Below are 72,089 nucleotides of genomic sequence, written 5' to 3'. Positions count from 1 at the left end.
TGACCTAGCCCTCGATTCTCTCTAACTCGCCTGACCTTTCCCTGGGACTCGCCTTTATATACTGGTCGAGGCCCTAGGGTTTACAAAGTCCTGCCATCCTACTCTTAATAGCTTTCCTTATCTCTAAGTCGTCGTGTTCCCCACGATCAGGAGCTTCCTTGACGTTCCATCATTCGCACAATCCTTTTGAATCGCCCTACAGCTCCTGGGCCTTAGAACACATAATTAATGGTGAGTCGCCCCTTTGGTGACCCGGCCCATTAAGGGCGTGTTACCTACAAGTAACATCCCAACATTAGGCCCCAGATTGTCATGAATTCATTCATGTCAATAAACTCCCATCAACTAGGGGCGACTCTCCTCATTTCTGTCCTTCGACAAACGTTGAGCCGCCATCCGTGGTACTTAACCTGAGTCGCCATATAGTATTTAAATGGTGTCACCTCATCCCCTTGGTTCTAGGGCTCCAAACACTATAACCATCAACAGATCTTTTGCCCATAATTGCTTATCCCGAAAATCTAGGCGCCATCATCGCGATCTCTGACTTGTCGCCTCGATCTCCGCCTCGACAGCCTCGTTTTTGTTCCTACCCTTTAAATAACAAGAGAAATGGGGGGAAAGAAACCCCGTCACCAACCTCCATCTCGTCTTCGTCTTCCTTGTGCACTTCGTCTCCGAGCGTCAACACCCCGGCATCGTCTCCAAGCTCCAGCGCCACGACGTCGTCTCCGGCTCCTGGAGTTTTCTCCACCGACCGCGACTCTCCGGGCGCCAAGGAACACGAAGCTCCGAGCATTCGTCCCCGGTAGTGATCTCCTGTTTACAGGTACACATCTTCCCCCACTTAGGGTTAGGCCAAGAACGCCATGACCACGACCTCTTTGCGAGCTAGCTTCATAACGCGATGAACACGTTGAACTGCTTTTAGATCCGTTCCCCGCTCTAGTGATTGGCTTTGGGTAGTAACAGGCTTCGGCCATTTAATCATGTCCTCCTGCTAGTTTAAACCCATGTACCCCTGACCAATACCGTAGTCGCGTTATATGCGTTGTTCATCACCATTACTCCACGCGATATCTTTCTATTTTAATCCGTCCGTAGATCCATAATTTACCGCATGTCTGTAGAAACATGTTTATTCACCTGTTGAGAATATCTCTCAGAGTCGCCATTTAGCTTCAGTCTTCATAGCGACTTGGTTTCATTACTGTAGCCATGATACCTTCTCTTCCAGTCTAAAGGGCGGGTTATAATACTTTTTGAAGATACACCTGTAGATCGCCCAAATAGCGGGCCATGTCGTACATCAATCTTTGGCGGGTTACCAATTCTTGTATGAACACCGTAGGCCCATACCAGCGGGTTAGAACATCTCCTAGTCTGTTACTGAGTCGCCTCGTACTCCATTTTTTTGTAGTCATGGCCATTACGAGGTGTGATTGGTTGCCAACCAAGGTCGACGATGCCATGCTTGAAAAATTCGTCAAGGCGGGTCTCCTCGACAGTAAGGAAACCATTGGTTGGAGAACCGCCCCGGGCGAGTTGACCCCCAACCCCGCTCCAAGAGAAGTAGTGATCTTCACCGATTACCTTGAGCGTGGGTTTTAGCTGCGTGGGTCAAAGTTTTTCCGGGACATCCTGCATTTCCTCAACCTCCATCCTCAAGATCTGGGACCCAACTCCATTAGCAACTTATGCCAGTTCCAGGTTTTCTGTGAAGTACATTTGCACAGAGAACCCATGATCCCCTTATTCTGGAATTTCTTCCATCTAGACCGCCAGACCGAGTTCCCCAACGGTCCCAACCACGAGCTTGCAGGAGTTAACATCCATAGACACCGCGAACGTGGATTACCGATAGTTCTTTTGCCCAGCCAACCCAAAGGCTGGGCCGAGTCATGGTTCTACTGCGGAGACACTTCTCCACCAGGCGAGAATCCTCTCCCAGGCTTCAGAGCAGACCGCGTGCCTATGGACTTCAAATTTCCTGACAAGCTCGCAGAAGAAGAAGAGTCGGAATTTATCCCACTCTTCTCCGATTTGAAATTCCTGAACAACAACGGGCTCATCGGGATCGACTTGTTCCGCTGTTGGATAGAATGGAACATCCTTCCCTTGAGTCGTCGCGACGGGCTGATGTATGATTACAACGGCACAGTAGACCATCCACAGCACATCAGTCGCCGCCAGCTTTCAGAGAGCGAAATCGTCGGAGTCATCAAGAAACTGACCGACGAGTTTCTGGAAGAATGCGCCAAAGTTGGTCTTAAAGCCTTCTCCCGTGCCAACCCGGTGCCACTAGTAAGAATCCAAGCCGCCCTTTGTCTTGTCTATGTTTAACAACTTTCGTGGCTTAAGATTTGCCTCCATCCATCAGAAAACCGATGTGTTTTGGCGGAGGGGCCCCAAAACTGTCGCCCCGAAGTCCACCAAGGTGCCAACCAAGAAGAAAAAGACGGTGAGCAAAAAGAAAACCGCCACAAAGGATTCATCTTTTGTTGGCGACTCACACGCAGACGAGGCACATTCAGAGGTAAGGTTTTCCCTTGCTCCTTATCTATGTGTTCCTACTTAAGTTTATACCATACATCCTTATGTGTAGGGCGACGATGATGAGAACAAGAATGATGCAGTCGAGGTAATTTTCATTTTTTCCGACTCACCTTCTCCTTCCCCTAGACCAGCCAGGCAGATCTGCAGAAAAGTGCCCATGTCTCACCCTCATGCTTATATGGACCCTGATTTCCTTTTGAAGAAAGCAAGATTTACCCCCTCATGCAAGACCCGTAGTCGCTCTGGCGACTTGATCACTGGACTGCTCGAGAAGACAACCGGTCGGAAACGCACCAGCGAGGTATATTCTTGTTTTATTATATCTTTTGCCGTGTGAAATATGATTCGCCACTTTGTGAATTTCAAGTCTTTGTTCTGTCAGACTTCTCCTCCCACATCTGGCGACTCGGCCATCTCTACTCTCCCGCCGATGATTTGTGTGCAAGGGTAAGTATTCTTTGTTAACCCAATTTTTCTAAACAATGACATGTGCTTTTAACCTTGGTGCTTTTGTCGTAGGGCACAAGCGAACAGAAGAAAAACCGGCGACTCTCCTTCTGCTCACCGAACATCTGACACCTTAGGCACGGGCACCTCTGTTCCTGAGGCTGAAGAGGAGCAAACGGCGGCTTGTGACATTCCTCCGGGCGATATTCCCGACGCCCCGGATGACTCGCCCGTCATTTTGAAGGAGACCGCTCGTCAGAGTAACCCGCCAAGCCCTCTCAAGGCGACTGATGATCCAGACGTCGTGGTTACTGGCGTTGGCTACTCCACTCCCCCAACTGTCGTGCTTTCCAAATATACTTCGAAGCCGAGTCACCTTTCCCCTGATGGCGATGCAGAACCCCTCAAACTCCCCAATACGCGAAGCTGGAGTTCGACCAGCTTTGCTCGAGCTTCACAAGTCATCTAGAGAGGGATTTCGAACTGAACAAAAGCTTGCTCAGCCTTATGAGGACCAAACACGAGGTATGTTGATGTATTTTCCTGTACCCATTTGTTAGAGCATATATCTCCATATGTGGTTTTGGTAATTGATGACAATTCCTATGGACTAATGGTTGCCTTAAGTTATATTTATAGGATTTGTCCATAGGCACTTCTTGAAGTCCATCTGTTGGGTTCAAGGAGTTTATATGATGACCAAGATGTTATTCAAGGTATTATCCAAAGAATGGTCATAGAAACACTAGGTTGATCAAGATCTCACACAAAGAGTAAATCAAGATGATCAACACACAAAGCGTATATGATGTACCGAGAGGGATCAAGTGATCCCATGGTATGGTAAGCATTGTCCATTACGTGTTTGTGTACTAACCCATGGTCTTTGTGAGACTCCTATGTGGGGGTTAGGTGTGCTTCCATTGGGCTTGCGTCAAAAGGAAGATCTCATACAACCCATGAAGGATGACGTCAAGTGGTGATCGTCATCAAGACTGTGGTGTGCAAGTTCAAGCGGATCAGGACGAATATATCACTAAAACTATTGTCAATGATCTTGTGTTGATAAGGACAACCTCATGTGCTAACAAGGACAAGATCAAGATAAGCATTCCTGAGCACTACATGCTTGATTCTTGTGGATGTTCACATGGTGGACAAATGAAGATGAATACATGAACTAGGCTTTCCACATTGAGTATGGGAGAGCTACTTGAAGACTTCATCATGTCTTGCTTTCAACTTGAGCCCAGAAGGAACAACAACATCAAGCTCAAGTGAAAGGGCTAACTGAAAGGTATCAGTTCCATTGACGTTAGTTGTGCGGAGTGATGATTAGCGAATAAAAGTATACACTCAAGTATGGATCATTAGTACCCCTTTTATGATTCTTGAGTCTTTAGGGATCCCGCACTATTAAGAGGGGGTCACAGGTTTTGCGATGAACTTGCTCAAACTACATCTCCACTGTTCTTCTCACACCACATCTCCACTGCTCTGCTGTTATCTGAAAACAGCACCAGTGCCTCGGACATCCGGCTTCCTCCGGACGTCTGAGGGCCGGACGACCGACTGCTTCGCAAATCCGGAATCCTATACCAGAGAAATCAGAGCCATATAACTCGGACTTCCGGCTCCCTCCGGACGTCCGAGGCCCGGATATCCGACCAGCTTCGGAATTCCGGAACTATGCACCAGAGGAACTTGAGCCATATAACTCGGACTTCCGGCTCCCTCCGGACGTCCGAGGGCCGGTCAAGGGTCGGACGACCGACCTGCTTCAGAAATCCGGAGCCCTGCACCAGTAAAACATGAGTTCTATAACTCAGAAATCCGGCTCCCTCAGGACGTCCGAGCGCCGGACGTCTGACCCCCGTCGGAAATCCGGAACCTCCCACCAGTAGCAGTTGTGTCGTATAACTCAGATTTCCGGCCTCCCGCCGGACGTCTGGTCGCTGTTCAATTCTCAGTATCTTCAGTGATATCTACAGGCCTCGGACGACCGACCCCTGTCGGATATCCGACCCCTCGCGGACGCCCGGACTTCCGAAAACTGTCGGACGTCCGGACCCTGTGTGACTTAAAGTGTCCCAAGTATTTTCAGTGATATCTACAGGTTCTCGGACGACCGACCCCTGTCAGACGTCTGACCCCTCGCGGACGCCCGGACTTTCGACAATTGTCGGACGTCCGGACCTTGTGTGTCTTAAAGTACCTCCAACGGCTGGATTTCACTCCACACTATAAATACCCCCTCCCACTTCGTGAGAGGGCAGTCCAACACAACCTTATCCTCATAAGAACATACTTCTACCACACACACATTTGCTCACACCAAATCTTAGATCCCAAGAGCATTTGTGAGCCCCTTTGGGAGTTGTTCCAATCAAAAGATAGATCCTCTCCCTCTCCTCCTCTCAACCCAAGCTATTTGAGATTTGAGCAAGTTTTGAGCATTCCCCGTGATCTTGTTACTCTTGGAGGTTGGAGACTCCTAGGCGGTAGGAGTCCTTCGGAGAGGAATCAATCCGTGTGATTACCCCCGAAAAAGTTTGTGAGGGTTTGGAAGCCACCTCAAAGGCTTACCACTAGTGGTTGAGAAACGCCTTCATGGTGTTATCTCAAAGGGAGAATAGGGTGAGCCTTCGTGGCGTTGGTGTGCCTTCGTGGTAACATCCACCTCTCTAACGGTGACTAGCTTCCCTCCAAGGAAGTGAACATCGGGATACATCTTCGTCTCAGTGACCTTGGTTATCCTTAACCCTAACTCCTTACTTGTGGTTTACTTGTGTTATTTGAGCATACATACATTGCATATTGTTTGTTCTCATTATATTGTGTTGGGTATTTCTTGTACAAGATTAATCATTCAAGCATACCCTCTATATCCACACGTACATACTTGCAACCCTTGATATATCGTGTGATATAGTGTGATCTAGTATCTTGTGTTGTTCACCTACTTGTCGTGTGATATAGCTCAAGTAAGTTTGTGTAACTTACTTGTGCTTTTTAGTAACTGCATTGTGTCCATCTTGGTAGATCGTGTTGTTGATACACGTTGCAATGCCTAGTGCATTTAGGATTTGTGCTTGACAAGTACCCTCTTAGTTTATTTCCGCATTAGGTTCAAGCCAAATCTGAAGAAGTTTTTTAAATAGCCTATTCACCCCCCTCTAGGCGTCATTGAGGTCTTTTCAATTGGTATCAAAGCTAGGTCTCTCTTTAATTAGGTTTCACGACCTAGAGAGTATCGATGTCGACTATTGGATTAGTGCACAATGGCATCTTTGACTTTGATGGCACAAATTATACCCTATGGAGAATTCGTATGCTTCATCACTTTCGGGCCATGGGCCCAAATACTTTATGAATTGTTCTTGTAGGTATTGCCGACAAAAAGGATGATGCATCTTCATCTACTAATGAAACGTATCTTGATTGTGAGGCTTTTCTTGCCATTCATCGAACCATAAGTCCTGAAGTGTTTAAGTCTATCTCGACTTGCAAGTCAGCTCTTGAAGTTTGGACTAAACTTGAAGATATATATGGTGGGTCCAATCTTGATGAAGACGGTATTATGATGAAGGAGTTGGTGCATGAGCTCTTCACTCTTTTTGATCTTAAAGAGTCCACCACTACTTCCATATCCGATTGCTTGCACACCTCAGCATCTTCAATCTCACAAGGTAATGACATGGTGAGTGAAGAAATATATGTTGATGAAAATGTCATAGCCGCTATGGACACGAGCATATCTAGCACCACACATACTGTAAATTATTGTGCTGATAGGTCATGCATTTCACCTAAAGATTCCTCAACAAATGTTTGTGGTGATATGCCTGCTTCCTCGTGTCCTCTTGATCAAAATATCTTGTTTCTCCCTATTTGCTCTATGACTAATCATTTAGGGGAAATCAAGAAATATGAAGTACTTTTGACTAATGAAGAATCTGATTTACCAAAAGAATCATCATCAACTCCTCCAGTTCACATGTGCCTCATGGCAAGAGGTAATAATGAGGTATCATCTTCCCTGTGCAATAACTATGATATTTGCGATGAGGATGATGATGATGACTTGACTAAAAATATCTATGTGATCAGTAAAATTCTTCATAAAGCTAAAAATAACGCTCTTCAAAGATTCCAAGATGTTCTTGCTTACTTTGAAAATTGCAATGATTCACTTAATCATGAACAAGCTAAAAGTGAACAACTTGAACATGAACTTGAGAAGAGTCATCAAGCATGTAGAGACTTAAGATCCTCAAAAGGAGAGATTGAAGTTGCTCATGATAAACTTAAAAAGGATTTTGAGGTCCTTCTCCTTGAATGCAATAATGTCAAGGGAGAGCTCATCAAAACCTCTAAGATCTATGAGGAGCTTCAATCTACTCATGAGAAGTCTCTATTTGCTACTTACTCCTCTCATGTTGTTGATGATACTTGTATATCTAACTCTACCTCATTTCAAGTATCAACATTGAAGGAGAATATTGAGCTACGTGCTCAACTTGATTTACTAACTAGCAATTATGGGAAGTTGGAAGAAAACCATGTAATGCTCACAAGCTCTCATGCCGATCTTCTAACATCCTATAATGTGCAAAGGTTAGGTCATGAGGCTATCATCACCAAGGTAACATCAAGTGAGCCTCATGTGGACAATGGCACTACTTCTAGTCAAAGTACTATATTTCCATGTGCTAGTCCTCATAATTCGTCTACTCATAATATTGCTACCTCCTGTGATGAATTACTTTCCTTGCCTTGTTGCTCTAACATTGAAGCTTACACTTCCTCTAGTACTTGCATTGATACTAACCGTGCAGAGGAAATCAAAGAGCTCAAGGCCCAAGTCACTTCTTTGAAGAAAGACTTGGAACAGTGTCATGAAGGGATGTCCATACTCAACAACGTCCTGTGTGAGCAAACATCTCCGAGTGACAAAAATGAGTTTGGAGTAAACTCAAACAAGAACAAGAGGGGCCTAGAACAAGTCAAGAATTCGGCAAAAATCATTTGCTTCAAGTGCAAAGTTAAAGGGCACCATGTTAGATCTTGCCCTCTAAAGACGAAGTCTCAAAGTCACAAGCAACAAGGGAAGCGGCCACAAACTCAGTCACATATTCAACTACAAGTTGAAGGAAGGCCTCTTCCCAATAAGACCCAAGCCAACACTCCCCGAGGTGAGAAATCAACTGGGAAGAAAGCAAAGGGTAGATGTTGCTACTTATGTCGTGAGAAGGGTCACGTCGCTTCGTCTTGCACAAGAGGTAACTTATCCAACCCAATCACTATGGATGATATCTATTCCCTTGGGAAGGATAAGGTTGGCAATGTGTTTGCCAAGTTTGTTGGTACTCAAAATGGTGTCAAGAAAAGAACCATTTGGGTTGCCAAGCCTATTATGATTTACCTCTTAGGACCCAACGTAGTTGGGGACCAACAAGCTCAAACTTGATCAATAGGTGACTATGGAGGACATTAGAGACTTGGATACATAACGAAGAATTAAGGGGTCTTCATCATTCATATTATCCCAAGCCAAGTCATTTGGATTATCGTGTTTCTATCTTATATCCAATGTGCCTCCTTACGGTAACTTATACTTAAACTGTTTACATTGGTAGGTGCTTGCCCCTTTGCATGTTGTGGTTTTGTACCTTGCATGCGTTTGTATATGTTGTGCTTCCAACTTGCTTATCTTGAGTAATCGAGTATGTGTATGTTGGTTTGCACATCATGTACATGTGAGTCTTGTATTGAGCCTATTTGCATCCTGTCTGTATTTTTGTTGGCTCTTGTGAGAGATTAATGGATTATCCCATTGTGGGGGAGTGATGTGCTTTGCACACCTCACAATCCTATAAATGTGTATACATGGGGAATACCACTTAGTTTTGATACTTCAAGATTATCTAGTTTCTATGTGTTATGTCTTACTCATGAGAAATTCAAATTCTATATGGTCCATTAAGTATCTCTTGTTGGTTTTAATTTGCCACTTGTTAATGTTGTTGGTTTATCACATTATGGGGGAGTAATATGCTATGTGCATATTACAAACCTAGAAAATGTGTACATTTGATGTATTGCCACTTAGTGTTGATATTGTAAATTATCTTGTTCCTAGGTGGCATGTTAGCTCTACAAGTGTCATTTTCTTGCGTTTTATGGGTAAAGATGGTCTTGGATATATTTGTGATCTACCAATGAGTATCATTTCAAAAATACTTCTTGTCCTTGACAATTGGTATTCCCATCATGTGATTGGAATGTCTAATCATCTTTACATTGGATTTTGTGTTTCGTTTGTCTTCCTTGCCTCTTATGAATCTATTTTTAACATGTCTAGTGTTTTTATAGATATAGAGAAAGTGATGATCCCATCGTGTGCGTTTTGTATTCAAATGCAAATTCTGTATAATGCACGTCCCTTGGGGGAGCTATCCTATTCTCTTTAAAACACTCTCTTTATTCACCCATCATAAAACCATTTGATCCCCATCAAGTGTGTGTTGATGGGAGGCTAGTCTTGCTCTTTATGATGCTTTGTGCCATCATGAAAATGTGTAGAGGACTTTGTTTGTCGGAACCTAGCTCTGTCTTGGAAACTAGATACCTCGTGTTTGTTTTCCTTCAATTGGTTTCTTGTTGTCTTCTATTTGGCATGTGTCAATGGATATCTCATTCCTTGAGGTATCTTTTAATTGATATCCTTCAAGTGATAGTTCTTTTGTTTTAGGATCTTATTATCACTTGATACCTTGTCTTTTGATGACTTATCAACTTTGTGTTGAGTTGATTCTTTAGAGTCTTGAGCATGCGCATCTAGCTACTATATACAACTTCTCTTGCTTGCTTTCCTTCTTTGACCCAGTATATAGGGGAAACTCCACCTTGTCATAAATTTGCTAAAGTGTGCATGAAATTCAAATTCATATCTATATGCACATATGTATGTGGAGTTTGTCCTATGTATTGCTGGTTTTCTAACTCTTTGGTCCCAATGAGTTTGGGCACCATTTTGTTTGTTTTGTTGTTCCAGGAACAACTGGAGATGTATTGGATGCTCGGCTCACCTATAAGGGAGATGTTGAGACCATGTGATTATTGGAGCCAAGTTAGGATGATCAAAGAACAACTATCTACTACATCAATCCAATGTTATCTCAGTAACAAGTATTCACTTCATGCATTATTTTCTTGCAAAGGACCCAACCTGTCTTTCCTTTTCAGGTTGCATCATGGCATGAATCTCTTGATTTGTTCTCGTAGTACTTGTTTGCTTTCTCAAAGCATCCGAACGATGATGTCTTACTGCTAGTTGGGATGTCTTTGATGTTCGTATGTGGGAAGTTCATATTATACAATAAGAAAATATTAGGCCATGTGCTATGCTTCCAAGCAAAAGATCTCATTGATATATTTATGACTTCCTTTTTGGATATCTAGTTTGTTCCTTCTTGTAACCATTTTGTGTGTATATCCTTCTTTGTGGATATATATCATCATGATTGTCTTCTACTTAGAATCTTTTACGCATAAGAGAAGTTACATCTCCAATTGATATCCTCCTTTTCTTTCACGTCCATCTCCTTTTTCAGTTTTTGATGGCTTCGTGAAAAGATTTGTTTTGAGTGCGTATCTTATTTTCCTACATCTTGATGCACTCTTTGGCCGTGAAGATTATTTTTCCTCATGCTTGTCTTGATGAGGGTTTTGCCATTTTCAATTAGTATCCCTCCTCTTGACAAGGTTCTTACTTCCTATCTTCACAATGGTTTGTCACAAGCGTTGGTTCTTATTTTGTTTATTAGTAAGCTTGTGAACCCATTTTCTAGTATGTGTGTGTGGGAATGATATGTCTTGCACTTTGTATCTCATTTCATCAAGACTATGTTGATGAGTAATGCTCATCCTTATCTTAGTCTTCTCAAGTGCTTTGCCATGACTCATACACATTACTTTGTTTGAGCCTATTCTTAAGTTGCTTCTATTACATGTTGCTCAACCATTTGTTTTGTGCAAGTGATATGCTTATTGTCTCATCTATCCTCTTGCACTCGTTGTGTGTTTTATAAATTCTGGAGGAGCAACGATCCTATTTTGTGCACGTGTGTCTAATACAAAAATCTCATATTAGTGCACAAATCATGGGGAGCTTCTCTAGTTTTGATAAAGCACTATGTTGCCTTTATCATAATATCTTTTATTCATGTGGTTCGAAGGATCATAGGATTGTTTGTTCCATCTGGAATCTTTTGATTTCTTGCCTCTATCTTTGTATGTCTTTGTGGCATACGATTCTTTTATTTGCAACTTTGGGTCCTCAATATAGTTTGTTTTCCTCCAACTACTTATCATTGTATTTGTGTATTTTTCTGCATTCATTTGCTGAGAAGCACACATTTTTTTGGAGGACCACCTACTATATTTGCTTTCTAAACTTTTTGTCCATTTTGGCAATCGATGCCAATGGGGGAGAAGATTAGAGAGTTTACTTTGGATATGTTTAGAGGGTTTTGCTTTTATTGCGTAAGCATTTACATCTTGCTCACATGCATTATTACCTTGTATGTGTGCGCTTGGTTATGCTTATTTCCTTATATAAACTCTCTTGAAGTGGTTGTCTTCAATTACCAAAATGGGGGAGATTGTTAGAGCATATATCTCCATATGTGGTTTTGGTAATTGATGACAATTCCTATGGACTAATGGTTGCCTGAAGTTATATTTATAGGATTTGTCCATAGGCACTTCTTGAAGTCCATCTGTTGGGTTCAAGGAGTTTATATGATGACCAAGATGTTATTCAAGGTATTATCCAAAGAATGGTCATATAAACACTAGGTTGATCAAGATCTCAGACATAGAGTAAATCAAGATGATCAACACACAAAGCGTATAAGATGTACCGAGAGGGATGAAGTGATCCCATGGTATGGTAAGCATTGTCCATTACGTGTTTGTGTACTAACCCATGGTCTTTGTGAGACTCCTATGTGGGGGTTAGGTGTGCTTCCATTGGGCTTGCGTCAAAAGGAAGATCTCATACAACCCATGAAGGATGACGTCAAGTGGTGATCGTCATCAAGATTGGGGTGTGCAAGTTCAAGCGGATCAACACGAATATATCATTGAAACTATTGTCAATGATCTTGTGTTGATAAGGACAACCTCATGTGCTAACAAGGACAAGATCAAGATAAGCATTCCTGAGCACTACATGCTTGATTCTTGTGGATGTTCACATGGTGGACAAATGAAGATGAATACATAAGCTAGGCTTTCCACATTAAGTATGGGAGAGCTACTTGAAGACTTCATCATGTCTTGCTTTCAACTTGAGCCAAGAAGGAACGACAACATCAAGATCAAGTGAAAGGGCTAACTCGAAGGTATCAGTTCCTTTGACGTTAGTTGTGCGGAGTGATGATCAGCGAATAAAAGTATACACGCAAGTATGGATCATCAGTACCCCTTTTATGATTCTTGAGTCTTTAGGGATCCCACACTATTAAGAGGGGATCACAGGTTTTGCGATGAACTTGCTCAAACTACATCTCCACTGTTCTGCTCAGACCACATCTCCACTGCTCTGCTGTTATCTGAAAACAGCACTAGTGCCTCGGACATCCGGCTTCCTCCGGACGTCCGAGGGCCGGACGACCGGCTGCTTCGGAAATCCGGAATCTTATACCAGAGAAATCAGAGCCATATAACTCGGACTTCCGGCTCTCTCCGGACGTCCGAGGCCCGGATATCCGACCAGCTTCGGAATTCCGGAACTATGCACCAGAGGAACTTGAGCCATATAACTCGGACTTCCCGCTCCCTCCGGACGTCCGAGGGCCGGTCAAGGGTCGGACGAACGACCTGCTTCGGAAATCCGGAGCCCTGCACCAGTAAAACATGAGTTCTATAACTCGGAAATCCGGCTCCCTCAGGACGTCCGAGCGCCGGACGTCCGACCCCCGTCGGAAATCCGGAACCTCCCACGAGTAGCAGTTGTGTCGTATAACTCAGATTTCCGGCGTCCCGCCGGACGTCTGGTCGGTGTTCAATTCTCAGTATCTTCAGTGGTATCTACAGGCCTCGGACGACCGACCCCTGTCGGATATCCGACCCCTCACGGACGCCCGGACTTCCGAAAACTGTCGGACGTCCGGACTCTGTGTGACTTAAAGTGTCCCAAGTATTTTCAGTGATATCTACAGGCCTCAGACGACCGACCCCTATCGGACGTCCGACCCCTCGCGGACGCCCGGACTTCCGACAACTGTCGGACGTCCGGACCGTGTGTGTCTTAAAGTACCTCCAACGGCTGGATTTCACTCCACACTATAAATACCCCCTCCCACTTCGTGAGAGGGCAGTCCAACACAACCTTATCCTCATAAGAACACACTTCTACCTCACACACATTTGCTCACACCAAATCTTAGATCCCAAGAGCATTTGTGAGCCCCTTTGAGAGTTGTTCCAATCAAAAGATAGATCCTCTCCCTCTCCTCCTCTCAACCCAAGCTATTTGAGATTTGAGCAAGTTTTGAGCATTCCCCGTGATCTTGTTACTCTTGGAGGTTGGAGACTCCTAGGTGGTAGGAGTCCTTCGGAGAGGAATCAATCCGTGTGATTACCCCCGGAAAAGTTTGTGAGGGTTTGGAAGCCACCTCAAAGGCTTACCACTAGTGGTTGAGAAACGCCTTCGTGGTGTTATCTCAAATGGAGAATAGGGCGAGCCTTCATGGCGTTGGTGTGCCTTCGTGGTAACATCCACCTCTCTAACGGTGACTAGCTTCCCTCCAAGGAAGTGAACATCGGGATACATCTTCGTCTCAGTGACCTTGGTTATCCTTAACCATAACTCCTTACTTGTGGTTTACTTGTGTTATTTGAGCATACATACATTGCATATTGTTTGTGCTCATTATATTTTGTTGGGTATTTCTTGTACAAGATTAATCATTCAAGCATACCCTCTATATCCACACGTACATACTTGCAGCCCTTGATATATCGTGTGATATAGTGTGATCTAGTATCTTGTGTTGTTCACCTACTTGTCGTGTGATATAGCTCAAGTAAGTTTGTGTAACTTACTTGTTCTTGTTAGTAACTACATTGTGTCCATCTTGGTAGATCGTGTTGTTGATACACGTTGCAGTGCCTAGTGCATTTAGGATTTGTGCTTGACAAGTACCCTCTTAGTTTGTTTCCGCATTAGGATCAAGCCAAATCTGAAGAAGTTATTTAAATAGCCTATTCACCCCCCCTCTAGGCGTCATCGAGGTCTTTTCACCATTAGCCTTCGAAGGACCGGCTCGTCTTTTGGAAAATAAGCCAGGTCTTGTATTTAGAAAAACTTCAACCTGTAGCCCCCAAGGGCCGGGTCATCTTTTGGAAGATGAGTCGGGTCTTGTATTAGAAAAACTTCAACCTATAGCCACCAAGGGCCGGATCATCTTTTGGAAGATGAGCCGGGTCTTGTATTGGAAAAACTTCAACCTGTAGCCCCCAAGGGCCGGGTCATCTTTTGGAAGATGAGCCGGGTCTTGTATTAGAAAAACTTCAACCTGTAGCCCCCAAGGGCCGGGTCATCTTTTGGAAGATGAGCCGGGTCTTGTATTAGAAAAACTTCAACCTGTAGCCCCCAAGGGCCGGGTCATCTTTTTGGAAGATGAGACGGGTCTTGCATGTGGTATGACTTTTGATAAAAACTCATACATTAGCCCCCAAGTGTCAGGAGTATTGCTTGCAAAAATTCTGAGACTTGTCTCCCCAAACATGATGTGCAGGAGTCTATGGCACAGACTGAGTCGGTGGTAGCCGATTTAAAGAAAAACCTGGCTGGACAACAGGACGCTTACTCTGAGTTGGAGACGAAATTCCGCTTGCCGCAGGCTGATCTAGAAAAAAGGAAGGCCGACCAGAAATTTTTTGAGAAGAAAGCCAAGGCCGATCAAGCCGCCATCTTGAAGCGTGCTGAGCAGGAAGAGGAGAAATTGGAAGCCGCCCAACAAGAGCTGTCCGGCTTAAAAAATCATGTGTCCAATACGACAGTCGCCATGTTTGGTAAGCTTTATCTTTGAACTCGTTGGACTAACCAATATGGGATCAAAAACTATCAAATACTAATTTCCCCTTTGCAGGCGCACGAGCTGTCAACCTTCCGGACGACTACCTGCTTAAGTTGAGAGCCATATACACCTTTGCTAAGCAGCTATACACCGGAGGCATGCTATCGATCAAGGCAGTGATGGGCAACAAGGAACCAATACTGACCATCAAGCAGATGCTTGGCTTCTTATCTACGATCCCTCCTCAAATAGAGGAGTTAAAAAGATCAGTCTCCTGAAAGGGAGTGTTGAACACCGTGAGTCGGTGCTTAGCTTACGCCCCGGAGCTCAAAACCGAAGAAATAGTCGCCGACTACCCCGAGCTGAAAGATGACGGGTCAGAATTCACCGAGGTGGACTATCACCAAACCATCGTAGAATCTCGCTACGCGGCGACTCAACTGGCAGCCAGTTTGGAAATGAACAAGTACCAAGCCGCCTATGACGAGAACAAAAAGAAGGTGACGCCTCCTGCATATGAAACTGCTAGCCTGGTTCCTAGTCGTCCCAAGAATCCATTTGATCTTGACTTGGACCTATCTCTCTTCCTTGACGATGAAGACGAGTTCGTTGCCTTGTCCAACTGTAACTGGAAGCTGGGCGACTTACGAATTGAAGGCGGGGAGAGCTCAAGACAAGGCGACTCGGCGGCGGCCTGACTCGACCATGGATCCTTCCTTTTTCGGGGGATGATACCCATTCTGGCCATGCGAGCCATGTAATAGTCTTGATAGTATGTGTGTAACACGCCGTATTGTTCTTGGATGGAACCACTTGTAGTCCTTGAATCTTATGCATGACTCCCTGCAATTTTTTGGTAAACCAAGGAATGTCTCCAATTTTTTCCTGGTATGTTAAGAACAACAGGAGCCGAGTCAGTAAAGGCATGGCCAGGAATAAACCAGCCCCTGGATCATGACAAGAGATAAATTAGCCCCCGGGATATGGCAAGAAATAAATCAGCCCCCGGGTTATGGCGAGAAATACGAGCCGGGGCGAGTTATAATCAAAGCCGGCTCAGAGTAAAAGATTTATCGACTCAAGGAGTTTCCATAGGATAAGACGAGTTTGCAAAACTCTAGTGTTACCCTCAGGAAGCTTTTACAAAAAAGCTTTGTTATTTTAGACTGGCTGATCAGGCGCGAGTCAAGCTGCTGTGAAGCACGTTCAATGACCCAATGGTTTCTCTATTTTCCATGTGTGACTCTGGCCGGTACCTTTTATGTTTTAACCAAGGCGAGTTCAGGGTCCAAATAGCGGATTGACTCGCCTCGAGTACATAGGTCCATGTGGCGACTTGTTCAACACATAGTCCAGTATGACCATTTGTAATGCGGTAATTTTTCGCTAGCCAAGAGGGTATTCAGGCTGAACTCAATGAGTGGAAGGCCCCAAGTGACCGATGGTTTAGGAAGAAACCAAGCATAGGATTACAGAAGCGTATACGCTCTTACTGCAAAACGACTTGGGGACTAGTAGCCCCCAAGTAAGCCAGTTTAATTATCAAACCCATATAAGGCACCTATGTTTGGACCGTGCAACTTGGCAACGTTGGTCCTCTTTGGTGGTTTATCAAAGCCTAGGTTTGAAGCAAGTGCGGCATGGCGACTTACGCTCTTTGACTTTGATAGCGTCCATGTTTGGGCGACTTATAGAACAATAAAGACTCATGCTTTCAAAAGCTGAAATGGCAAAGGACCCCGAAATTCGTGGGTGCCGGCTTTATTGCTTTCATAATTCATATTTTGCTAAAAAATGATAAAGAAAAAGAGGGAGCTCATGGCTCTAAGTGTAGTAAGGCCGTAGATGGGCTATGTTCCAGGGGCGAGTTGTCTCTACCTCCGTAGTTGGCCAATTTGGGCGAAGATCCACCAAATAGTATGAGCTGTTCCAAAGATTCTTGCTGACGACAGACGGTCCCTCCCATGGCAGTGATAACTTGTGCATACTAGTATGATCTTCAACCAAACGAAGCACTAAGTCGCCTTCTTGGAAAGCTTGGCTCTTGACCCGGCGACTATGGTAGCGTCGCAAGTCCTGTTGGTAAATCACCGACCATGACGTGGCCAAATCACATTCCTCCTCCAAAGCATCCAACGAGTCTTGTCATGCCAACTCGTTATCCTGCTCCACGTAGGCGGCGACTCGCGGGGAGTCATGCTTGATGTCACTTGGTAACACCGCTTCTGCCCCATAGACTAGAAAGAAAGGAGTAAAACCCGTGGAGCGGTTCGGAGTCGTCCTAATACTCCATAGTACTGATGGCAACTCCTCGACCCAACATCCTGGTGTGTGTTCCAAAGGTACCATGAGCCGAGCCTTAATCCCCCGCAATATTTCCTGATTCGCCCTCTCTGCTTGTCCATTGGACTCGGGATGTGCAACCGCGGTAACATCAAGCCGGATATGCTCTCGTGAACAAAACTCTTGCATCGCGCCTTTGGATAGGTTAGTACCATTGTCAGTAATGATACTATGTGGATATCCGAACCTGAAAATTAGCTTCTTCAAGAATTTGACGGCCGTATTAGCGTCACAACTGCTAACAGGTTCTACTTCCACCCATTTGGTAAATTTGTCAACCGCCACCAACAGATGAGTCTTTTTGTTGGAAGACATTTTGAAGGGACCGACCATATCGAGCCCCCAGACTGCAAATGGCCAAGTGATTGGTATCATCCGCAATTCCTGAGCCAGTACATGCATCTGGCATCCAAACTTTTGGCAGCCATCACATCGGCGAACGATATCCTCTGCGTTTGCGTGAGCCGTCAACCAATAAAAACCATGTCTAAAGGCTTTGGAAACCAAGGATCGGGATCCAGCATGATGACCACAGTCGCCTGCATGAATCTCGTTGAGAATCATACATCCTTCTTCAGAAGAAACCATCTTTGAAATACCCCTGAGGTACTTCGTTTGTGTAACTCGCCATTGTGTATGACCATGGATTTGCACCGACGGACAATTTGGCGAGCTAGCAACTCGTCGGCAGGTAACTCGCCTCTAGTTAGATACACCATGTATGGAACCGCCCAGTCTGGAGTAGCGTGAAGAGCCCCCACGAGTTGAGATTCGGGGTCTGGTACCGCTAGATCTTCCTCCGAAGGTAGTTTTACTGAAGGGTTATGTAATATATCCAAAAAGACATTGGGAGGAACCGTCTTACGCTGTGAACCAAGGAGGGAAAGAGCGTCTGCTGCTTCATTAAGCCGTCGGTCGATGTGATCCACTTGATAGCCATTGAAATGACCCGCCACATCTGACACAGCTCGTCTGTAAGCCGCCATCAGAGGGTCTCGTGAATCCTAGGTGCCAGAAACCTGCTGCGCCACCAAATTTGAATCGCCCAAACATCTCACCCGTGTGAGGTTCATCTCCTTGGCGAGTCGCAGACCATGGAGCAAAGCTTCATATTCTGCAGCATTATTGGTACATGGGAACATGAGCCGGAGGACATAGCAAAACTTATCCCCTTGAGGCGAAGTTATCACTACGCCAGCCCCCAAGCCTTCCAACTGTTTGGACCCATCGAAATAGATGGTCCAATATGTAAGGTCTGGTCTTTCCTCAGGGATTTGAAACTCGGTCCAATCATTGATGAAGTCCACGAGTGCTTGAGATTTGATAGCTGTCCGAGGCGTATACCACACCTGATGGGGTCCAAGCTCGATGGCCCATTTGGCAATCCGTCCAGTAGCCTCCCGGTTCTGTATGATGTCATCGAGAGGGGCGGAGCTGACGACCGTGATCGAGTGTTCCTGGAAGTAATGTTTCAACTTTCGACTCGCCATGAATACTCCAAAAACCAACTTTTGCCAATGTGGGTAGCGTTGTTTGGAGAGGGTGAGGACCTCGCTGATGAAATACACCGGTCGCTGGACGGGGTATTATTTTCCTTCTTCCTTTCGCTCGACAACTACTACCATGCTGACTGCTTTGGAATTGGCTGCAATGTACAGGAGCATAGGTTCCTTGTCTACCGGAGCCGCCAGCACTAGCGGGTTAGCTAATTGCCGCTTCAACGCTTCTAAAGCTTCGTTGGCCTCGTCCATCCATACGAAACGATCGGTTTTCTTGAGCAACTGGTAGAGAGGGATGGCCTTCTCCCCAAGGCGACTTATGAAACGGCTCAAGGCCGCGATTCGACCCGCCATGCGCTGTACTTGGTTAATGTTGGCTGGTTTCCCAAGTGAAGTAATTGCCTCAATCTTCTCCGGGTTGGCCTCGATGCCACGTTCTGATACCAAGAAACCCAATAACTTCCCCGCAGGGACACCAAAAACGCACTTGGTAGGGTTAAGCCTCATCTGGTAAACACACAGGTTGTCGAAGGTTTCTTTGAGATCCTCCAAGAGCGACTCCTTGCGGTGAGATCTGACCACGATGTCGTCCACGTAAGCATGGACGTTACGGCCTATCTGGCTGTGTAAGCAGTTTTGGATGCAGCGCAGTTAAGTCGCCCCGCACTCTTGAGCCCAAACGGCATAGACACGTAACACAAAGCTACGAACGGGGTTATGAAGGATGTCTTCTCCTGGTCCGCCACCGCCATCTTTATCTGGTGGTATCCCGAATAAGCGTCCAGGAAACACAGACGTTCGCAACCCGCCGTCGAATCAATAATTTGATCAATGCGGGGAAGGGCGAATGTATCCTTCGGGCAGGCTCTGTTAAGGTCAATGTAATCAATGCACATGCGGAAAGTGCCATTCTTCTAGAGCACCAGGACCGGGTTAGCCAGCCATTCTGGGTGAAAAACCTCGATGATGAACCCAGCGGCAAGGAGCCGGGCTACTTCTTCTCCAATCGCCTTACGGCGCTATTCATTAAACCTGTGAAGGTACTGTCGTACTGGCTTAACTTTAGGGTCAGTATTAATATGGTGCTCAGCGAATTCTCTCGGTACACCCGGCATGTTAGAAGGTTTCCATGCAAAGATGTTCCGATTCTCACGGATGAATTCGATGAGCGCGCTTTCCTATTTGGGGTCGAGACCTGCCCTAATAGTGAACTGCTTGGTGGAGTCGCCCGGCGTAAAATCGATAACCTTGGTGTCGTCCGCTGGTTCGAACTTTAGGGGCGTCTCAGAATCGATAGTCGGCCTTTTGAGCGGCGGCATGTCCGCCGGGTCGACATGGGATTGGTGAAACTTGAGCTCCTCGGCCGCGCAAGCTAACTCAGCATAAGCCTCTTCTCCTTCTTCACACTCTTGGGCTATCTTCCTATCACCGTGGATGGTGATGGGACCCTTGGGTCCGGGCATATTGAGCTTGATATAAACATAGCATGGGCGGGCCATGAACTTGGCGTAAGTTGGCCGTCCAAACAGCGCATGATAGGGGCTCTTGATCTTGACTACCTCGAACAAGAGGGACTCGCTCCTCTAGTTCGACTCTGTGCCAAAAGCCACATTGAGCTAAAACTGCCCAATCGGGTATGCCGACTTACCAGAGACAATACCGTGGAAGACCGTGGATGATGGCATCAAGTCCTTCTCGAGGAGGTTCATCCGCTGGAAGGTGTCGAAATATAGGATGTTGATGCTGCTGCCCCCGTCCATGAGGACCTTGGAGAGGGTATATCCCCCGAATTGGGGAGCCATGACCAGGGCTAAGTTGCCAGGGTTGTCGACTCGGGGTGGATGGTCTTCCTGGCTCCATGTTATGGTTTGCTCTGACCAGTGAAGGTATCGAGGGAGCGCTGGCTCAGCTACGAAAGTTCTATGCATAACCTTGTGATCCTGTTTCCAGGTGTTGGTGGTGAACACATGGTACTACCCGCTGTTCAACTGTTTGGGGTTATTTTGGAACCCGCCCCGATCCTCCTGCAGCTGGGGGTCTCCTTGCGGGGGGGGAGTTGTTGGAACATTCTCGGTGGGTGGTACTGCGGGTTGTGAACTTGGTATTGACCAGCATTGTGCTGCGACCCGCCCTGTGGTCCTTAGTTGGGGAAACCTCCGAACGTGACCTGTCGTGACCCGGATGCGCCGGGTTGCTCCTTCCGCTGGCCCTGCTCGCCGCCTTGACTTCTTTTGAGCGCTTCGGCCCGGAATTCTTGCATTATGTAGCAACCCCTCCATGAGCGAGTCGCCGGTCCTTCAGCCGTGGCATGCTGCGGGCACGGGCCTTTAAGCATTTCATGGTAGTTACATGGTTTCTTCCCACTAAAGCCCCGCTTCTTCTGACGCGGGTTTGCATTTCCAGTATTAGTATTAGCAACGAAGTCCGTAGTACCCTCCTGTTGCCGCTTCTTGCCATGCCCGCCATGGTGGTTATTGCCCCGGTTCTGAAACTGGGATTGGCCCTTTTGTAACTCGCCCTTGCGGGCGGCACCAATTTTATCGTCGCCCTCTCCAGGATCCTTCGTGTCATCCGACTCAGCGTACCTGGTAAGGGCGTCCATTAGCTCGCCCATGTCATGTACCTTTCGCTTAAGTCTCCCTAGCTTCAGTACCAGAGGCTCGTAATGGCAATTTTTCTCCAGGTTCAACACCGCCTGAGCCGTCGAAATGCCTTCCGATGAATGGATAACTTCCGCAACCCGCCGGGTCCAATGGTGGGCCGATTCATCCGGCCGCTGGATGCAGTGTTGTAAGTCGACGATAGTCACTGGGCGCTTGCAGGTCCCTCTGAAGTTCTTGATGAAGCGCTCCTTCAACTCTGCCCAAGTGTTGATGGAGTTGGGCGGCAGTTTTTTCAGCCAAGTGCACGTCGTCCCTTCGAGCATCATAGTGAAGTATTTAGCGCATACTGCCTCGCTTACGTCAAGCATATCCATTGCGAGTTCATAGCTCTCGATCCATGACCCGGGCTCGAGGTCCGGCGAGTAGTTGGGAACCTTCCTGGGCCCTTTGAAGTCCTTTGGCATGCGCTCGTTGCGCAAAGCCGGCGGGAGGCATGATACTCCAATGTGTTTGCCCCGCCGTCCAGGGGTGCGGGCGGCGACGGTATGTAAGCTGTGTAGGCCTGACCCACCACGGTAGTTGGCTCCATGTGCCGCACGGCTCCAGCTGCATCCACAATATCCTGGGCTCTTGTGTCGGGCATCCCGAGCGGATCGTGCTGTGGGAGCCGCCGCAGCCCGCTGGTTACTACGGGGAAGTCCTCGTGGCGATTTCTGGTGTGACTCTCCTGAGGCGTGGAGTGGAGCAGATCAAGGCGATGGGAATACTGCGCGTGCTGAACCACGGCAGTCTTCAGCATCTCGATGGCGTTTCTAGCTTCTATCTCGGCCGGGGTGTTTCCATAAATTGGAAGGGACTCCAGGTGGTGGGTCGCTGCCAGCACGTTGTCGACGGGATTTGAGAAGTGACCCCGCGGCGTCTGGAATCGAGTCGCATGGGTGTCCATTGGCTGAGCCGGCGGCGGATTGGGCGGTGGAACAGTTCCTCCCCTCGGGGCGGTTTGTAAAGGCTGATCAGGACCCGCCCCAGGGGTGCGCGTGGTGTCAAAAAGGTGAGTTGGGTGTAAGTCGACCGGGACGCGCCCATTGTGCCTCCTTTGATGGACAGCGTCGGACGCGCGTTGCTGTATCTCGAGCCGCCAGCCTTCGGTGTTTAGCTGCTCCGTCTCTACGGCGACCGCATTTCACTGTGTCTTGATCCTGGCTGCTTTTGCTTCCATGTCGCGATGTGCCTTGGCCATCGCCTCCCACAGTTTGGTTAGCTCGGCATTGATCGACTCCTGATTTTCAAATGTAATCGTGGTTGCCATGAGGCTGGTTATCTCTCCCTCTAGTCCCGTCATGGTTTGCGCTGGTGGCTTGGATGTTCCCCCGGTCTCATTGTTGCCAGTTGGATTCTGATGAGGCTGGGCTGACCCTGCCATGTAGATGGCGATTTGCCGGCGAGACCACTCGAGGACTTTGGGATCCATTGCCAACGACAGCCGCCTAAGCTGTCCTTCCTCAAGAGGGTGGATTGACTCCGTCTCGCCCATGGATGACTCGCCATCGGAATTGACGTGGGTGATCTCCTGGCCCACCACTTCGTCTTGCGCTTCGCCTCCCTGCGTAAAACCGACGAAAACCTGGCGACTCTAGTTCTGCCGTGTAACGGGGAGGACGTACCTGGCCGGCTCGACAATGTCAGTGGAGGTGTCCGGCTCAGGAATGGGCGTCCCGATCATGCCGATGAAGATGTTGATCTTGTCGAAGGGGACTCGGTAGCCAGATTCGATGGAACCAGCCTCCAATTCCCATAGCGAGTTGTCGATGTAGTACTTCCCGCGGCGGCTCTTAGTCATGATGCTGACCGCGTAGCTTTCTAACCCTGATAGGGCTCCCTTCGAGAACTCAACTCCACCGTGAGCTAGCCCCACGGTGGGAGCCAACTTTCGTGGTTTTGTCACGGCAGATGTCCTCGTGAAAGGACTTAGAGATGAAGCCATCGCACCTTGGTGGCGACTCAAAGGGGGTGAGCGAAAGCGAGACTCAGATTTACCCAGGTTCGGCCCCTCGAGAAGAGGTAAAAGCCTACGTCCTGCTTTGTGTGGATTAATGGTGGTTTCGATTACAAGGAGGGTGTAACTCACCTGACCTAGCTCTTGATTCTCTCTAACTCGTTTGACCTTTCCCTCGGACTCGCCTTTATATACAGGTTGAGGCCCTAGGGTTTACAAAGTCCTGCCATCCTACCCTTAGTAGCATTCCTTATCTCTAAGTCGCCGTGTTCCCCACGATCAGGAGCTTCCTTGACGTTCCATCATCCGCACGATCCTTTTGAACCGCCCTACAACTCCTGGGCCTTAGAACGCATAATTAATGGTGAGTCGCCCCTTTGGTGACCCGGTCCATTAAGGGCGGGTTACCTACAGGTAACATCCCCAACACACATTCTACAATTAAGAAACCCGCGGGAAGGATTAATGATGTTCTTATTGTTGCAAATAGGAATTATGTGCTTGTAGATTTCATTGTTCTTGATATAGATTGCAATCCTACATGTCCTATTATTCTTGGTAGACCTTTCCTTAGAACGATTGGTGCAATTATTGATACGAAAGAAGGAAATATTAGATTCCATTAAGGAAAGGCATGGAGAACTTTCCTAGAAAGAAAATAAGATTACCTTATGAATCTATTATGAGAGCTACCTATGGATTGCATACCAAAGATGACAATACCTAGATCTACTGCATTATGCCTAGCTAGGGGCGTTAAACAATAGCGCTTGTTGGGAGGCAACACAATTTTATTTTTATGCTTTTGTTTTTTCTTCTGTTTTTAGTGCTGCACACATTATTACATCTGTAATAATTTTGTTTTGTTGTTTTAATTAGTGTTTGAGCCAAGTAAGACCTTTGGGATGGTCTACGGTGTTTGCTAGTTCATTTTGCTGAAAAAGAGAAACTTTCGCTCTCAGTCCAGGAATTTTGTAAATTTAATGGAACGTTATTTTGATCTGAATTTTTTTGCAAAATATTGTTTTAATATTTTCCAGATTGTCCTAATTGTTCAGAATTTTTTGAGTTACACAAGTATTCAAAGTAAACAGATTGCTACAGACTGTTCTGTTTTTGATAGATTATGTTTTCTTTGTGTTGTTTGCTTATTTTGATGAATCTATGGGTTGTATCGGGGGTATGAACCATGGAGAAGTTGGAATACAGTAAATATTACATCAATATAAGTAAAGAATGAGTTCACAATAGTACCTATAGTGGTGATTTATTTTTCTTATACTAACGGATCTCATGAGTTTTCTGTTGAGTTTTGTGTTGTGAAGTTTTCAAGTGTTGGGTAAAGATTTGATGGACTATGGAATAAGGAGTGGCAAGGGTCTAAGCTTGGGTATTCCCAAGGCACCCCAAGCCATATTCAAGGATACCAAAGAGCCTAAGCTTGGGGATGCCCCAGAAGGCATCCCCTCTTTCGTCTTCAATCCATCGGTAAACTTACTTGAGGCTATATTTTTATTCACCACATGATATGTGTTTTGCTTGGAGCGTATTGTATGATATTAGTATTTACTTTTTAGTTGCCACAATCATCCTTGCTTAACACATATTTTGAGAGAGACACGCTGAATCATGAATTTATTAGAATACTCTTTGTGCTTCACTTATATCTTTTGAGCTAGGCAATGTTGCTCTAGTGTTTCACTTATATCTTTTAGAGCACGACGGTGTTGTGTTTTATAGAAATTATTAAACTCTCATACCTCACTTATGTTATTTTGAGAGTTCTTGAAGAAACATGGTAATTGGTTTAGGTTATGAATTTAGTTGTAATATAATAGGCATCCACGAGGGATATAATAAAAACTTTCATATTAAGTGCATTGAATATGAAGAGAAGTTTGATTCCTTGCATATAGTTTTGAGATATGAAGATGGTAATATGAGAGTCATGCTAGTAGGTAATTGTTAACTAGAGTAAATACTTGTGTTAAAGCTTGTGATTCGTGTAGCATGCACGTATGGTGAACCGTTATGTGATGAAGTCGAAGCATGATCTTTTTAATGATTGTCAACCTTTTGTGGAGGTTGGGATCGCGCGATGGCTAACTCCTACCAACCCTTCCCCTAGGAGAATGCGTCTAATACTTTGATTCTATAACTAATAGGCTTTTGCAATAAGTATGTGAGTTCTTTATGACTAATGTTGAGTTCATGGATTATACGCACTCTCACCCTTCCACCTTTGCTAGCCTCTCTAGTATCGTGCAACTCTCGCCAGTACATTAAACCCACCTTCCTCAAAATAGCCACCATATATTTTCCTCAAAACAGCCACCATATCTACCTATTATGGCATTTTCATAGCCATTCCTAGATATATTTCCAAGCACAAACATTGTCCCATTTTTTATGACACGCACCATCAATTCCATATCGCGTGTAGAGTCATATTTTGTTCTAGATATCGAGTTGTAATCTTTGAGTTGTAAGTAAATAAAAGTGTGATGATTTGCATTCTTAGAGCATTGTCCCGTGTGAGAAAAGGATGATGGAAGCCATGATTCCCTCAAGAGTTGGGATGAGTCTTTGGACTTTACAGAAAAATAAAAGAGGCCAGCGAAGCCCATAAAAAAACAAAAGAGGACAATGAAGCCCACAAAAAAAGGAAAAAAAATAAAAAAATGAGAGAAAGAGAGAAGGGACAATGCTACTATCTTTTTGCACACTTGTGCTTTAAAGCAGCACCATGTTCTTCATAGAGAGTCTCCTATTTTGTCACTTACATATAACTAGTGGAATTACATCTTTTGCACAACCACTTAGTTTCCTTTTTAGCTTCCATACACTTATAGCTCTAGTGCATTTGTTGCATGGCAATCCCTATTCACTCACATTGATATCTATTGATGGCATTTCCATTGCCCGTTGATATGCCTAGTTGATGTGAGACTATCTTCTCCTTTGTTTTGCAACCTCCACCACACTCTATTGCACCTATAGTGCTATATCCATGGCTCACGCTCATGTATTGCGTGAGAGTTGAAAAGGTTTGACAACATAAAAAGTGTGAAACAATTGCTTGATTTTCATCGGGTTGTGCATGATTTAGATACTTTGTGTGGTGAAGATGGAGCATAGCCAGACCATATGATTTTGTAGGGATAACTTTCTAAGACCATGTTATTTCAAAAGGAAGCAATTATCTTATTAGTATGCTTGAAGTATTATTGTTTTTATGTCAATATTAGAATTTTGTTTTGAATCTTATGGATCTGAATATTCATGCCACAATAGAGAAAATTACATGGATATATATGTTAGGTAGCATTCCACATCAAAAATTCTGTTTTTATCTTTTACCAACTCGAGAACAAGCAGGAATTAAGCTTGCGGATGCTTTATATGTCTCCAACATATCTATAATTTTTGATTATTATATGCTATTATATTATCTATTTCGGATGTTCTATATGTATTAATATGTTGGTTTATATTATTTTGGGACTAACCTATTAATCTAGAGTCTAGTGCGAGTTTATGTTTTCCCACGTTTTCGAGTATTGCATATAAGGAATATTATACGGAGTCCAAACGGAATAAAATCTCCGGAATGTTTTTCTTGGACCAAAAGACTTGGAGTAGGGGGCACGGCATCCGTCGGGACGCCACGAGCCTGCAGAGCGCCCCCTAGGGTGTGGCTGCGCCCCCTGGCTTGTGGGCCCCCTACAGGTATCCTAACCGTATTCTTTGGCCCATAATTCCCAAATATTCCCGTATCACAAAAGAGAGCCACGAAAATACTTCTACACCGCCGGGAGCCTTTGTTCTCGTGAGATTCAATCTGGGAGCCTTTTCCGGTAATTTGTCGGAGAGGGAATTGATCACGGAGGGCATCTACATCAACTCCATTGCCCCTTCGATGCTGCGTGAGTAGTTCACCACAGACTTACGAGTCCATAGCTAGTAGCTAGATGGCTTATTCTCTCTCTTTGATCTTCAATACCATGTTCTTCATGATCTTCATGGATATCTAACCGATGTAATACTCTTTTGCAGTGTGTTTGTCGAGATCCGATGAATTGTGAGTTGTTTTTCACATTATCCATGAATATCATTTGAGTCTCTTATGAATTCTTATATGCATGATTTCATATCGTTGCAAGTCTCTTCGATTTATTGGTTTGGTTTGGCCAACTAGATTGGTAATCCTTGTAATGGGAGAAGTGCTTAGTTTTGGATTCAATCTTGCGGTGTCCTCACCTAGTGACATAGTAGGGGTAGCAAGGCACGTATTGTATTGTTGCCGTCAAGGATAAAAAGATGGGGTTTTCATCATATTGCTTGAGTTTATCCCTCTACATCATGTCATCTTACTTAATGCGTTACTCTGTTCATGAACTTAATACTCTAGATGCAGGCAGGAGTCGGTCGATGTGTCGAGTAATAGTTGTAGATGCAGAATCGTTCCAGTCTAGTTGACACGTACGTGATGCCTATATGCATAATCATTGTCTTGGATATCTTCGTAATTATTCGCTTTTCTATCAATTGCTCGATAGTAATTTGTACACCCGCCGTATTGTTTTCCTTTATGAGAGAAGCCTCTAGTGAAACCTTTGGCCCCCGGATCTATTTTCCATATTATACTTTCATATCTATAAACAAAAAATACCAAAAATACCTTGCTGCAATTTCTTTACTTTGGTTTCCGCAATCTTTTATATCTATCTCGATCAGATCTCATCCTTGCAAATAACTCTGAAGGGATTTACAACCCCTTTTTAGCGTTGGGTGCAAGTGTTTGATTGTTTGTGTAGGTACTACGATTGGGGTCTTGCTTGTTCCTCCTACTGGATTGATACCTCAGTTCTCAACAAACTGGGGAAATAGTTATCTACTTCGCTGCACCACCCTTTTATCTTCATGGGAAAACCAATGCAAGCTCCACAGGTAGCACCCATTACGTAACGATGATAGTTTCCCTCATGAACAACTAGTTGTGGTCAACACTTCTCATAACACACCTTGGTTTGCTGAATATACTAATTACATGGTTCCTAAGTACATACCACCTAGTTTCATATATCAACAAAACAAAAAAATCTTCTTTGATTTAAGACAATACTTTTGGGATGACCCACGTCTTTATAAAGAGGGAGTAGATGGTACCATCAGACGTTGTATACCTGAGCATGAACAGGAACAAATCCTTCGGAAGTGTCACTCCGAGGCTTATGGAGGACACCATGCGGGAGATAGAACTGCACACAAGGTATTACAGTCTGGATTTTATTAGCCTACTCTATTCAAAGATGCTCATAAGTTTGTCCTTTCTTGTGATGAATGTCAAAGAATTGGTAATATTAGTAGACGTCAAGAAATGCCTACGAATTTTCTTGTAATTGAACCATTTGACGTTTGGGGATTTGATATTATGGGACCCTTTCCTTCCTCTATTGGGTATACACATATTTTGGTTGTTGTTGATTATGTCACTAAGTGTGGTGTGTAGAAGTTATTCCAACCAGTAGTGCTGATCATAACACCTCTATTAAAATGTGTAAGGAAGTTATTTTCACATGTTTTGGAGTCCCTAGATACTTAATGACTGATGGTGGTTCACATTTTATTCATGGTGCTTTTCGTAAATTAGTTGCTAGGTATGATGCTAACCATAGAATTGCATCTCCCCATCATCGTCAATCTAGTGGTCACATATAATTAACCAATAGAGAATAAAGTTAATATTGCAAAAGATTGTCAATAGGTCCCGAAAGAATTGGCCTAAGAAATTAGTTGATGCATTATGGGCCTACAAATCAGCTTATAAAAATCCCATGGGTATGTCTCCTTGTAAAATGGTTTATGGAAAAGCATGTCATTTACCTCTTGAGTTAGAACATAGGGAAAATTGGGCAATTAAAGAACTCAACTATGATTTCAAACTTGCCGGTGAAAAGAGGTTATTTGATATTGGCTCACTAGATGAATGGAGAACCCAAAGAGAAAGTTAAAAGATGGCATGACAAAAGAATCTAAAAGCGGGAATTAAATGTTGGTGAATATGTTCTATTGTGCAATTCTCGTCTTAGATTTTTTGCAGGAAAACTTCTCTCCAAATGGGAAGGACCATAGATCATCAAACAAGTTTATCGGTCTCAAGCTATTAAGATCAATAATCTCGAAGGCACTAACCCGAATGTTGTCAATGGACAAAGAATAAAGCACTATATTTCAGATACACCGATTAATGTTGAAACAAATATTATTAAAACCATGACACCATAGGAATACATAAAAGAGACCTTCGAGAGCACTCCTGGACCCTAAAAAAGGAAGAGGTATGTGATACGGTATGTAAATGGATTCGAAAAAATCTGCAAAAATATTTTCCATTAGTTTTGGAATATTAGGAAAAATAGGAAATTAATAAACACACGAGAAGGCAACCCAAGTGCCCACTAGGCACGAGGGTGCGCCAGCCCCACCTAGCGTGCCCTCGTGGTATTGGGCCCCTGAGTCACCTTCCTAACTCCATTTTATTGCGGGACACATATTTCCTTGTATAAAAATACTTTATATATACTCTCGTATGATTTGACCTCTGTATCATGGAGAAATATTATATTCTTGTTTTGTGTTATTTGTCTAATAGATCTGAAAATATGTCGTCTCAAGATTCGGAGGGAGAGAGCTATGTTGCTGATTACCCCGCAAACCCTAAGGTCTATGGAGAGGTGGATCACTATGGTTGGACAACGAAGTAGGAGGAAGACAAAGACATGAATGAAGAAAGGGAGGATAGCTCCGAGGAAGAGGAAGATCCACTACCTCAACCCAGAGATATGCATGTGGAATTCAAGAAGTAAAGCCTCCCTAACAAAGGGAACAAACATAAGGTCAAATTTATCCCTTCCCGTTTTCTGTAGGAGAGCAAGGCGGCATTATGCAAAAATATATTAAAGCTGGAATTGGAGAATGAGGATCCGAGGGAGGATAATTTTAGCCTCATACGCAAGTTGGAGAAGAAATATGCGACACCACCATCATCATCTTCCCCGCCAAAGGAGACTTGAGTACACAGGTACGGGAACTCCCCTTGGCTTGTGCCAAGCTTGGGGGAGGTGGCCCAGTACCGTATCACCATCACCTCTCTATTATATTTTTCCATCTTAGTTCGACCCCTATTTCGTGATTTAGTCAAATAAAAGTTTAGTTTAATCCATATTTTGAGTGCTAGTTTCGTGATCTATCTATCTATGTAATCGAGTGACAGTTATATAATAAAGTTTAGTTTGAGTTTTTGCTTCTTTACTTTCTTGTTGTAATCAAAATAAAAGAAAATTATGAAAAAGTTCATATGCTAATCTTATAGCAAGTAGTGACATTACATAAGGACAAGTATAAGTGGTAAAATTTGTTGAAGGTTAACAAATATAGCATTGGTGAGTGATGCAACGCATGAAAGAATTAATAAGGGAAGAGAATATTTACATGCAAATACACTATCCTTGACATATTTTATGATTGTGATCCCCCATTAGTTATAATATGCCAAAACGTTTGACGTTGGACAAGGAAGACAACATAGTAGTTTATGTTTGTTCACATTCACATAGAAGTTATATTATTATAGATCCTCTAACATGTGGTGCTTGCCAAATATCTTTTCTACCCAAAATTCCGCACTAAGTAGAGATACTACTTGTGCTTCTAAAACCTTAAACCCAAATCCATGTTTTACGAGTCCACCATACCTACCTATGCATTGAGTAAGATCCTTCAAGTAAGTTGTCATCGGTGCAAAAAGGCAACAAAAATTGCTTCTAAATCTGTTTGATCATCTAGTGTAAGGGAAATTAAGCGTTGTACGAACTTGTGATGGTGATTAAAAAAGTGGCAAACCACATAATAAAGGTTGCGATCATAAGGGGCAATATAACCGAACGTCCCTTTGCACTAAGGGATTTGGCATACAAGAAAAAAGCGCATCACAGCCTATGCTTCCCTCTGCAAAGGGCCCATGTTTCACTTATATGTATTTACTTTTATGCAAGAGTCAAAGAATTCTTCACTACTCCTTTTTATTTCCACTTTTGCAAGCATGATGTGGTAGGGAAAGATCTAAGCATATATATCCAGTTCAATGTGGGTGGTCATGAGTTATTATTGTTGACATCACCCTTGATGTGAAACGTTGGGAGGCGACACTTTAAGCCCCTATCTTTTTATGTGTCCGGTTGAAACCTTTTGCTCATATGTATGCTGTGAGTTTTAGCAATCATAGAGGACTAAATGATAGTTGAGTATGTAGACTTGCTTAAAAGCTTTGATATGTGTCCCGTTTTGAAAATTTGATGAATTGTGTTGCAAAGTTGACTGGAAACATAGTTGTTTAGTTTTAAATAGAGTTTATGCTTCATGCTTTGATGTTGTGATGAATTGTTACTTGTTAATGAGAAGTTTTTATGCTTAAATTTATATGATGAAAATGTTGTGATGAAGTATATTATAAAGTTTATTTGTTGTTATAATAATGATCATGATGCTACTATGTCCGTATTTCGTTTTTATCGACACCTGTCTCTCAAAGCATGTGGTCATAATTTTTGATATCGGCTTTCGCTTGAGGAGAAGAGAGGTCTAAGTTTGGGGGAGTTGATACGTGCCTTTTACATCATGTTTTCTACTGTAATTTATAGTGTTATTATGCATTATATCACTTTATGGAGTAATTTTAATGCCCTTTCTCTCATAATATGCAAGGTTTACATAAAGAGGGACAATGCCGGCAGATGGAATTCTGGACCTGAAAAAGCTACATCACACATACCTGTTCTGCACATCTCCAAATGTGCTAAAACTTTATGGAGAATATTTTTGGAATAAATAAAAAATACTGGAAGAAAGAAGTACCAGGGGGCTGCGAGGTGCCCACTAGGCACCATGGCGTGTCAGCCCCCTTTGCGCGCCTTGGTCGGTAGAGGGCCACACGGCCCACTTCTGGCGACCATCTTGTCGTATATATTCGGTTTTGACCTAGATAAAATAAGGAGAGGACTTTCGGGATGGAGCGCCGCCGTATCGAGGCAAAACTTGGGCATGAGCACTTTTGCCCTCCGGTGGAACGATTCCATCGGGGAAACTTCCCTCCCGGAGGGGAAAATCGAGGCCATCGTCATCACCAACAACCTCTCATCTTGGGGAGGCCAATATTCATCAACATCTTCAACAACACCATCTCCTCTCAAAACCATAGTTAATCTCTTGTGCTCAATCTTGTACCAGAACCTCAGATTGGTACCTAGGGTGACTAGTAGTGTTGATTACATCTTGTACTTGATGCTTTATAGTTTATTTTTTGGAACATCATATGTTCAGATCCAATATGCTATTTATTACCCTACTGATCATGATCATTTTCATCACTTCAGGCCACGGGAGAAGTCATGTTGCAAGTAGTCATGTGAAGTTGATATTCGTTCGATATTTTGATTGTATGAATACTATGATTACCTTAGTGGTGTTATGTGAACGTCGACTATATGACACTTCACCATCTTTGGGCCTAAGGGAATGCATTGTGGAGTATTTATTAGATGCTGGGTTGCGAGAGTGACAGAAACTTAAACCCTAGTTTATGCGTTATTCCGTAAGGGCCTCATTTGGATCCCTATGTTTAATGCTATGGTTAGAATTTATTCTTAATACTTTTCTCATAGTTGTGGATGCTTGCGAGGGGTTAATAATAAGTGGTAGGTTTGTTCAAGTAAGAACAACATCCAAGCACCGGTCCATACACATATCAAATTATCAAAGTACCGAACACAAATCAATCTTACATGACGAAAGTGACAAGATGAAATTCCCGTGTGCCCTAAAGAACACTTTGCCTATTATAAGAAACCCTTCTAGCCCGTCCTTTGCCACAAAAGGATTGGGCCACCTTGCTGCACTTATTGTTACTATTGCTACTCATTGCTTGTTACAATTATCTTGCTATCAAACAAGTTTTTACCGTCACAACTTGCAGAAATTACCTTGCTAGAAATCGCTTGTCATTTCCTTTTGCTCCTCGTTGGGTTCGACACTCTTACTTATCGAAAGGACTACGATTGATCCCCTATACCTGTGGGTCATCAACTCCCTCTCTCAACAACACACTCACGATGTGGACTATAAGACTTGAGGCATGACATTTTTCTAGACAAAGTAACAAATAAGGACCCAACAAATAAAATATGCAACCGTGACATTTGAGGCAGCTTGAAGGTGGAGACCCGTGCGAGAAGAGAGGAACCAGCGGCAGCAACCGTCGCTGCGTCCATGGCAGCTCGCATGCAGGAAGGCTGCATCAGTGGCACATCATGGCGGCGCGCATCGGCGCATGCATGCACGCTAGCTGGATCATGTGGCATGCATAGCAGGCTTTGGTATCATGTCGGCGGGTATCGACGCATGCATGTAGGCATTTTATACAACGACCCAATAGTCCTACGAAACCAGGGCCCAACGGTCCAACGCGGCCCCACTTGTCAGGTCCAATGAGCAACAAAGAAATGTCCGGCCCGACTCATCAGAAGTTAACGGTCTAACCATTGACCCGACGACATCCTCTGCTATGACCATTTCTAAGGGTTTCGGACAAGAGAGTCAGGAAAAGTGAGCAAAAGTTGACAGTGTGGGGATGAACGAGCACAACTAAGGAACGAGGGGCACATAATAGAAAATCTTAAATTTAAAGGGTTGAGTCTAGAGATAAGATGCTATCTTCATGGTTAAAGGGTTTTATCCCTTGTGGCAGTCCCTAAGAGTGTTTTGGACGCCCTCCCCTACCCTCTAGCCTATATATAGATGGGGGAGGTGCATGGGGGCTGCCAACCGTTCACCCTTGACCATTGGCTCTCCCAACTCCTCCCATGTTTCTTCGGTATGCTCTTGGCAAAGCCCTGCCAGAATCCGCTGCCACCACCACCAAGTCACCATGTTGGTTCAGATCTCATCTACCTATCCCTCTCTTGCGGGATCAAGAAGGAGGATACATCACCGAGCTGTACGTGTGCTAAATTCAGAGGTGTTGCACGTGCGATGCTTGGATTAGATTGGATCGCGACGCAAGTACAACTACGCCAACCACGATATCTTGATCTTTAACGCTTTCGGTCTACAAGGGTATGTAGACACCTCCCCCTCTCATTACTAGCATCTACATATAATATATCTTGGGTGTTTTGAAGGAAAAATTTTAGTTTCCCATGCAACATTCCTTAACAGATTGCACCCTATGGCAGGGTGCTGGAACAGGGGTCCAAATGAGATTTCTTCGGTACACAGGCTTACGACGGTGGAGTGGAAGTTCTAGGTTTATTTCTGATGGTTTCTCTATTTATAGGATTTACTAGTGTTGGAATAACGCAAAATAGAGCCACATGGTGGTCCCAATGTAACATGACATGCCCTAGGAGGGTGGGTGCACCCTGTTGCCTTAGGGGCAACTAGTGTCCCCTCTCTGGTGGTTCTTCACTCCAGTATTTCTTATATGTTCCAAAAAAAATCGTCAAAAAGTTTCGGGCGATTTTGAGAAATTTTATTTTCTGCATAGAAACACCATCACGATAATTCTCGTGAAAACAAGATCGGTCGAGTTAGTTACAATTAAATCATATAAAGTGCATCAAAACCTTATAAAAATATTCTAAACATGGGTAAATGGCATGAATACTTTAGAAATTTTTGATACGTTGGAGACTTATCACCGCGTTGGGTGCAAGTGTTTGGTTTTGTGTGTGTAGGAGCTGATGACGAGAGATTGCTTTATTATCCTATTTGTTGGATAACCTCGGTTCTCACTTACGCAAATACTTAGTACTACTCTATTGGTTCACCCTTCCTCTTCGGGCAAAAGTCAACGCAACTCACAAGTAGCAACAAGAATTTCTGGCGCCATTGCTGGGGACGCATCATGATATTCCCATCAGGTACCTACACACACTATCATTTACTTGCTCTAATTTCTACCTGCCTACTATGCTATCCTTATGTTTGACGCACAACAACATAAGGTAAAAACAAAAAACTAAGATAAATGTATCCTCGTATACTTGCTAATCTTTTCAAACTTGCTGCTTATTGTAAACCAATAGCTAATAATGAAGTGATAAATTAAAATGCTATTGGGATACCTTCATTCAATGAAAAGCATGACTGCAATGTTGCTAGTACGAATTCTATGAAAATCAATTATGCTAATGATCATGATTAGGGTGATAATCATGATGTTTCTTGTGATCTTGAAAATCCATTTGAGCTTCATGATGAATCTATTATTGATAATGATATTTGCAACACTACTAAAAGTGGATTTGGAAGAGTGTCAACTTTAGGTAATAGTTATCCCACTATTTTGGAGAATGGTCAATCTTATGAAATTATTGATAAACGCGGGTTTGGAGAGTTGATGAATTTAGTTGATATTAATCCTACTACCTTGGAAGATTATAAGACTTCTATGCATATGGATCATAAAGAGAATGTTTTACATGATAGTTATATTGTTGAGTTTGATTATGATCCTACATGTAATTATTATGAGAGAGGCAAATATTGTTATAGGAATTTGCATTTTACTCATTTACCTCTCTTGATGTTCAAATTGTTAATGCTTCATTCTTCATATTTGCATATGCTAGATACTTCTTCTCTTGATAATTTTTTCCTTATAAAATGAATATGCATAGTAGTTATGTTAAACTTAGATGTGTTTGTCACACGTTGTATGATGATATCTTTGTGCTTCAGTTCCTGTCTATTATGTGAGCATCATTGTTATCCCGCGCCAATCTTAATGGCTATAAAGAAAGAGTTTGTCGGGAGATAACCCAATACTTTGTGTTTTGGTGTGATCACACAATTATTTCTTTTATAATGATTGTGTTTTTATGTTATAATTAGTGTTTGTGTCAATTAAAACCTTTGGGATGATTTGGAAGATAGTAGAATTGATCATGTGCAAAAAACATAAACTTTTTATGTCCATTTTTGAATTTCTTTGATTTTACAATAACGTTTTTTGAGCTTATTTTTTTACAGAGTATTGTTATACAAATTTCCCATGTGTTCCTAATGTTTCGGAATTTTCAGAGTGACGAAAGTATGGTTTTGGTTCTCATCATTACAAACTATTATGTTTTAGACAAATTTTGTTTTTGCTTGCATAGTTTGCTTGTTTTGATGATGCTATGGACTATATCGGGAGGTATATGTCATGCAAAAGTTAGAACACGATGACTTATGCAACAATTTAACATGAATCAATTTACAACAGTAATTAAATTTTACAAGATCGTCTCCATTCTATCGGTATATCACTTGGAGCTATATTTTTATTCATCACATGTTATGCGTTTTGTTTGGAGCGTCATGTATTATAGGTTTTTTAGTTTGTCACAATCATTGTTTGATGGACACACATTTTTGAGAGATGCACGTGTTCATCATAATTTGTTATAATCCTCTATGTGCTTCACGTATATCTTTTGAGCTAGGCAGTTCTCTAGTGCTTCACTTATATCATATTAGAGCATGTCCGTGTGAAATTTTAGAGATATAAAATACTCTAATACTTCACTTACATATTTTTGAGAGTATAAAATAATAGGAATCGTAATGTGCATGTGTTATAAGACTAGTCCAAAAGAATAGGTATTAAAGGAGGATATAACAAAAACTTTCATGTTGCTCACTTGAGAGAGAGGTGTGGGGTAATTATATTGATGTAGTAATATCAAAGGACATGGGTTCATGATCATTGGTTAGTAAGAATATCTCTATTAAAACTAGTTATTTAGTTCTCATATAAGTATTGTTCATGGCATGGCGATGAAGTATGAGTATTTTCATCTCTCAATGAAATCTACTGTGTTTTTTGAATTAGAGGTGTGCGATGGTTAACTTGTACTAACCTCCTCCGTAGGGGCATGTTGTAGTACTTTGCTTCAAGGTATTAATTAGCAGTCAAGTTGGAGTCACACCCACTTGGGTTCATATGAGCTTTCACACTTATAGCTCTAGTGCATCAGTTGCATGGCAATCCCTACTACTCACATTGATATCGACTGGTGGGCATCTCCATAGCCGTTGGTCCGCCTAGTAGGTGCGAGACTTTCTTCCACTTTTTACTCCTTTGATCTTTACCACCATACCATGTGTCCACCTATATGATATATCCTTGGTTCACGCTCATATATTGCTTGGATTAGAAAATGTTGAAGCGCGTTAGAAGTATGATCCAATTGCTTGATTTGGCACCGTGGTGCTCATGATTTATACCTATGCGGTGAAGATAAAGTCATGCCATGCTAATATGATAAAATGAGTAGCGAATAACATTTTTTAAGAAGAATATATTTTCAATAGTAATGATTATGCTTCTTATGATCATCAATATTATTATGTTGATATTAATTATTTCATCGTTTCTCAATGATGATACCTAAAAGAGATTACATGCTTGGTAGCATGTCACATCAAATATTTTGTTTTTACCATTTACCTACTCGAGGACGAGAAAGCTTGGGGACGTTGTTATGTCTCCAACGTATCTAGAACTTTTGATTGCTTCATGCTATTATATTTATCAATCTTGGTTATTCTATATGCGGCCAGTGCCAGCGATACGTCTCCAACGTATCTATAACTTTTTATTGTTTCATGCTATAATATTATCATTCTACGATACTTTGTGGGCATTTATTTGTTGATTCATATTATTTTTGAGCACTAAGCACTAACCTATTAACCTAGTGCCAAGTGCGAGTTGTTATTTTTTTTGCATGTTTTTGGCTTTTTTAGGTTTACACTATCAAACGTAGTCCAAATACCACAAAACTTTTTGATGATTTTTTCTGGACCGAAAGAAGATGTGGAAACTTCAAAAGAAGGATGAGGGCCACAAGGGGGGCCCACAAGCCAATAGGGTGCACCCAGTGGGGTGGCTTCACCCTATTAGCTTGTGGGCCACCCCCTCATCTCCTACCCTCGTTTTGTGGCTTATAAATCCTCATATTTTCTGAAACCCCTAAGGGAGCTCCCGAAAAAACTTTTTCCATCGCCGCAAGCCTCTGCTCCGTCGTGTGCCCATCTGGAGCCCTATTCCGGTGTCGCGTTGGAGGGGGGTCGATCATGTAGGGCATCTACATCAACCTTGTTGCTCCCATGGTGATGTGTGATTAGTCTACCATAGACCTATGGGTCCATAACTAGTATATAGATGGCTTTCTCTATCTCTATGTTCTTCAATACAAAGTTCATTGCATCTTCATGATAATCTTTTTGATGTAATCACTTTGTGTGGTGGGTTTGGTGGATCCGATGAATTGTGGGTAATATTCAGATTATTCATGGTAAAATATTTGAGTATTCTCTGAATTACTATATGAATCTTATTTGCATGATTATTATAGCTTCGTAAATCTCTCCGATCTATTGATTTGGTTTTCCAACTAGATTGATCTATCTTCACTGGGTTGTGTGTGTTGTAGTGGGTTCAATCTGGTGGTGCTCTATATCCCAGTGTCAGAAAGGGACAAGACACATCTTTGTATTGTTGCAACTAAGGATAAAACGATGGGGTTGATTCATATTAATTGAGTTTTTGTTTTTCTACATCATGTCATTGTTCTCCAAGCATTACTTTATTTTACTTAATATTGTAGATGCATGTTGGATAGCGGTGAATGGGTGGAGTAACAGTAGTAGATGCACGCATGATTCGGTCTACTTGCTTATGGACGCGTGAAAGCACAACTTCTCCCTAAGGTGGTTTTGGTAATTAATAAGAACATATGTGTAATTGATCTAATGATTCTATCTAGTATATTTTAGGAAAAGTTCAGTGATGCATTGGCTAAGGATTCTGCGGAGAACCCCTGGATGCAAGGAACGTCTATTGGCAACAAGCCTGAAGACTCTAAATTATATATTTTGTGAGAAATCACATTGAAGTCCATAGTAAAGCCAATACTATTAAAAGGCGATGAGGTGACTATGATGATCTGGTTCCTCAAGTTCTTAGAGTTAGACACAAAAAATATTCATGGAATTCTCCCACAAGTATTGTGTCCAAACCCTAAATGTCCAAAATTCGGTGCCACAAACTATCCATTCGGCCCTACCGAGTTTTTCATCACACATATCCCATGCCAAACATTAGAGTTTTGGTACCACCAAGTTCCATTTTGGTGCCACTGAAATCAGTGCCCCCAGCTCTCTTAACCAACTTTTCATAATCGGAATTTCTGAGTTTTAAGAATCGGTCTCATCGAGTTGTGGAAACTGACTAGTGTTGGGGAACGTCGCATGGGAAACAAAATTTTCCTACGCGCACGAAGACCTATCATGGTGATGTCCATCTACGAGAGGGGATGAGTGATCTACGTACCCTTGTAGATCATACAGCAGAAGCGTTAGAGAACGCGGTTGATGTAGTGGAACGTCCTCACGTCCCTCGATCCGCCCCGCGAACAATCCCGCGATCAGTCCCACGATCTAGTACCGAACGGACGGCACCTCCGCGTTCAGCACACGTACAGCTCGACGATGATCTCGGCCTTCTTGATCCAGCAAGAGAGACGGAGAGGTAGAAGAGTTCTCCGGCAGCGTGACGGTGCTCCGGAGGTTGGTGATGACCTTGTCTCAGCAGGGCTCCGCCCGAGCTCCGCAGAAACGCGATCTAGAGGAAAAACCGTGGAGGTATGTGGTCGGGCTGCCGTGGAAAAGTCGTCTCAAATCAGCCCTAAAACCTCCGTATATATAGGTGGGAGGGAGGGGAGGAGGCAGCCTCAAAACCTAAAGGTTTGGCCGAAATTGGAGGTGGAGGAGTCCTACTCCAATCCTACTTGGAGTAGGATTCCACCTTCCCACTTGGAAACTCTTTCCACCTTGTGTTTTTTCCTTCTCAAACCTTATGGGCCTTAGTGGGAACTTATTCCAGCCCACTAGGGGCTGGTTTATATCTTCCCATAGCCCATGAGACCCCTTGGGGCGTGACACCCCTCCCGATGGTCCCCGGCACCCCTCCCGGCACTCCCGGTACACTACCGATGAGCCCGAAACTTTTCCGGTAATGCACGAAAACCTTCCGGTAACCAAATGAGGTCATCCTATATATCAATCTTCGTTTCCGGACCATTCCGGAAACCCTCGTGATGTCTGTGATCTCATCCGGGACTCCGAACAACATTCGGTAACCAACCATATAACTCTAATATGCATAAAACAACGTCGAACCTTAAGTGTGCAGACCCTGCGGGTTCGAGAACTATGTAGACATGACCCGAGAGACTCCTCGGTCAATATCCAATAGCGGGACCTGGATGCCCATATTGGATCCTACATATTCTACGAAGATCTTATCTTTTGAACCTCAGTGTCAAGGATTCATATAATCCCGTATGTCATTCCCTTTGTCCTTCGGTATGTTACTTGCCCGAGATTCGATCGTCAGTATCCGTATACCTATTTCAATCTCGTTTACTGGCAAGTCTCTTTACTCGTTCCGTAATACAAGATCCCGCAACTTACACTAAGTTACATTGCTTGCAAGGCTTGTGTGTGATGTTGTATTACCGAGTGGGCCCCGAGATACCTCTCCGTTCACACGGAGTGACAAATCCCAGTCTTGATCCATACTAACTCAACTAACACCTTCGGAGATACCTGTAGAGCATCTTTATAGTCACCCAGTTACGTTGCGACGTTTGATACACACAAAGCATTCCTCCGGTGTCAGTGAGTTATATGATCTCATGGTCATAGGAATAAATACTTGACACGCAGAAAACAGTAGAAACAAAATGACACGATCAACATGCTACGTCTATTAGTTTGGGTCTAGTCCATCACATGATTCTCCTAATGATGTGATCCCGTTATCAAGTGACAACGAGCTAGTCAACTAGAGGCTTACTAGGGGCAGTGTTTTGTCTATGTATGCACACAAGTATTGTGTTTCCAATCAATACAATTATAGCATGGATAATAAACGATTATCTTGAACTAAGAAATATAATAATAACTAATTTATTATTGCCTCTAGGGCATATTTCCAACAGTCTCCCACTTGCACTAGAGTCAATAATCTAGTTCACATCACCATGTGATTCCAACGAATCCAACACCCATATAGTTATGGGGTCTGATCACGTCTTGCTCGTGAGAGAGGTTTTAGTCAACGGTTCTGAAACTTTCAGATCCGTGCGTTCTTTACAAATCTTTATGTCATCTTATAGATGCTGCTACTACGTGCTATTCGGAAATGCTCCAAATATCTACTCTACTATACGAATCCGTTTCACTACTCATAGTTATTCGGATTAGTGTCAAAGCTTGCATCGACGTAACCCTTTACGACGAACTCTTTAACCACCTCCATAATCGAGAAAAATTCCTTAGTCCATTAGTTACTAAGGATAAATTTTGACCGCTGCTAGTGATTCAATCATGGATCACTCTCTGTACCTCTCAACATACTTTGAGTCAAGGCACACATCAGGTGCGGTACACAGCATGGCATACTTTAGATTCTACGGCTAAGGCATAGAAGACGACCTTCGTCTATTCTCTTTATTCTGCCGGGGTCGGGTTTTGAGTCTTACTCAAATTCACACCTCACAACGCAACCAAGAACTCCTTCTTTGCTGATCTATTTTGAACTCCTTCAAAAACTTGTCAAGGCATGCATCTTGTTGAAACTTCCATTAAGCGCTTTCGATCTATCTCCATAGATCTTTGATGCTCAACGTTCAAGTAGCTCAATCCAGGTATTCCTTTGAAAACTCCTTTCAAACAACCTTGTATGCTTTACAGAAATTCTACATTACTTCTGATCCACAATATGTCAATCACATATACTTATCAGAAATTCTATAGTGCTCCCACTCACTTCTTTGGAAATACAAGTTTCTCATAAACCTTGTACAAACCCAAAATCTTTGATCATCTCATCAAAGTGTATATTCCAACTCCGAGATGCTTGCACCAGTCCATTGAAGGATCACTGGAGCTTGCATACTTGCTAGTATCTTTAGGATCGACAAAACCTTCTGGTTGTATCACATACAATGTTTGCTCAAGGAAACCGTCGAGAAAACAATGTTTTGACATCCTACGTGCAATGTTTCATAAACAATGCATCAACAACTAACATAATTCTAACAGACCTTTAGCATCGCTACGAGTGAGAAAGTCTCATCATAGTCAACTGTTTGATCTTGTCGAAAACATCTTTGCGACAAGTCGAGCTTTTCTTAATAGTGACTTATCACCATCATCGTCTGTCTTCTTTTAAAGATCCATTTTACTCAATAGTCCTATGACCATCAAGTAGTTCTACCAAAGTCTACACTTTGTTTTCACACATGGATCCTCTCTCGGATTTCATGGCTTCCAGCCATTTGTCGGAATCTGGGCCCACCATCGCTTTCTCCATAACTCGTAGGTTCACTGTTGCTCAACAACATGACCTCTAAGACAGGGTTACCGTACTACTCTGCAGTAGTACGCGACCTTGTCGACCTACGAGGTTTGTAGTAACTTGATTTGAAGCTTAATGATCATCATCATCAACTTCCACTTCAATTTGGTGTAGGCGCCACATGAACAACTTCCTGCGCCCTGATACACACTGGTTGAAGTGATGGTTCAATAACCTCATCAAGTTCTACTACCCTCCCACTCAATTCTTTCGAGAGAAACCTTTCCTCGAGAAAGGATCCGTTTCTAGAAACAAACACTTTGCTTTCGGATCTGAGATAGGAGATGTACCCAACTGTTTTGGATATCCTATGAAGATGCATTTATCCGCTTTGGGTTCGAGCTTATCAGACTGAAACTTTTTCACATAAGTGTCGAAACCCCAAACTTTCAAGAAACGATAGTTTAGATTTCTCTAAACCTCAGTCTATACTGTGTCATCTCAACGGAAATACGCGGTGCCCTATTTAAAGTGAGTGCGGTTGTCTCTAATGCATAACCCATAAACGATAGTGGTAATTCGATAAGAGACATCATAGTATGCACCATACCAAATAGTGCGTGGCTATGACGTTCAGACACATCATCACACTATGATGTTCCAGGTGGCATGAACTGCGAAACAATTTTCACATTGTCTTAACTGTGTACCAAAACTCGTAACTCAGATATTCATTTCCATGATCATATCGTAGACAGTTTATCCTCTTGTTACGACGAACTTCACTCTGAAATGGAATTGAACTTTTCAACATTTCAGGCTTGTGATTCATTAAGTAAATACTCCTGTATCTACTCAAATCATCAGTGAAGTAAGAACATAATGATATCCACTGCGTGCCTCAACACCCATTGGACTGCATACATCAAAATGTATCACTTCCAACAAGTTACTATCTTATTTCATCTCAATGAAAACAAGGCCTTGCTCATGTGGTATGATTTGCATGTCACTAGTGATTCGAAATCAGGTGAGTACAAAGATCCATCAGCATGGAGTCTCTTCATGCAATTTATACTAACATGACTCACGCGGCAGTGCCACAAGTAAGTGGTACTATCATCATCAACTCGTATCTTTTGGCTCCAATATCATGAACATGTGTAACACTACGATCGAGATTCAATAAACCATTGAAGGTGATTATTCAAGAAAATAGAGTAACCATTATTCTCTTTAAATGAATACTCATATTGCAATAAACACGATCCAATCATGTTCATGCTTAACGCAAGCACCAAATAACAATTATTTAGGTTTAACACCAATCCCGATGGTAGAGGGAGCGTGCGACGTTTGATCATATCAACCTTGGAAACACTTCCAACACGTATCGTCACCTCGCCTTTAGCTAGTCTCCGTTTATGTCGTAGCTTTCATTTCGTGTTACTAATCACTTAGCAACCGAACCGGTATCCAATACCCTCATGCTACTAGGAGTACTAGTAAAGTACACATCAACACCATGTATATCAAATACACTTCTTTCGACTTTCGCGAGCCTTCTTATCTACCAAGTATCTAGAGTTGCTCCGCCTCAGTGACTGTTCCCCTCATTACATAAGCACTTAGTCTCGGGTTTGGGTTTAATCTTGGGTCTCTTCATTAGTGCAGCAACTGTTTTGCCGTTTCACGAAGTATCCCTTCTAGCCCTTGCCTTTCTTGAAACTTAGTGGTTTTACAGACCATCAACTATTGATGCTCCTTCTTGATTTCTACTTTCGCAGTGTCAAACATCGCGAATTGCTCAAGGATCATTGTATGTATCCTTGATATGTTATAGTTCATCACGAAGCTCTCACAGCTTGGTGGCAGTGACTTTGGAGAACTATCACTATCTCATCTGGAAGATTTAACTCCCACTTGATTCAAGCGATTGTCGTACTCAGACAATCTGAGCACATGCTCAACGATTGAGCCTTTCTCCTTTACTTTGTGGACAAAGAATCTTGTCGGAGGTCTCGTACCTCTTAACAAGGGCACAAGCATGAAATCACAATTTCATCTCTTTAGAACATCACTTATGTTTCGTGACGTTTTACAACGTTTTCGGCGCCTTGCTTCTAAGCCATTAAGTATTTTTGTACTGAACTATCGTGTAGTCATCAGAAACATGTATGTCGGATGTTCACAGCATCCACAGACGACGCTCGAGGTGCAGCACACCGAGTGGTGCATTAAGGACATAAGCCTTCTGTGCAGCAACGAGGACAATCCTCGGTTTTATAGACTCAGTCTGCAAAGTTTGCTACTATCAACTTTCAACTAAATTTTCTCTAGGAACATATAAAAATAGTAGAGCTATAGCGCAAGCTACATCATAATTCGCAAAGACCATTAGACTATGTTCATGACAATTAGTTCAATTAATCATATTACTTAAGAACTCCCACTCAAAAAGTACATCTCTCTAGTCATTTGAGTGGTACATGATCCAAATCCACTATCTCAAGTCCGATCATCACGTGAGTCGAGAATAGTTTCAGTGGTAAGAATCTTTATGCTAATCATATCAACTATACGATTCATGCTCGACCTTTTGGTCTCATGTGTTCCGAGGCCATGTCTGCACATGCTAGGCTCGTCAAGCTTAACCCGAGTGTTCCGCGTGCGCAACTGTTTTGCACCCGTTGTATGTGAACGTTGAGTCTATCACACCCGATCATCACGTGGTGTCTCGAAACGACGAACTGTAGCAACGGTGCACAGTCGGGGAGAACAGAATTTCGTCTTGAAATTTTAGTGAGAGATCACCTCATAATGCTACCGTCGTTCTAAGCAAAATAAGGTGCATAAAAGGATTAACATCACATGCAATTCATAAGTGACATGATATGGCCATCATCACATGCTTCTTGATCTCCATCACCAAAGCACCGGCACGATCTTCTTGTCACCGGCGTCACACCATGATCTCCATCATCATGATATCCATCAACGTGTCGCCATCGGGGTTGTCGTGCTACTCATGCTATTACTACTAAAGCTACGTCCTAGCAAAATAGTAAACGCATCTGCAAGCACAAACGTTAGTTATAAAGACAACCCTATGGCTCCTGCCGGTTGCCGTACCATCGACGTGCAAGTCGATATTATCTATTACAATATGATCATCTCATACATCCAATATATCACATCACATCGTTGGCCATATCACATCACAAGCATACCCTGCAAAAACAAGTTAGACGTCCTCTAATTTTGTTGTTGCATGTTTTACGTGGTGACCAAGGGCATCTAGTAGGATCGCATCTTACTTACGCAAACACCACAACGGAGATATATGAGTTGCTATTTAACCTCATCCAAGGACCTCCTCGGTCAAATCCGATTCAACTAAAGTTGGAGAAACCGTCACTTGCCAGTCATCTTTGAGCAAAGGGGGTTACTCGTAACGATGAAACCAGTCTCTCGTAAGCGTACGAGTAATGTCGGTCCAAGAGGCTTCAATCCAACAATACCGTGGAATCAAGAAAAGACTAAGGAGGGCAGAAAAACGCACATCACCGCCCACAAAAAATTTTGTGTTCTACTCGAGAAGACATCTACGCATGAACCTAGCTCATGATGCCACTGTTGGGGAACGTCGCATGGGAAACAAAATTTTCCTACGCGCACGAAGACCTATCATGGTGATGTCCATCTACGAGAGGGGATGAGTGATCTACGTACCCTTGTAGATCGTACAGCAGAAGCGTTAGAGAACGCGGTTGATGTAGTGGAACGTCCTCACGTCCCTCGATCCGCCCCGCGAACAATCCCGCGATCAGTCCCACGATCTAGTACCGAACGGACGGCACCTCCGCGTTCAGCACACGTACAGCTCGACGATGATCTCGGCCTTCTTGATCCAGCAAGAGAGACGGAGAGGTAGAAGAGTTCTCCGGCAGCGTGACGGTGCTCCGGAGGTTGGTGATGACCTTGTCTCAGCAGGGCTCCGCCCGAGCTCCGCAGAAACGCGATCTAGAGGAAAAACCGTGGAGGTATGTGGTCGGGCTGCCGTGGAAAAGTCGTCTCAAATCAGCCCTAAAACCTCCGTATATATAGGTGGGAGGGAGGGGAGGAGGCAGCCTCAAAACCTAAAGGTTTGGCCGAAATTGGAGGTGGAGGAGTCCTACTCCAATCCTACTTGGAGTAGGATTCCACCTTCCCACTTGGAAACTCTTTCCACCTTGTGTTTTTTCCTTCTCAAACCTTATGGGCCTTAGTGGGAACTTATTCCAGCCCACTAGGGGCTGGTTTATCTCTTCCCATAGCCCATGAGACCCCTTGGGGCGTGACACCCCTCCCGATGGTCCCCGGCACCCCTCCCGGCACTCCCGGTACACTACCGATGAGCCCGAAACTTTTCCGGTAATGCACGAAAACCTTCCGGTAACCAAATGAGGTCATCCTATATATCAATCTTCGTTTCCGGACCATTCCGGAAATCCTCGTGACGTCCGTGATCTCATCCGGGACTCCGAACAACATTCAGTAACCAACCATATAACTCTAATACGCATAAAACAACGTCGAACCTTAAGTGTGCAGACCCTGCGGGTTCGAGAACTATGTAGACATGACCCGAGAGACTCCTCGGTCAATATCCAATAGCGGGACCTGGATGCCCATATTGGATCCTACATATTCTACGAAGATCTTATCGTTTGAACCTCAGTGCCAAGGATTCATATAATCCCGTATGTCATTCCCTTTGTCCTTCGGTATGTTACTTGCCCGAGATTCGATCGTCAGTATCCGTATACCTATTTCAATCTCGTTTACTGGCAAGTCTCTTTACTCGTTCCGTAATACAAGATCCCACAACTTACACTAAGTTACATTGCTTGCAAGGCTTGTGTGTGATGTTGTATTACCGAGTGGGCCCCGAGATACCTCTCCGTTCACACGGAGTGACAAATCCCAGTCTTGATCCATACTAACTCAACTAACACCTTCGGAGATACCTGTAGAGCATCTTTATAGTCACCCAGTTACGTTGCGACGTTTGATACACACAAAGCATTCCTCCGGTGTCAGTGAGTTATATGATCTCATGGTCATAGGAATAAATACTTGACACGCAGAAAACAGTAGCAACAAAATGACACGATCAACATGCTACGTCTATTAGTTTGGGTCTAGTCCATCACATGATTCTCCTAATGATGTGATCCCGTTATCAAGTGACAACACTTGCCTATAGCCAGGAAACCTTGACCATCTTTGATCAACGAGCTAGTCAACTAGAGGCTTACTAGGGACAGTGTTTTGTCTATGTATCCACACAAGTATTGTGTTTCCAATCAATACAATTATAGCATGGATAATAAACGATTATCTTGAACTAAGAAATATAATAATAACTAATTTATTATTGCCTCTAGGGCATATTTCCAACAACTAGGCCATCCAAAACCAAGGTGTCAAGCATGCAAGGCATGCGTGCCAGAGAGCACTCGTGAAGTTTGGACCCATATGGATCTGGTTTGAATTGGTTTCTACTTTGATTAAGTTTGCGGCAGCAAACTTGGGGTTAGCAATAGTGGTTTTTACTGGGGGATATTGGGTCGAAACCATGTCTAGTAGTCTTAGGCATGGAAGGACTACAATGCTGCAAGGTTTCAGATCGAGGAGAGGTGTGTAGCGAGTAGTTGCAGTCCAAAGCTACATTTCGTCCCGAAATTAGTCATAGAAGGGATGCTCACATTTCCCACATGAGCATGACATATATTGGATTGGAATGATGCATTAGCATACTAGGGATTCTCTGGAGAGGGGAGACCTTGGGTGGTGCGGATTTTTGGTTGTGGCCGGTGGTTGCCTTTGGCCAATTCTAACGGTGCAGAGAAGGAGGGGGCAAAGGGGAGCTCCGGGGGTTTCCAGGGAGACAGGAAGAGAGGTAGGAGGCAGCAGAGTCTTGGGGGAATAGGATATGCAAGCGGGACGGCAGGGTGAGGTCAGGAGCGCTTGGATGCTCTAGACAGGGCGGTCGCATGTGCGTGGCGCCTTTGGCTACAGCCTGGCATCGGGGAGGGGCGTGGACGGTCAAAGGGGATTGCGCTGGCGCTCTGGGACAAGTTTCCACAGCTAATCATGGCCTGCAGCATGAGGACAAGGTGCACAACACCATTTCTGCATGCCAGGGAGGTGGTCACCGCCCTTCTACGTGTTCAGAGCCACCCCTTAGCCAGACTAAGGTGTCAAGCATGCAACTCATGTGTGCGAGAGAGCACTGGTGAAGTTTGGACCCATATGGAGCTGGTTTGAATTGGTTTCTACTCTGATTAAGTTTGCAACAACAAACTTGGGGTTAGCAAAAGTGGTTTTTACTAGAGGATATTAGGTCGTAACCATCTCTAGTAGACTTAGGCATGGAAGTACTGTAATGCTGCAAGGTTTCATATCAACGAGAGGTGTGTAGCTAGCAGTTGCACTTCAAAGCTACATTTCTTCCTGAAATTTAGTCTTAGAAGGGTTGCTCACATTTCCCACATGAGCATGACATATATTAGTTTGGAATGCTGCATTAACATACAAAGGATGCTCTGGAAAGCTGTGGGGGTATTGGCATGAGCAGAAGTACAACAAGAGGAGTAAAATAGGTGTCGCCATGTTAAAAAGGAGAGGTAGGGAGATGGAGTCAGCCTCCAATAATTGACCACATGCCATGGCAAGGTTACTGAAGGTAAAAGGGGCCTAGAGAGAGCTGTGGTAAAAATTTGAGCTCAAGGGAAATAGTAGAAGGGGCCAAAGTAGCAACTTTGCTAAATGGACAGAAGGTGTTTGATTGATGTTAGGGCTACTAGATGGATTCCAATTGCTATGAAACTTAACAGGATCACATGATAGGTCAAAATGAGCTTGTGTACCAAATTGAGGATTTGATGGAGAAAGTTCCCAATGTAGACTTGAAAACCCAAAGAAAAAGGCAAAAGTGACTTTCTGAAAATAAACCCATGCAATTTAATCCCCACAAATGCGCCCCTTGGTGTGGTGGCATTATTTGAGTATTAGAGCATGCCCAAAACGTTTGGGACCAACTGGAGAAAGTTCACAATGTAATGTTTCCCAAGTTTAGAAATGAGCAGAGAAGGTTTTGAGCGGTTTGGGACAAGTTCATCTATTCACCTTGATGCACCACTTGGTGTGGATGCATTATTGGAGTATCAGAACATGTCCACCAAGTTTGAGCACAATTGGAGACACTTGGGAATGTAGAGTTGCTCAAATTTGGAACATGATAGGTATGGTTTTGGAAAAATTAGGTGAATCAAATCACGTTAGATTGAGATGAAACTTGGCAAGGTCATCACATATATCATGTGTGGCATGATAGAATTTTACTAGGATTTATTGTGAATATTTCTTATAGAATATTCTAAAAGCTTGAAATAGGCACGAAGGGTTTTGAAGGGTTTTTACTAATATTTTGAACATGACGACGTGTTGAAACTCTTATATATGGAATATATATGTCCAGTGAGTTTCCCTAAATTTTCTCAAATATTTTGAAAGCAATAAAAATAACTTTCCTTCATAAGGGACCATTTCTAGCCTTAGATAAAGGTATTTAAATAAAATAGTAAAATAAATTTTAAAATAATTATATTGTCTTTTTGGGAAGCCATTTTGATAATGGGATTTAAATAAAATATTTGGTGCAAAATAACCTCCATAATTTGAGCACTTGTAGTACAAATCCCAACTCAGGGATTTTTGAAAGATTAAATCAAGGAAATGCTTTTTGGTCAAAATAATGTTTGGTAAAAATAGTTTCTGGTCCTATACACATGGAATGATCATTGGCAAGGGTTTTGGTCAAGGAGGTGAGTCTGGAGAGTAGCAAGAACATTGTGATTCAAACACAAGCAACATGCAAGCAAGCAACAATCACATCAAGCATCACAAGCATTCACAAAAAATTAATTGGTCCTAATTTTTGAGATAAGTTAATTTAGTCAGGAGATTTAAACAGAGGGTGTGGCACTATATCTTTGCTCATAGTTCAATTGGAATGACAATTCGTTCAGATGCATCCCTTCATACAATTGTTGTTTCTAGAATTCTCTAATATTCAGGATGCTCCTACTAAACGTTTATCAACAATATTTCTCATTCATGAGTTCAATCACATTATGCATAAAGCTAGAGAAATATTTGATCATTATAGGGTTAATGGTGAGTGCCCACCTACAGAAGGAATTCTTTATGATTTGGAGGAAATAAGGAAATTGAGGTCACCGATTACGTTGCTTATGATGAAAATCTTAGAAAGAAGGTTCCACCTAATATCCTAGGTGATAAGATTTCTAAACATAATGATCAATTTTTTATCCAAATATTGGATTGGGTCATGTGCTTGAGAGATAATTAAGTAAATACCTCTATCTAAACTTATACAATGAGGAATTGACTATCACTTATGAAAAGCCTAAGGAGGAGCTTTCTATTCCTCCCGGAATATATCTCATGGACGCTTGTGTTGTGGAGGGTAGTCCCTTCAATTACTTTTGCTTACCTATTAGAAAAATTGTTGCTGAGAGAAGGTAATATGATTATATCTCTATGAATTTTTCTCATGATTACTACAACACTTGAAACAATGCATTATGCCTAGCTAGCGCCGGAAAACAATAGCGCTACTTGGGAGGCAACCCAATAGTTATCTTATCCTTCTTGTTCTACTTTATGTTTGTGTGTGATAACATGATTGTTGCTAGTATAATGATTGTGTTTTTATGTTTAAATTAGTGTTTGTGCCAAGTAAAGCCTTTAGGATGATTTGAATGATAAGTAGTATTGATACGGTACAAAAAGAGAAACTTTTGTGTCTAGTGTCGAATTTCTTCTATTTTACTCAAACATCTTTTTGACCTGAATTTGTACAAAAACATTTATACATATTCCTCAGATTTTTGCTAATTTTTCAGAATTTCTCTAGTTACATAAGTAGGGTGTCTTTGCTGATCACTAAAGACTATTCTGTTTTAAACATATTCTATTTTTATTGCACAATTTTCTTGTTTTGATGATGATATGGATTATATCGGGGGATATAAGTGATGGAGAAGTTAGAATGCAGTACCTTATGCAATAGGAAAATATTAATCAATTTATAACAATATGTAATGTTTATGGTTTTCCTATCCTACCAACGGATCTCACGAGTTTGCTGTTGAGTTTTTTGTGTTGAAGTTTTCAAGTTTTGGGTGTTATCATGATAGATGAAGGAACAAGGAGTGGCAACAATCTAAGCTTGGGGATTCCCAATGCACCCAAAGGTAATATTATAGGAAGACTCAAGCATCTAAGCTTGGGGATGCCACGAAAGGCATCCCCTCTTTTGTCTGAGTCCATCGGTATGTCACTTGGAGCTATGTCTTTATTCATCACATGATATGAGTTTTGCTTGGAGCGTCCTATATCTTAGGTTATTTTTATTTTTAGTTTTCCATAGTCATTGTTTGCTGGACACACCCACTTGAGAGAGACACATGTTCACCATGATTTTTTAGAATACTCTTTGTGCTTCACTGATATCTTTCGAGCTAAGCAGTTGCTCTGGTACTTCAGTTATATCTTTTAGAGAACAGTGGCGTATAGTTTGGAGAACACTATGGCCCACGGGTATTTACTTATAAATTTACAAAAAATATTATTTCCTCGCTGCCTTTTATTATTTTTATTTACTTTTTATATTTAATATATATAAACTATCTATCTACATTACTTATCTTCTTGCCACTACCGAGTTCATGGGGCTTGACAACACTCTTGCCCGCGTTGGGTGCAAGTGTTTGCTCTTTTGTGCATAGGTGTTGAAGAGGGCGGTTGCATGGTCCTTCTATTTGTTCGGTAACCTTGGTTCTCATTGAGCGAAATACTTTTCTATATTGTGATGCATCATCCGTTCCTCTTCATGGAAAAACCCAATGCATATCACAAGTATGAGCTAGTTCCTGTTTTCGGCATGTTTTTGACTTCTGTAGATAATCAATAATAAATAGAGTCCAAACACAATGAAACTTCTATGTGACTGTTTCTGGAAGATTTTGGACCCACAAAGCTTTAGGAGGAGGCCATACACCACACGAAGAGGCGACAAGCCTGTAGGGCACGCCCTCGGGGTAGGGTGCACCCATTAGGTTTGTGGCCCCCTTGCTAGCCCTCGTGACCTAATTCCACTTCTATAAATCCCAAAATGTTCCAAGAACATCAAAATACCACCCGAGCCACTTTTTCCGCCACCGCAAGTCTATGTTTCACCGTGATCCCATTTAGAGACCTTTTCTGGTGCCCTGTCGGAGGGGGAATCGATCACACATGATGTTTTCATCAACCTTGATGCCTCCATGATGATGTGTTAGTAGTCCACCACAGACCTACGGGTCCGTACCTAGTACCTAGATGGCTTCTTCTCTTTCTATGATCTTCAATACAATGTTTGCCATGATTCCTGCAGTGATCTATCCGATATAATCCTCTTTTGTTGTGTGTTTGTTGGGATCCGATGAATTATGGGTTTATGATAAGATTATTCACTGAAAGTGATCGAGTCTCCTCTGATTTCTATTAAGCATGATTATTATAGCTTTGTATTTCTCTTTGATCTATCCGTTTGGTTTGCCCAACTAGATTGATTTATCTTTAGTGGGAGTGGTGCATTGTAGTGGATTCAATATTTTTGTGCTCTATATCATAGTGACGGAAGGGGACAAGACACATATTTGTATTGTTTCTACTAACGATAGGATGATGGGGTTTGTTTTTCATGAACTTAATACCTAGAGAGGAAAGTATAAAAGCCCTCTCGAAGTGGAGTAATAGTAGTAGATGCAGGATCGTTTGGCTCTACTTTTTTATGGACGTGATGCCTATGTACACATAATCATCACCGTGAATAACATGTCATAACTATGCAATATTCTCTCAATTTCCTAGCAGTAATTTGTTTATCCACCGTGTGCTATGTTCGAGAGGGAAGCCTCTAGTGAAAACTATGCCCCACGGTCTATTTAAACCTACTTCTAAAAACCAAAAATACATTGTTGCACTTCTATTATTATGTATTTACTTCTATTATTTACATTATATATATATATCTATCAGAATTAATCCTATTGGTGTAGGTGCTTGAAAAACCCTCTTGCGCGCATTGGGTGCAAGTGTTTGGTTTTGTGTGTGTAGGTGCCGACGACGAGATGTTGCTTGATTCTCCTATTGGTTCGATAACCTCGGTTCTCACTATGGGAACTTGCCGCTACTATATTTCTTCACTCTTCCTCTTCGAGGAAAAACCCAATGCAACTCCCAAGTAGCAAGCCTGATAGAAGATCTCAGAGCACAATGACACTAACACGATGCACAACACTTTTTATTTGTTTGATTCTATTGTATGGTTGTTCATGAATGCTCATACTTATGAAAGATTGTTATGGAGAGAGAAGTGTGCTGCTTAATAGTTGTGAGACTGAAGAATCATCAATAATAGGCAAGTAAAACTATTGATCATAACCTATGTTTTTATGCATTGTAGTTGATTTTCATCTAGGAAGTCCCTATAGGATTATAATTTATGCTTGACAGAACCTAGTAGAATGATTAGGACAATTATACCCTAACCTTGTAACCCACAAGTAGTTGCTTAGCTTCTATAACGCGGATTGCGAAGCCCCATTTATTATTCCACCATACAACTGCATGGTTGACCACTTAACTACTACTAATTTAATGAATCGATCTGGGTGGACTAGCTTTGATTAGGTCATCAGATCGTAGTCCTTGGTGGGGAGTGCCACCTAGGTGTCAAAGATTGTACTATTTCAAAAGTTGAGTAGCTTCCATGTGTGTCTGTGAGGCAATGTGGGCTCTATCGGGACCGAGTAAGTTGCCGGAACCTGGGTGCGGCAGACCAACAGATGTAGTTCTTGCACTGTAGGTTGGACTCGGTCTGTCTTTTCAGAGAGGGCGACTGCTTTACAAAATTCTTGTCTTGATCTACCTAGCTACTTCACAAGTGAAGTTTAGTTGAAGGTCAGTGTGATCGAGAATCGTGGGTAAAGTACACAAACCTCTAAAGAGTGTATAAAACTGATCATGATTAGTCATGTCCCCGGTTACAAACAACTTTGAGAAACTCAACTAAGAATTGCGAGCTTAATCACGTTCACCTCTCCAATTAAAACACATGGGTTGAACCAATGGGGAGTTATGGCATCTATCTCAAAGGACTCAGGTTTACCAGGGTCTCTCGAGAGAAGTTTGGTGTGGGGACCCCGACTTGTTGGTCGAGATCGCCGAATGCACGTGTACAATGATCCCAGAGATCAATGCTCATTGGACACACAGATACTGAATAACAAGAGTCTTACATCCATAAATAACGTCTGATATAGATAGGGCCATTATGTCCAAATCAGTACATAAATATGGCTTAGCAAGCCCACACACCAACATACTACTAGCTGCAGATAACTTGGAAGATAACGTGAACCCATGACATCTGCCTTAACCTACATGCATTCTGACTGGAAAGCGTCCTAGATCGCATGTCTGTCTCCAAGGACGAATTCTTCTCCGTACTCTGGTTCTTCCATGCCCGGACAATAAATCACCAGTGGCAAGCCAATGAGTACATTGAATGTACTCGCCAGCAACCATGATGCGGATGATGCAATTGAAGCATGATGTAATTATATAATGTAACCTTTGAGGAAAGCAAGTTTTTTCCTTAAATGAACGAACATGGTCAAATGTTTGTATGATCATGCATGTTAAGGTAAATGGTAACCACATGAACAAATTACAAATATCAACATTTATTTTGAGGGCTGAACACCTCATGTTCACCCACTATGCCGATTCACCCGACTGGAGCCAAGTAACCTCTTTCTCGTATACACCTTGTTACGCACGCACACTTGGTTTATGCGAAAACGGTTGGACGTAGTTTAACCAGGATTACCTAACTGTCCTTGACCCTGGACACGACTATTCGAATAGTTTTACACTCCGTAGAGGTTGCGCGATGTACCCACAAGACTCGGGGAGCTTCCGTGTCAACCACGACTCGTGGTATATAACATACCCGAGGTAAGCACCCAACCAATGCCTTTCCCTTGACAACACTAGACAAAGAGTCCACTCGATTGGTACCCAGCCCACATGATGTACGTCTTACGAGCCTCGCCCTAGATCGTATCATCCATGCGGGGACCAACGGTGTGCCCGGAACCTGTAAAAACATCATATTTATCCTACCTGGAACGACCACGTCCCGAGAATGACCATGTCACTCCTGTCACTAGTAATGCGGGCTCTTTGCTAGGACAGGCCAAGGTAATGAGCAAAGCCCCGTCCCATAAGGGGTATCGTGGTCGCACATGTAAGGTTGGGATGGTCGACACTTCTTAAATCTCTCCTTGTTTTTGAAACCACATACACACACACAAAATATTCTTCTGGTGCACCACCTTTATGAAGTGGTCACCATCTCAACTCATCACCCTTGGACATTAGTGCACCCGATGGGGTTTTCAAAAAGCTTTTGAAATCACCTCTGTGTTACCATCACCATGCATATGCTCATCCTATGTGTAGCACTACTATCAGCCTACTAACTTTTATCTGCATGACCCTCATAAATGGTAGGGTCATGATCAAATGCAAGTGCTACTGAGGAACCGTCGGAAACACCATATCGAGGGGTTACTGACCCAATCAGGATCATATTAAACATGGCATGCATGAAATATTTTTCTCAGACATGGTCAAAGGGCAGCTTGCTTAGGTTAGGAAAGTCTCGTGGGTCTACGAGGTCTTCGGGTCCAAGTCTCTTGTCAATCACGTGATCTCTCATTGCGATAATAATATAAAATAATAAGAATCACAGCAAAAATACAGCAGACTGTCGGCGATGCTAGGTCGACACCTATGGGAATCAACGTGAAACCCTTGTGATCCTAGGGCAGGGAAAGACGACGTTAAGAGCAGAGCTAACAATCAACACCCGGCAAGCCTTTTTACCCAGGTTTGGGCCGCTTACGCATAAAACCCTACGTCCTGCTTGTCTGATCATATTAAGTGTTTTGTTATTCGTTACAATGACTGATGATAACCGTCTTCTGGCCAATGTTCAAAGAGTCTAACCCCTTGTGAATGAGCTAAGGGCCTCCTTTTATAGGCAAAGGGGTCACCTACAATGCTCGGTGGTAGGTTCACGAGAAGTTACAGTGAACCTAGAGCGGTGCATATCCATCTATCGCTGTCAGGTGCATTAAATACACGTCTTGTCCTTGTCAGCAATGTGCTGGTGGAGACACGTGTCCAGGCGTTTCGACACCTGGACCCCTGCGTTGGTGCATGCGGAATGCGCTGGAACTTCGGAGCGGTGTCACTGTGGGAAGGGCGGTTGCCCTCTAGTGCCTAGCCCGTCATCCCGGCAAGGGAGCTTGCCCTGGCCTTGGCTCTTCGTCCCGGCAAGCTTCGGTTGTCGTCCCGGCAAGGGAGGTTTGCCGAGGCCTTGTGCCTGGTGAGTTCATCACGCCCACTAAACGGGCGTGGCCTTGGTTATATTCCCGGCAAGGCAGGCTTGTCGGGGCCTAGGTAATCTTGGGGGTGCATCTTGTCCGGATCCTGCCACTCCCTGCCGTCAGGGGCTCTTTGTGCCCGTTCACAAGTCTGGGGCACTAGGGACACCAGTCTTTAGTGCACCGAAAGGAGCCCCCGGGCCTGGGCCACACACGCGTGCGGAGTGTTGTTGGGACATGTCCAAAGAGGTGTACGGGCCTTCGTGGCTGAATCTGTTGGGGGTTGCCTTTCCCCATGTCGTGCACCGGATGTGCGAAGTGGGAGGTTGTGCACAGAGTGGCCTCTCTGCCTCCTGAAACACCTCTGCCACGCGTGTGGCATGCACAATTATGGATGGACAAGCGGCAGACGAGGCCATGAAAGGTGCAGTAGTGGTTGGGCCAGCCCGTGCATGCATGGGCGCATCAGGGCGGTTCTCTATTCGCCCGTAATCTCGAGCAATTGGGCGCGAGGGGTGGTGGCTTTCGGAGCAAGGGAGGCTAGCCCTCGCGCCCCGTCCAATAAATTGGGAGGGTTTGCGAGGGGTTTTGCTCATCCAACTTCCTCTGAATCCACCAACTCCTCGATCTTGGCCTTTAGAATCTTCTCCTGTGTGCAGGTGGCGCTCGCCCCTAACCATGGTTTGGGGACGAGGTTGGCCACCATCTGCCGCCAGGGTGGCGAGGGGATCCCATTCGGATCATGCCACAGCTTCTGGGCGTGCCGCGGCGGAAGAAGGCCCGAACGCCCGTGGCAGAGGAAGGGCGAGGGGTCGCGGTCCCTGTGGAGGTCGAGGCCGGGGGAGGCGGAGCGCTACTCCAACGCCTCCGCCTTCCGCGGGGCTTGCTCCTGTGGCGGCCCTCCACGCTGCTTTAGGGGCCACACGTGTGCTTCTCGACTGCTGCGAAGGTCGCTCGAGCGGCATTGAAAGCTCCGCTTCGAGCGATGGTGACGAGGGGGACAACAGCGGCAGTGGCGCTCCTCGCAGGTCGGGAGCCGGGGGGGTCAAGTCGGAGTACGATCCCCCAAGCCCCGACTGACTGCCGGCCCTGCCGCCGGTGCCCGCTCACGCCTCTCCCCCTCCTTGCCGGGGCCCGCATCGACGCCTTGTCTTCGAGGCAGTGCGACCATTGGACCCGGCCCCTTCACTTCTTCCGACATTGCTCTCCACTTCGCAATGCTGGTCCAGGAGGGGCCAGCCTGGGTTGCGCAGTGGGCTGGCCCGCTTTTTGTCTTTTTGAACTTTGCTCCTCCGCGTAGGTAGATCCTCGTCAAAAGACAAAGTCTTTAGGTTAGGATAATGACGCTATGTAAGCGAAGTCAAATGTATCCATTCAAATGAATGAAAAGACTGTTTTCCCCTTTTCCGATTCTGTTCTTTGTATGATTCGTTTTTGCATAATCTGGGAGCTTGCCGGCAACTATCGGCAAGGCTCCTTGCCACGTTCAATGCAACCATGGAAATCGCCAAGCGCAGCTTGAGACGAAATCGGGTGCTACATAGCCTCTTGCTCTATTGATCAGGTTCACAGATGTTTGAAGGAGCTCTCTCGCCATTCAGGTCGTTTGAAAGAGTTCAAAACAAAGACAAGGTGCACTGATCTTTGGGAAGGTCCTAGTATGCGCAAACTCCACACACAAAGATTGGAAACTTTCAAAGGGGAAGCAATGAATCTATCAACTTCAAATCTGAATCTTAAACTTAAAAACATATCTTCTCACGCCGCAGTTGCAGGGCGTCTGAGTCTTTTTCCAAGGCGTTGGAGCCCTCGGCAAGTAGGGAATCGCCGCTCCCGATGGCTTTTTCCTCCAGCAAAGTCTTCTTGTCGATGGTCCTTGACCATCGTTTGGAGAAAAAGACGGCCAGGGTGTAACCCCTTTGCTTTTCTCTTGCTAGGTTGTGCTTGCAGAGCCCCCGAGCGCGTCTTTGGGCGACGATGCGGCGCTCTCAGGGGCGCAACACTCGCGCTGGAGCGCGCGCCAGAGCTTCGGGACTGTGTGGCGCATCCTCAACGACTATGCATCGCTCCACGGAGGTGCGTCCTCCGGAGTATGTGTCGGGGCCTCTGTGAAGCGCCCAGGCACGCCCTCGACAGCTATGTGTTGGCCCCCGAGCAACGCATCGGCCTGAGGACGCTGCTCTTGGAGCCTCCGCGTCCTTGCCCCTCTCGCGCATGTAGCAATGCGCTCGCGCGGGCCTTGGGAAGCCGTAGCATAATAGAGCGTCCGCCGCAGTATGCCGTTTCAGGGGGAACGCGGCGTAGCGCTCAAACTTCAAATAATCCGATGCTAAGTTTGCTCTGATATGCGCACAACTCCGCACCCCCTACCTGGCACGCCAAAGATGTCGGCGATCCTAGGTCGATACCTATGGGAATCAACGTGAAACCCTTGTGATCGTAGGGCGGGGAAAGACGACGTTAAGAGTAGAGTTAATGATCAACACCCGTCAAGCCTTTTTACCCAGGTTCGGGCCGCTTACATGTAAAACCCTACGTCCTGCTTGTCTGATCGTATTAAGCATTTTGCTGTTCGTTACAGTGACTGATGATAACTGTCTTCTGGCCAATGTTCAAAGAGTCTAACCCCTTGTGAATGAGCTAAGGGCCTCCTTTTATAGGCAAAGGGGTCACCTACAGTGCTTGGTGGTAGGCTCATGAGAAGCTACAGTGAACCTAGAGCGGTGCTTATCCATCTACCGCTGTCAGGTGCATTAAATGCATGTCTTGTCCTTGTTAGCAATGTGCTGGTGGAGACACGTGTCCAGGTGTTTCGATACCTGGACCCCCGCACTGGTGCATGCGGAATGCGCTGGAACTTGGGGGCGGTGGCACTGTGGCAAGGGCGGTTTCCCTCCAGTGCCTAGCCCGTCATCCTGGCAAGGGAGCTTGTCGGCGCCTTGGGTCTTCGTCCCGACAAGGAAGCTTGCCGGGGGCTTCGGTTGTCGTCCCGGCAAGGGAGATTTGCCGAGACCTTGTGCCTGGTGAGTTCATCACGCCCACTAAACGGACGTGGCATTGGTTACCTTCCCGGCAAGGCAGGCTTGCCAGGGCCTTGGTAATCTTGGGGGTGCATCTTGTCTGGATCCTGCCACGCCCTGCTGTCACGGGCTCTTTGCACCCGTGCACAAGTCTAGGGCACTAGGGACCCCAGTATTTAGTGCACCGACACACACAATCCACTTCTAAAATGTTACCCTAATCTTTAAAATACCAATTTCATTTCTAAATATATTTTGTCTCTAATTTTGAATAGAAAATATTTTTGGAAAATATTTCTAAAAACCTTTTTACATGGTCTGAAATGTCTTTAAACTAGGTTTTGAAATAATCCTATATATAAAAGTTTCTATAAAAATTACAGAAATAGTTTGATTAAATTTCTCATATTTAAACAAGAATTATGGTGGAAAAATTATTTGAATTAGAAGTGTTAATAACCCTGTGAAATTTAATTAAACAAATCCTAAAAAGAAAAATAAAAAGGGCCAAGTGGCGAGGACTAAGCCAACCAGCAGCTAGGCTGGCCGAACAGGCCGGCCAGCCATCCAGCCCAGGCGCGCGCGCCGTCAGGTTTCAACCTGACGTGCGGGACCCTGCAGCTAGTGACTGGAGGTGGAGAGAGAGACATGGACAGACGCTAACAGGTGGGACACCCCTGTCAGGTCGTCTTCTACCTCGCGACAGGGATGGGGGCCAAAAGAGCGCCGGAGCAGGCCTGTGTCCCGAGATCGACTCAGCTCCAACACGGCGGCGTCTCGGTCGATCTCGAGCACTAGTGCTCGGATAGCTTGTTTGGGGGGTTCGGGAGGCAATTGGAGGTGTGGTGAGCTCGAAGGGGGCCAAAGAAGAACAAGGGAGACCTATTTATAGAAGCTCCACGGTCCACTAAGTGGTGGTGTGGTGTGCCGGCGAGGTTGCAGCAATAGCGGGAGAGGAAGAGAGGGTCATGTGGCGTGTCTGGGGTCTTCATGGACGACGCCTACGCGAGCTAAGTGGGTCTAAGGGAGAAGGGTTGCACCTTTTAAGCGGCGTGGTGGCAAGCTCTGCCTCATGGGCTCGGGTGTGCGTGGGCACGCATCGCCAGGGCATGATAAAGGGGGGAGGAGAGGGGCCCTCTGCCGCATAGGAGCCGGTCATTGATTCTGAGGCCTTTGGATAGGTTGTGGGGGAGAGTCCTAGCCGGGGCTGGCCTCCCTTGATGCAGGTGCACTCTATGGCATGTACGGAGCACCGTTTTGTCATGCCATGGCATGTTGGCGCACTCTAGCGTGTCTAGAGCATGTCTGGTAGCACGTGGGGGTTATGGAGATGCTCTCTAGAGGTTTTGGTGTCGAGGGAAACAGTGATGGTCAAAGAGGGAGTGAAGAACAGATGCTGCGAGAGTGCTTTCAAAGTGCAAATTGAGGATTTTGTCTAGCTCTCTTTGAATTGGAGCCAAAGCTTTCAGCTGCAAGTGTGTTGCTACACAGCCAACATGTGATGGTGATTAGGAGTGAAGGAGTGGGGTGGAAGGGGTGTTTGTGGCTGATTTACAAAATTAGCACAAGGTGTTTGATGCCGGTTTGGAAAAGTTAATCTTCTCCAAATGCATTGAAAATTAACAGGATTGTATAATGGGCAAAAATAACAACGTTTACTAAGTTTGAGCTCAACTGAGTCAGTTTGACAATGCAGACTTGGAAAAACCCAATAACAGACATAATTACAATCCTGTGTGCAAGTGTGACCAAATCAACACCCACAAATGCAAAATTTGGCATGCCCTCCTTATTTAGGTGTTTGAACACTCCTGCAAAGTTTGGGATCAACTGGACAAACTTGTCAATGTAGAGTTGTTACAACTTGGTTCTGGACAGAAAGGTTTTCCGAGTCATTTGGTGAACCAAACCACCTTCGATGGGGATGAAACTTGGCATTGTCATCACATATGATATGTGGGACATGTTGGAAATTTATTAGAATTTATTGAAAATATTTCCTTTGGAAACATCTCAAAAGATCAGAATAGACACGAATGGTTTTCAAGAGATTAGTCCAATATTTTGAACATGACCATGGGTTGAAACTCACATATATGGAAAATATATGTCCTTTGAGTCTCCCTAAATTTTACCAGAATTTCTAAGACACGAAAATAATTTTCCCCTATGAAATACCATTTCTAGCCTAAAAATAGATAGTTAAATAATATAGGAAAATAATTCTTAAAATAATTATTTTAGGGTTTTGAGAAGTTATTTTGATAATGGAAACAAGTGAAAACCTTTGGGGCCAAATATCTCCCTTAGATTAGAGACTTGTAGAACAAATCCCAATCCAGGTGTTTTGGAAATAAAAAATAAGAAGAAGGGTTTTTGTTGGATTAATATATTATAAAATTTGGTTTCGGGTGCTACGCGCATGGCATGACCATTGTGAAGGAGTTTGTAGTCAAGGTGCAAGTTCCTTAGAGAAAAAGTTGTTTTGCGTGAGTGCTTCCAATTGCTCAACAATTACAAATTGTCTTGCAATGGCCCACCAGCGTGTGGGATCGCGACAGTTTTCGAGGGTAGAGTATTCAACCCAAATTTGTTGGTTCGACACGATGGGAGTGAAAGGATATTCTCCAGTATTAGCAGTTGAGTTGTCGGCTCAACCACACCTGAAAGATTAGTATCTGCTAGCAGGATATAAGCAGCAAAGGTAGTATGATAGAAACAGTGCTAGGAAAGAATCTGTTGACGGCAGATTATTCCTAACTGAAGTATCAATGGCGCCAGAAAAGTATTGTAGCAGGTAGCAGCAGTGTAACGAGTAACAATAGTGGCAAGGAACAATAGTATTAACAGCAGTAGCAAGTAGCAACAGTACCAAGTAACAGCAACAACAAGTAACAGTAGTAGCAACAGTAGTGGCAGAAGCAGCATGACAAAGCAAGTAACAGTAGCAGCAACAGTAGTAACAGCAGCAGAGCAAAGCAAGTAACATCAGCAGCAAGTAACAATAGCGGTGGGACAAACTCGTAGGCAATGGATCGGTGACTTGTTGGATGACATTCATCGTGCAACAGTTATAACACGGAGAGATATGTGGCAAGCTCCCGTTCGTCAATGTGACGTAGGCATGCATTCCGTGTGCAGTCATACGTGCTTAGGGAAAAGAACTTGCATGACATCTATTGTCCATCCATCCCGTGGCAGCGGGGTCCAAATGGATACTACGGGATATTAAGGTTCTCCTTTTAATAAAGAACCGGACCAACGCATTAGCACTTGGTGAACACATGAACTCCTCAAACTATGGTCATCATCGGGAGTGGTTCCGGTTATTGTCACTCCAGGGTTGCCGGATCAAAACACATAGTAGGTAACTACAACTTGCAAGATCGGATCTAAAACACACATATATTGGTGACAACATAATAATTTCAGATCTGAATTCATGGCACTCGGGCCCTAGTGACAAGCATTAAGCATGGCAAAGTAGTAGCAACATCAATCTCAGAACATAGTGGATACTAGGGATCAATCCCCATCGAAACTAACTCGATTACATGATAGATCTCATCCTACTCATCACCGCCCAGCGAGCCTACGAATAGATTACTCACGAACCATGAAGAACTTCATGGAATTGGAGAGGGAAGAAGGTTGATGATGATGATGGCGACGATCTCCTTGATCTGGAGCCCAAAACGGAGTCCAGATCTGCCCTCCAGGACAAGAACGGGATGTGGCGGCGCCTCTGGATCGTGAAACGTGATGAACTCTTCTCTCCTGATTTTTTCCGGGACGAAAGGGAATAAATAGCGCTGGAATTGGGGGCGCCAGAGCCACGTGGGCCCCACAAGCCTGGTAGCCACGACCAGGGGGGAGGCCACGGCTACAGGGCTTGCGACCCACTGGCCTGTCCCCTCCGGTGGATCTTTGCGCACGTATTTTTCATATTTTCCAGAAATATTCTCCGTAAATTTTCAGGACGTTCCGTGAACTTTCATTTCTGCACAAAAACAACACCATGGCAATTCTGCTGAAAACAACGTCAATCCGAGTTTGTTCCATTCAAACCGTGCAAATTAGAGTCCAAAATAAGGGCAAAAGAGTTTGGAAAAGTAGATACGATGGAGACGTATCAACTCCCCCAAGGTTAAAACCTTGCTTGTCCGCAAGCAACTCAGTTGACAAACTGAAAGAGAAAGAAAAACTTTGACAAACTCTGTTTGATTTTGTTGTTGCAACTATGTCGATAACACGCCTAAGATGGAAGATACAGTTAGCCCCCTGTCACCACATGAGCGGTTTGGGCATGCAAAACATATTATTTCTTAAAGGTTTAGAGAATGGCACATGCAAATTTACTTGGAACGGCAGGTAGATACCGCAAATAGGTAGGTATGGTGGACTCTCATGGAAAAACTTTTGGGTTTATGGAAGTGAATGAACAAGCAGTATTCCGCTTAGTACAAGTGAAGGCTAGCAAAAGACCGGGAAGCGACCAAGAGAGCAACAACAGTCATCAAGATGCAATGAGTTTGACTAACATTGAGTGCAAGCATGAGCAGGATATAAATCACCATGAACACGAACATCATAGAGGCTATGTCGATTTTGTTTCAACTACATGCATGAACATGCGCCAAGTCAAGCCACTTGAATCATTTAAAGGAGAATACCATCCTATCATACTACATCATAGTCATCTCGAAATCTATGTTGGCATTCAAGAGAAACCATTATAAGCTCCTAGCTAATTAAGCATGGCATCAGAAACTATGATCTCTAAGTTGTCATTGCAAACATGGTTCTCTCTCAACAAAGCTGAATCTGGGATGACAAGCTAGTCATATTTACAAAAACAAAATAGATAGAGTTCATACCAGCTTTTCCAGTTTCAGTCACTTCATCATATATCATCATTATTGCCTTTCACTTGCACGATCGAATGATGTGAACAATAATAAGAGTGCTCGTGCATTGGACTAAGCTGAAGCTGCAGGCAAACACAAAGGAGAAGACAACGTAATATGGATCTTTAACAAATGAACATGTATGCATGCGAGAGCCACTAAACATTATAACAATGGTCTTCCACCTTGACTCAAAGAAAAAGAAAACTATTTATACGGGAAAGCTCCCAACAAGCAAAAGAAGAAAGGGAAATCTTTTTGGGTTTTCTCAAAAGGACACAAAACAAGAAAACAAGAAAACGACAATAAACTAGCATGGATAATAGAGTGGCAAAGTGTAAACATCGACTAACAAAGTGAAAGCATAAGCATGAATGTAAAATCGGTGCAAACACGTACTCCCCCAAGCTTAGGCTTTTGGCCTAGCTTGGTCTACTCCCAAGGAGGTAAATAACCAGCTCCGGGATACTCCGGAGCGGACTGTGGATGCCACTGCTATGTGAGCTCCTCTGGCTCCCACTGATAAACTGGCATCTGGTACTCGATTGGCGGCTCGGGAACGGGTACCTCTGGTTGGTCCAAGCACCAATATGCGTAGATGTCCGAGGGCAAAATAGTGTACCTACCTGTATGAAGATTGAACAAAGAAGGAGAACGCAAAATAATAGTCTCATGAGTACCCTGACTAAATACTAGGTTATAAATCATCCGTCTACTAGCATCTCTATCCAGAAAATCATGTCGAACCATGCTGTCATAATCCAGATACTTCTCAGAAAGAAGCATTCCTTCTTCCTCCTCCAGTCTAATGGGTATCTCAAAGTGTCTGGCAAGACGGGTAGGATAGATACCTCCATAGACGACACCTTTGGAATGATTTATGTTCAACCGCTGAGCTACTATAGTACCTAGGCTATAAGTCTTATTGTTATAAAGGCCTTCGCGCAAAACCGCGAGGTCTGGAGAGCTAAGTGATCCAGCCTCCCCACAGCCAATCAAACATTTTCCCAGAAATAATGAGAAATACCGAAGCACAGGAAAAAGTATGCTAGAAATTCTAGCGTGAGACACTCCTCTCTCCTCTCCAACAACAATAGTATCTATGAAAGCCTCCAAGTCCCGTGGACGAGGATCATGAATATCCCCAACATAAGGTAGTTTGCACACATTGCAAAAATCCTGTAGTGTCATGCGCTGGGGGATATCGTATAACATGAACTCAACCGTAGGAGGATTCTTCCTCGGATAAAAGTTGAAGCTTTGAACGAAAATATTGGTGAGAAGGAGGTATTGTGGGCACTTATCTTCAACGAACGCGGTAAGACCTGCGTTCTCCACCAAGTAATAAAAGTCTTCATAAAGCCAAGCGGCGTGCAAAAATTCATCACTTGGCCACTCGCACGCTCGAACTTCTGTGACTCGAGGAACCACGTACTTGGGGTGGTTCTTCTCATCCTCCTTGGGGTTACGGCTTGAAGAGCCTCTCTAGAACCTCCTCATCTTTTCCCTTTTCAAACTCTGAAAAATTCTGAAATTTTTAGAGACTTCGAAAGAAAAGTGAGTAAGGATTAACCCAACTCGTAGCAGCTACTCCTACTAGTGCCTAGAGACTGTATCACGCGCTAAAACTACTCGGGAGCAGCTAAAATCAACATTTCAAGCTCAAGAACAGGGTCACCAAGGTAGCAAGAATAGCGAAGGATAAAGCACTAGAGTAGAAACTAATTGGACCAATGGAGGAGTCACTTACCAAGGAGTAATTTCCCCAAAACGGTTCGGAGAATGGTGCTTTGAGCAAGGAGATCGAAAATCATAGCCAAATGAGCAAGAACACGGGTTTGAGCTGCGAAACGATTTTTTCTGGAGGTAGAAGAAGAGGATGGGAGCTGGAATGAGTTGAGGGGGTACCTGTGGGCCCCACAAGCTTGGTAGCCGCGGCCAGGGGGGAGGCCGCGGCTACAGGGCTTGTGGCCCACTAGTGTGGCCCCCAGGCCAGGTCTGAGTCCCAGTATTTTTCAAAAAATCCAGAAAAAATCATATTTGATTTTCAGGACCATCGGAGAACTTTTATTTTCGAGGTACTTTTCTTCGGGATGCTAAAACAGAAAACAGGAAAAACTAAACTAAATCTATCATTTTTCTTCTAAGCAACACAAAGTGAAACCTTAAAACAGAGGTATGTGACTCCTTGATTCATCCATTTCATGGTCATCGAAAGAAATCCGTCAATGGGGTTGATCAAATCCCCTCGACAAAACCTTTTCGAATAGCAAAAGGAAACGGAGAATTGCCGAATAGCCACTAAGTCACCTCAATGGGGACATGAATCTCCCCAACAAGCATATCATACTTCATCTTAACACGAGGAATAGGGCATTCAAAGCTCCCAATAAGAATCGGTGAAGTCTTTTCGATAGCATTGATGCAATGTACTTGATATCGTTTCTTCGGAAAGTGCACTGTATGCTCATTACCATTGACATGGAAGGTGACATTGCCTTTGCTGCAATCTATAACATCCCTTGCGGTGTTTAAGAACGGTCTTCCAAGAATGATCGCCATGGCATCATCCTCAGGAATATCCAGGATAACAAAGTCCGTCAAGATAGTAACGTTAGCAACCACAACAGGCACATCCTCGCAAATGCCGATAGGGAAAGCACTTGATTTGTCGGCCATTTGCAGAGAAATTTCAGTGGGTGTCAACTTATCCAGTTCAAGTCTATGATAAAGAGAGAGAGAGGCATAACACTAACACTGGCTCCAAGTTCACATAAGGCAGTTCTTACGTAGTTTCCTTTAATGGAGCAAGGTATAGTGGGCACTCCGGGATCTCCAAGTTTCTTAGGAGTTCCACCTTTGAAAGTGTAATTGGCAAGCATGGTGGAGATCTCAAGATCTGGTATCTTCCGTTTATTGGTCACAATATCTTTCATGTACTTGGCATATAGAGACATTTTGAGCATATCAATTAGCCGCATCTGCAGAAAGACGGTTCTCAACATTTCAATGAAGCGCTCAAAATCCTCAGCATCCTTTTTCTTGGATGGCTTAGGAGGAAAGGGCATAGGTCTTTGAACCAATGGCTCCCTTTCTTTACCATGCTTCCTAGCAGTGAAGTCATTCTTATCGTATCTCTTAGGTTGTGGGTTATCAGGATTAACCGTAGGTTCAATCTCCACATCCTTATCATTACTAGGTTGAGCATTATTATGAACATCGCTGTCCATATTGTCACCAGGTTCATGTTCATCACCAGATTGTGTTTCTGCATCAGACGCAAAAATATCATTTGGTTCTTTAGGTGTCACAGTATTTGGTGAACTGACATGTAGGTTTCTATCATCCTTCTTCTTATTCTTAGGATGACTGGGTGTATCTGCATTAATTCCTTGAGAATCTTGATCAATTATCTTAGGATGGCCTTCAGGATACAAAGGTTCCTGAGTCATTTTGCCTCCTCTAGTAATGACTCTGACAAAGTTGTCATTTAATTCATTGGGCAAGTCATTCTGAGCTTTAAGTACTTGTTCGGCCTGGCTAGTAATCATAGAGGCATGTTTACTCAGAAGCTTCAGATCATTGACATTTCTGTCTACACAAGCACTTAAATGACTAAGCATACGAGTACTTTGTTCCAATTGTCTGCTAACATAATCATTGAAACTCTGTTGTTCGGCAACAAAGTTGTCAAATTCATCAAAGCATTGGCTAGAAGATTTGTCAAAAGGAATATCACTCTCATTGAATCTACGCAGAGAATTCACCTCTACTACTTGTATCGGGTTATCGAGACCATGGATCTCTACGATGGGCGGTAGATTTTTGAATTCTTCCGATCTAATGCCTTTCTCTTGCATAGATTTCTTGGCTTCTTGCATATCTTCGGGACTGAGGAATAGAATACCTCTTTTCTTAGGAGTTGGCTTAGGAGGTGGTTCAGGAATAGTCCAAGCATTATCGTTGATCAAGATGTTATTCAGTAGGATCTCAGCTTGTTCTATAGTTCGTTCCCTAAAAACACAACCGGCACAACTATCTAGGTGGTCTCTAGAAGCATCGGTAAGTCCGTTATAGAAGATATCAAGTATCTCATTCTTCTTAAGAGGGTGATCAGGCAAAGCATTTTGTAGCTGGATGAGCCTCCCCCAAGCTTGTGGGAGACTCTCTTCTTTGAGTTGAGCAAAGTTGTATATTTCCTGCAAGGCAGCTTGCTTCTTATGGGCAGGGAAATATTTCTCACAGAAGTAGTAGACCATATCCTGGGGACTACTCACACATCCAGGAGCAAGAGAAGTGAACCAGGCTTTAGCGTCATCCTTTAGAGAGAAAGGAAACAACTTAAGGATATAGTAGTAGCGGTTCTTCTCCTCACTAGTGAAAAGGGTGGCTATATCGTGTAGTTTGGTAAGATGGGATACGACCGTCTCAGACTCATAACCGTGGAAAGGATCAGATTCAACTAGAGAGATTATCTCAGGGTCGACAAAGAATTCATAATCCTCATCGGTGATAAAGATAGGTGAAGTGGCAAACTTCGGGTCGTATTTCATCCTAGCTTTCAGATATTTTTCCTTCCACTTGAGAAGTAATTTCTCAGCGTCATAGGCATCCTTACATGCAAGAAAATCCTCAGCTATCTCTCCCTCCATAACATAACCCTCAGGTATATCAGGAAATTCATATCTATGAGAGCTAGATCTAGCAGGAGCAAAAGCAGGTTCTATCTCAATAGTATCGGCAGTTTCAGAAGCATCACGAGCATTGGCAGTAACTCTAGCAATATGAGCATCAAGGAATACCCCTAGTGGCATATCAGGAAAAGTAGTATCTCTAGCAGTATCAAGCATAGCATCATCATGCAAAATAACATCTCTAGCATCATCAGGCAAAGCAGTATCAAGCATAGCATCATGGATAGCAGTATCAGGCATAGCATCTCTAGCAGTATCAGGCATAGCATCTCTAGTAGTATCAGGCATAGTAGCATCATAAGCATCATCAATACCAGTAGCATCTCTAGCATCATCTAGCACAGGCGACATATCAATATTTCTAGCAGGAGGTGGTGTCGCAAACTTACTCATAACTGAAGGTGAATCAAGTGCAGAGCTAGATGGCAGTTCCTTACCTCCCCTTGTAGTTGAAGGCAAGACTTTGGTTTTTCGATCTTTCAGATTCTTCATAATGATCAGCAGATATAAATCCCAAGTGACTCAGAGAATATAGCTATCCTCCCCGGCAACGGCGCTAGAAAAGAGCTGCTTCCAGTTGCTCAACAATTAGCAATTATCTTGCAATGGCCCACCAGCGTGTGGGATCGCGGCAGTTTTCGAGGGTAGAGTATTCAACCCAATTTTGTTGGTTCGACACGATGGGAGTGAAAGGATATTCTCCAGTATTAGCAGTTGAGTTGTCGGCTCAACCACACCTGAAAGATTAGTATCTGCTAGCAAGATATAAGCAACAAAGGAAGTATGATAGCAACGGTGCTAGGAAAGAATCTCTTGACGGCAGATTATTCCTAACTGAAGTATCAATGGCACTAGAAAAGTATTGTAGCAGGTAGCAGCAGTGTAACGAGTAACAACAGTGGCAAGGAACAACAGTAGCAAGTAACAGCAGCAGCAAGTAACAATAGCAGTGGGACAAACTCATAGGCAATGGATCGGTGATTTGTTGGATGACATTCATCATGCAACAGTTATAACACAGACAGATATGTGGCTAGCTCCCGTTCGTCAATGTGATGTAGGCATGCATTCCGTGTGTAGTCATACGTGTTAGGGAAAAGAACTTGCATGACATCTATTGTCCATCCCTCCCGTGGCAGCGGGGTCCAAATGGATACTACGGGATATTAAGGTTCTCCTTTTAATAAAGAACCGGACCAACGCATTAGAAATTGGTGAACATATGAACTCCTCAAACTATGGTCATCACCGGGAGTGGTTCCGGTTATTGTCACTCCGGGGTTGCCGGATCATAACACATAGTACGTAACTACAACTTGCAAGATCGGATCTAAAACACACATATATTGGTGACAACATAATAATATCAGATCTGAATTCATGGCACTCGGGCCCTAGTGACAAGCATTAAGCATGGCAAAGTAGATCAACATCAATCTCCGAACATAGTGGATACTAGGGATCAATCCCCGTCAAAACTAACTCGATTACATGATAGATCTCATCCAACTCATCACCGTCCAGCGAGCCTACGAATAGATTACTCACGAACGATGAAGAGGTTCATGGAATTGGAGAGGGAAGAAGGTTGATGATGACGATGGCGACGATCTCCTTGATCCGGAGCCCAAAACGGACTCCAGATCTGCCCTCCAGGGCAAGAACGGGATGTGGTGGCGCCTCTGGATCGTGAAACGCGATGAACTCTTCTCTCCTGATTTTTTCTGGGATGAAAGGGAATAAATAGCGCTGGAATTGGGGGTGGCAGATCCACGTGGGCCCCACAAGCCTGGTAGCCGCGGCCAGGGGGAGGCCGCGGCTATAGGGCTTGTGGCCCACTGGCCCGTCCCCTCTGGTGGATCTTTGCGCAGGTATTTTTCATATTTTC

Source organism: Hordeum vulgare, chromosome 1H (genome assembly GCF_904849725.1).
Source record: "Hordeum vulgare subsp. vulgare chromosome 1H, MorexV3_pseudomolecules_assembly, whole genome shotgun sequence".
Taxonomy (NCBI): domain Eukaryota; kingdom Viridiplantae; phylum Streptophyta; class Magnoliopsida; order Poales; family Poaceae; genus Hordeum; species Hordeum vulgare.
The sequence above is the reverse complement of the archived record's forward strand: the minus strand, read 5'-3'. Positions refer to the sequence as shown.